The sequence below is a fragment of the Meriones unguiculatus genome, chromosome 2 (assembly GCF_030254825.1).
Source record: "Meriones unguiculatus strain TT.TT164.6M chromosome 2, Bangor_MerUng_6.1, whole genome shotgun sequence".
NCBI lineage: Eukaryota > Metazoa > Chordata > Mammalia > Rodentia > Muridae > Meriones > Meriones unguiculatus.
In genome coordinates this window covers 8,545,940-8,618,028 of record NC_083350.1, presented here as the reverse complement: position 1 = coordinate 8,618,028, position 72,089 = coordinate 8,545,940, and positions in this window count along the sequence as shown.

Sequence of the window (72,089 nt, the reverse complement as noted above, 5' to 3'; positions counted from 1 at the left end):
TGAGTTGGAAATTTTCTATAATTTGGGTATCTGGTTTGTATCTGCTGATACCTACCTCCAGGAGCTGGGGAATTGCCATCTTAAATAGCTTGTCCTGCTGGGGCTCACCACCAGGAGCTTTTTATGGTGCTGGATTTCAAAGTTCATGTTTACAGAAGATTTAATATTATCTATCTATCTATCTATCTATCTATCTATCTATCTATCTATCATCTATCTATAGTGCATGTGTATATGAGAAAGAAAGAGATACTGGTGGCATATCTATCCACATCTATAGCTACATCATTCCATGTGTATATTCATCTTTATATAATTTCTATCAATCACATCTATGGCTTTGCCTATACTTATACCCACAGTGTATAAATACCTATATTTATGCATCCATAACATCTCTGTTTTATGTATCAGGTAGGCTTCATGTTTGAGTTAGGGGTTTGTTCAATGTTCAGCTAGCACACCTATTTGCTCATATCTATATCTATACTTATATCTCACCGGGTGTATATCTAAACCGTATCAACTTCTGCAGCTTTCTGGGAACAGGTTGTTGTTTCTTTTGGATGAAATATTTTTCCTTAAGGCTTATTTATTCTTACTTTAGGTGTATGAGTGTTTTGACTGCCACATGCCTGGTGCTTGAAGAGTCCTGAAGAGGGTTCTGCATACGTTGGAACTGGAGTTATAGGTGGTTGTACGTGGTCTCCTGGGTACTGGGAATCAAACCTTTGTTTTCTGAAAGAGCAGTCAGTGCTGTTAAGCACCCAGTCATCTCTCCATCTCCTGAAATCTTTAACAAGTCAACACACGGAGGGATCCAGGGGATTTTTGAGATCCACAGGTGGGGATGGACTTCCAGGGTCAGAGTCCTAAGGAGCTTCTCTTGCTGGCTAGGTGATTTCTCTCTCTCTAGTCAGACACAGCTTTTCTGGAAATCCCTTTCCATGCTATGACTGCAGATATAACTTTCCACTCTGATCATTGATTTGCTTTACATCCAAATCTCCATGGATAAGATGGAAGTGTATGCCAGTACTTGTATTAGCACATGAAAACAGCAATCTCCCACAATGCAACCTGGTGGGCACACACATACCCTTATTGCGTGAAGAAGGGTTTTGAGCTGCAGGAAAAGGGACTGAAGGTGACCTAGCATTACCATCACTTAGCACACCCTAAGCCTCCTTACTCCCCTCCAACTTGCAGAGACTGCTTTGCTGCCATAGTCTTTTCTGCACACTGAGTTGTCCTGTTTCCCAGTGTCAGAGGCAGATGCTCCATTTTGTGCCCAGGGCAATAGGGTGGCATCTTCTCCTTGGTCACAGCATGTGGAGGTCATGTTGCATAGGGGCCACACAAGGTCCACACAGAGGCAACACACACACATACATGCACACACACACACACACACACACACACACACACACACACACGTTTGAGTGTAGCTTAGTCCCAATGTCCAGCTACTGTCAGGAGACTTCTAGCTGTCATCTAGCAGCTGCCATTTCCTTTCCTTCTACAAAACCAAGACAGTTGTGTCTCTTGGCTGAGAGACAGCTAAGCATCTGCAGAGAAAGGTGTTGGGTTTTCACTGACCTCTGGCTGTAGTTGCTAACTTCTGGGGTCTCTGCGTGAGGACAGTCAACTTCATAGACTGACATGCATTTGGGGCTTGTATTGGTTTTCTGATGAGCTTTCTGGGGATGAAGAAAGTAACAGAGGACAAGATGAGGACCTGGTTATTTTGCAGCTGAGTTTTCCAAGGTGGCCTTGCTGGGTCACTCACTCTGTAGTGGGTACATGGAGAGCTGATGATGGATGCAGAAGCCATGGGACTAATTAGTTCACTGGGTTTGTTGGAAGATTATGGAAGACAAAGGACCTACTTGTCTGACTTGCCTGGAGATACGGATTTGGCTGCTGCCTGTCCTGATCTCATGTAAGTCAAAGAAAGAGCAGGGCCAGGTATCTCCTCTGAATGATGGCTCTTTGTGTACTTCCTTCCTGAGGGTTCCTGAGACCCAAGATAAATGGTATATGCCAGCAGAACTCATCACTACTTATTTATTAATTAATAACTAATTATCATTACTTACCACCAATTTGATCCCAATGCACTTATGAACTTCTAGGCTCTAATTTAGAGCCAGAGGTAGATAGAACCAGGCCTGGTGATACATATATATCTGGGGAAATTCTGGAGGAAACTAGCCTAGATGCACAGAATAGCATGTCACAAAACAAAGCAAACAGCATTGTAGCAGTGACTTTCAAAGGAAGGTTTATTAAAGAATAGAGTCAAAAGAGGGTGTGGCCATATTTGTCTAATTACCTTACTTATGTTTATTAGCAAGTCACTCTCACAGTTTCTGATTGTTTAAGGAGATCTACAGTATGGACATTCTTTCTCTGAATGCAGTGGAGATTATCTCCATGAAGTGTGCCTCAGTCACTTTTCTATTTCTGTGATAAGACACCATGCCCAAAGAAAGTTACAGAAGAGTTTATTCAGTGCTACAGTTTCAGAGGGTTAGAGTCCATGACTATCATTGGTGGGGCGCACAGCAGCAGACAGGCAGGCATGCTGCTGGAGCAGTAGCTGAGAGCTCACTCACAGTTTGAAACACAACCATGAAGGAGACAGAGGCAGAGAGAGAGAGGAAAGAGACTGGGAATTGCAAAACCTTTTAAACCTCAAAGATTGTTCCCAGTGACACAGCTCCTCAAATGAGACATCATTTAATCCTTTCCAATAGTCCAAATAACTGGGGACCAAATATTTCAATTATATGAGCCTATGGGTGCCGTTTTCTTTCAGCCACCAGAGTGTGAACCAAATGGGGACAAGCCAAGTAGCAAAGATAGCACTGTTACCTTGAGTCAGTTTCACAGAGGGTGACCAGCAAGGGATACTGCTGTAGTCTAGAAGCTTTCTTGCCTCTATGTAGAGAGAGCATGGCTCACCAATGAACAGAATAAGGAGACTCCTGTGGAATTCTTGGAGTGTCCAGAGTACAATCTAGAGAACTTGCTGTTATTTTGCTTATGACCGTTCACACTCTAGAGAAAATAGTTTTTCCTTTTGCTTTGTAGCACACATGTCTACATAAAAATGTGTACATTTACATGATGTCATGTGATGGTGAGGGCGAAACTATTAAATAGCAGTATGTATAGCCAGGACATGAGTCTGCATTGGCAAGGAGATGGCGCTATCATTTTCAGCTATATTCCTACACCAGAGTATGTCTCCAGTGCAGATGGAAAAGACAAATACACAACCACCCCTCCCCTCCTCTGAAACAGACCCTCTATCCCCAGCTGGCCATATCTCCTGCCATCTCTTTCTCCTTTGTGGGTGCAGTGTGTCCTTTTGTCATGTGATAAAGTCCAGGAGTGGAAGCACATGTGTGCCTTTTGGATGCCGACCTGGAGCCAACCTCCCCAAGACCAGTATTAGCATGAGATGCATCTTACTCCACACCTCACACCAGGGTATGATCCTAGTGTGCCTGGGGGGCTGGACTTCCCTTATCTCTGGAAGTCTCTGTCTCTAAGAGAAATCCTTCTGCCAGGAGGGTAGGCTACACCCTGGACAGCGGGGCACTGTCGCCACTATGTTCTGTCTCATAGGTAGGACATTTCTTCCTTTTGCAAACCCAGCTGTTTTCGGCCCTGTAGGCCTGTCTTTTCAGAGACCCCTTTGCCTCCTCCAGCCTCCTGTCAGATAGCCACGCAGCCCTTTATTCCCAGGTGTCTCTCATCAGCTTCAGCACCATGCATCACTTCTGGGGCCTCACAGCCTCTAACTTAACGAGCAGTACACACTCCCTCCTCCTGCTCCCCTCCCGCCTAAATTCATGCAATACTATCTGCAGTGCAGTTCCAGGGATAGAGGGGCAGGTCCAAGAGCAAACTTGCTTCTGTTGTTGGAAGACAATTGCAATTTTGACAGCTGTCGTTACGTTACCTGCAGAAGCTGCGTTGACTGGCAAGCACTTGAGAAGTCAGTGACAGTGCCTTACCCCAATCTTTGCAAGTAAGTGTGATAAACTTCTGTGTCTGTCAATCCTTTAAGTGAAAGGCTGTGTCCCAATGTGGAAACAGTTTTTCTTTTCCATGTGATGAGGGAGGTGGCATGTTCTCCAGAGGGTTATGAGCCATTAATGTGTGTGTCATTTGCACTTTCTGTTCCCCCTTTTTGCTTTTATTTCTGTCATGTTATGAATCTTTATCTTATTCATAGAGCTACTTACAGTTGGGAGGGCTTCCCTGTGACATATTTTATATTTGTACTTCCTGGTTTGCTGAAATAGGTTTTGCCTGCTTTAAAACGTTGTGTCACCAAAAGCATCTATTTTGATATAATTCAGTCCATCTATCGATTCTTGTATGGAATCTGGACTTTTGCTTGCTTACAAAACAGGTTTTCCTGCTGTGGTCGTTGGGAACACACTCAAGTGTTCTCTTTAGCTTTTCTTCAATGTAGAATTTATTTTGGTATCAATGATAGAAATCAGTTCAGACAGCCAACCTGTGTTTTGCAGTTTTTATTGAACCTTCTTTTTCCTGATGATATAAAAAGGCTATCATTAATGTGCCACCAACTTGTTTTCTCTCTTGTTTTGGCTTTCTCCCTTGATACCCTGTTCTACTCCATGGATGTCCCTGACCATGTGGTTCAGTCCCTGTGACAGTGACTTCCTGGAGTTTTTTTTTTTTTAATTCTTTATTAATTATACTTTATTCATTTTGTATCCCCCCTGTGGATCCCTCCCTCCTCCCATACCAATCCCTCCCTTCCTCCACCCTCTGCATGCATGCCCCTCCCCAAGTCCACTGGTAGGGTGGAGTTTTAAGACCTAACAACCACAGGGCTGACATGGGGTGTTATAATACTCTATTTAAGAAGTCACTCTTGGCCTCAGAAATTTCTTGGCTTTTTAGGTTTTCTTTTATGGATACTCTATTGGGATGACATGGCATTTGAAGCTTAAACAGAGCTGATTTTATAAGGATGGACTTCTCACCTGAAGGCAGAGTGTGACAATTGCAGAGAACCTTCCATTTGGAAGTTTCAAGGCACAAGGCTGTCTATGTACATCTGTTATGCACATCACCTCCCTCCATCATCTTATTCACGCGGTAATTAATTTTGTATGTGCCCATAAAGATGTCAGTTGCATTGCTGAGATTTTTGTCACTTCAACAAAACACCCGAAGATGACAACTTAAAGGGGGAGGGATTTGGGGTTCATGAGGTCAGAAGCTTCAGTCTGCAGCAGAAGGCGCCTCCCTAGTGACCCACTTCTCCCATTAGGCCCCACCTCCTAACAGCACAATGGCCGACTCTGCTGATGAAGCTGTTGTCTTTGTGGTCCAACCCCTTTCCAGTAGCGCCAGCAGCCAAAGATCATGCCTTTGTGTGTGCATGTGTGTGGGATTCACATCCTAACCACAGCATTGCTGTACGTCTTCTCATGCTGCCTTACTGAGTCATTAAAAAATCCATTTCACTTCAGGCGACAAGGACACAATCTGGCAAGTGAGGAGCTTCTTGTGGTGTTGGACCATCTTGTTCACTTGTTCTTCAAGAGCACCTCTACTCTCTCAGGGACGTGCCCCCATCACCACCAGACCGCCAGACTGTGGTCAGTTTGGCTCAGCTCCAGTCTTCCTTTCCCTTCTCTTAGCTCGCATGAATTGTTCCTACTCTCAGCTTCTCAGCCTTGGGTCACTTTCTCATTCATGAGTTCTCATTGTGTGGCTGACAGGAGTCTAGGGGTGCAAGGCTCTGAGGACTAAAGCAGCACCTGGACATCACATGACACATCTAATCATGATGGACTCTTCAAAAAGCAGTCTTAGCCATTTATTTTTTTGTGGGGAAATAGAGGCTTGTAATGGCCTACCCCATCTATAGCTAGTGTAGATGGGTTCCAACAACCACACCATACTCTAAGAAACCTTTGAATTGGACTCACTTCTCAGGTCTCAGAACCTCTCCTTAGCATCTTGTCTCTCCAGAGAAGATGTAGGGCACCCAAGTGTGAGACTAACTCCTTATAAGTGACCTACAGGACAAAACCCCAATTTCAGCAATTATTCTAATTCAACGAAGATGGGATAAATTGGTTTTTAAACTCTTTATTGATTCCCTGTGAATTTCACATCATGCATCCCATTTCCACCCATCTTCCCATCCCTTTGTATCTGCCCTTGCAACATTCTCTCAAAATGTAAATTTAAAAAAATTTAGTGGTGGAAGCTGTAGTGTGTCTCAGTGTGTCCCATAATACACTTTTGCTCAAACATCTTTACTTGCAAATGTTATTGCAATGAGTCATTGGTCTGGTTTGAGGCCTCTGGCTTCTGCTACACCATCAATACTATGTTCTCAATGGGACTCCTCTTAGATATTCTGTTGTTGCCCTGTGTCATGGAGATCAGGCAGCTTTGGGAAAACCAAAATTATCCCATCTTTGTTGAAGTAGAACAATTGCTGCAGTTGGGATTTTGTCCTTTAGGTCAATCTTCACATTTCCAGCAGTTCATTGATGGGGTAGATATTAGCCAACTCAAAGCATGAATCTGGGCCTGAGTGATAGCTGGGTTGGTCAGCCTGCCAGCTCTCCTGTGCCCACACCACCAGGGCAAGCTCTACTATGCTGAAAAGGCAAGGTGCTGGGCCAGCTCTTCCTCCTGCTGCAGGTGGCAAGGAGTGAAGGAGGGCATCTCCCCCTAGTGTAAGCTACCTAGGGGCCAGCTCACCCACATGAGTCCATGCCCTAAGAGATGGCCAAAGGTCTTGCTGTCCATAGAGGATTTGGGACCATTTGCACCCAAAGATCAGGCTTACCTGGGCTGGGTGGCCCAGTAGACACCAGCTTGCACAGGCTGAGTTGGAAGCGGTGCATCCCTGACCTATGGAAATGTGCTCCCTGGGAAACCCCTCCTGCCAGATCTCCATGCTCTTTCGTGACACCATTGTCTAGCATGGGCTAAAGCTCTCAAATCCTCATCTCTAAGGTCCACAGGAATCTACTTTTGCTCTGTCCTTCCTAACAAAAAACTTCAGACTTTATGTCTTTGATTTAGTGGCAGGTCACAAGACAAAAAAAAAAAAAAAAGGAGATCACCAGGGGCCATGAGAATGGCTGGAAGGATGGATGGAACAGGAGTGGCCCAGAGGAGCAGTTTCAAGCAGTGCACAGGGATCACACATCCCGAGCTCTCACTGAGATTCTGAACATCAGAGTAGCAGTGGGGACACTGGCTCTGACTTTCAGTAGGAAGAAAGGAAAGTGGGGTCTCCCTGGGGGTCTCTGTCATTCCCAGCCCAAACCCTTCCTAGGCATCAGAAGCAGGAGAGACATGAGAGGGAACACAAAGTCCTCCTAGGGGCCTTTGATCTTCTCTTTGTCCTGGAATGTCACACGAGAATGTCAGGGTGCCACTACGTAGAAAGACGTCAAAATCTACCGCATAGAGGTCTGTCACCTACACCACCAGCCTTCAGCAGAGTGGCAGAGAGAGATGGCGATGTTCTGAGCCTCATACCTGCTCATTATTCTTAGGCAGTAATTCTGAAAGATCACTGATGCCAACCACAGTCACAGGAGGGTGGGCAAGATCAGGCCTATCCTCCAGGACCTGGCAGGGAAGTGGCAAGGTGTGCTGTTCCCCCAGGAGAGGAAGGTGCTCAGGCAGGCAAAGTGAGACTGCAGCTCCGGCTGGCACCTAGAAGGGCATAAGTGACTGTGGCTGGGAGGAGGTCAGCTGTCTAAAGACCCCGCTGGGTCCCAGGAAGCCCCCGCAAGGCCGCACTGACTTTGTCTTCTCTGCAAACACTCTGTACACATAGATATCACAAGTGTTGCCTGCCATTCCCGTGGAGAGGAGGGAGGGAATACAAAGAGAACTGTACTGTGCTCTGAGGAGGGGTGGAGCCGCGGTGCTTAGGAGGCATGTCTCAGATCTGTCTGGAAAGGTGAAATGTGTGAGAAAGCCGATCTGGGAAAATTCTCATATGCATATGAAAAATCATGGGCTAAAAAGCGGCAGGGATTAGGACAAGATAAATTTATACCCAGCTTCCTGCATTCCAGTGACAAATTTTCTCTCTGGGCGTTGTTGCCTCTGACCTCCTGGTTACCGAGGGGATGACATTAAAGTGGAGAAAATGGCTTATTCTGTTCTATAAATTCAAACAGAGATGACGCACGTTGCCCACCAAGTATACCTAAGAAATCGTGGGGAAATGCCAAGCATTTTAAGAGAGAGCTGCTGTAAATTCTGAAGCTTGCGCCTCCAGTGATTTCTGCAGAGGAGAAAGGTCCCTTTGTTCATGCTCAACTGACACTCAGCATGTAGAATATTATGAGCTAGGGGGGTCGCATGAAAGCTGAAGGGAAAGAAAGGAAACAGGGATGTGACAACGCAGACCCATGGGAGCAGGGAAAGGCAGCTCTGGTATGGGGAGCCTGTATTCTGAGGAGCCCAAAGGCAGGTTCCTTTTTCCATCCCTTCCTTCCCAATGGCAGGCTTTCCAAAGGGCCATGGGTGTTCTCTCCACTGTGTATTGTTTCAGAACCAGAAAAACCAGTGTCATATAGGGCAGCCATGAGGAAAAGGCACTGGTTCGCAGAATGATGTCACTGCTTCTCCAATCGACACTGCTGAGGAAACCAGTGACTAATCTTGAGGGGACTTGTGGCCATGTCTGAATGACAACATTGCCTCAGTGGCAAGACTCGGTGACTCAGGAGACAGAAAGTAAGGTAAGGACAAAAGGCCAGTTAACAGTCTCCGACATTGGTTTTATTTTGAATTGTATTTACTTTGGGTAGAAAAGGAGGTGGAAAGAGGCCTGAGGAGATGAGAACTTGTTTGAGCCTCAGCACCCACATTAAAAAATAATAGACAAGCGTGAGGATGTATGATCGTAATCTCAGTGTGGGTTTGTTGGCCAGCCAATCTGGACTACTTGGCAAAATCCAGGCTAGTGAGAGACCTTGCCTCAAAAAACAAAGGTGTATGATACCTAAGGAATGACAGTGGAAGTTGTCCTCTGGCTTGGATAGACACGGGGGAGGGGGGGTTGGGGCCAGGAGGGGGCGAGAACCTCTCCAAATCTCTAACCTGAAAACAAAACAAAACAATCCTGACCCATTAGTGGTCACAAATAGCTGAACAAAGGCTCTCCGCAGTGTCTCTGTGTGTTAGGGAGGAAGTGCAGGGTGGTGTTAAAACCCTCTGCCTCCATGGCAAATGGATCATTCACAGCTGATGCTCCCGGTGTGGAAAAGTTTCATCATGGTGACCTCCTGTCATCAGATGGGGCAGAGGGCAGCAAGGCCACCAGTGTCAACTCAGCTGCTGGGAGTCCGTTACAAGGAGCTCCTGCTGCGTGCTCAGTGTGGCTGCCAGCTCTCTTAAAGCCTGTTTCTCACTGGGCCAGTGAACTTCCGGAACACCTTCCATGGGTTATCAAATTCCTGAAGGGACTCAGCTGTCGAGAACCAGATACTCAGGTTGAACTTCGGCCCGCTTTCCCAACTTTTACCCAGCCTGGCTTCAGCATCTACTTGGCAGCTAGTCACTCACTGGTCCAAAACAGCTATTGGCCTTTTCAATGAGGGTAAAGATTACCCAGCGTGATGACAGAAGGGTGTGTATGTACCCAGTGGCCACAGTCAATACTTTATTCTGCAATAGCAAAGACCTGGTGTCACCGCATGACAGTGGGGCAGGAGAACAGCATTTCAACCCTAGAGTTTCAGGCATTGCAAAAAATTTGGAGCTCAGGTCAGGACTCCTCGTTCTTAGCCGGGAGACTATATGAGAGTTGGTGGGGACATAATGCTGCTCTCCTCAGGGTCTGAGCTCAGTTCTGCTCTATCAACGTTGAATCCTCTATGCTCCATGTCAGTCTAAGGGGGAAACAGTTAGAGGACCAGGACATTTGAGCTCAGTACATACACTAAACTTCTGGACCAACTGCAGGAATACCCAGGAGGGAATGGAGAGACTGCGGAAATATGGAGATCTCTAAGGTCCCTAAAAACGAACAGTGGGAGTGTGCTACCATGTGAAGCTCCTCCCATCAGCAGGCTCCTCCGTTGATGATTGGTTCATGGCTTACACTACTGTCTTAAAGGTTGTGGTAGCTGCAGAGCAGGGAGCCTGCTTGATGGACGTAGGTCCCTGGGTAGACATCTTTGAAGGTCATACCCCCAGGTTACAGCCTTTCCCTGCCTCCTTGTTCACATCAAGTGAGGGAGCCGCTGACAATCTTCTTGTTACTACAGTCTGAGCTGCTCAGGTTTGCCATTATGGACTGTGACCTCTGAAACTGTGAGCCAAAATATATCTTTCCTTTCTTAAGTTGGGTGTTTTGTATTAGTGAGTAGACAAATCTTAAAAACGCATAGGAGAGACAGCAGGGCAGTGCAAGGGCAAGAGGGGAGAGCAGCACTCCTCAGGAATCACAAGGGAGATGCAAGTCAGGAGGCATATGTTAAATAGTTTCTTTGGTCTAATATCAGTTCCTTTTCTGGGCTGAGCAGACATTTGTTCAGGTCTCTCCAAGAAAAGTCATAGAACACATTTGGTCCTCAAACAAGGGATGATGAGGATGAGTTTAGGGGAAAGTTGTATAGGTTCTATTGTTGGTGACAAGATGCATAACTGAGGCTGATCTACCTATGGACCCAAGCCCGCCATTGCTCCTTTTACCCATGTGGTATGGGATGGTGTGCCTCTTGCTTCAGTTCCAGCTCCCTGGTATGGTAATAGGACATCAGCTGAGGCTGAGCCACCTGAGAGTCCCAGGAGGAATACCAGAGTGACTATTCTATGTGGTATGGGATAGAATACCACCTTAATGAAAAGGGTCTGACACATGAGTGTGGGAATGACTCTCAGAAGTCTGATGAACTTCTGTGGAGCTTCTGAAGTTTTCTACCTGTGACTGTTTCTGCCTGAGGAAGCTTTAAATGACTGTTATTACAATAAAATGATGAACAGTGGGAATATCCTTTCCAAGGGAAGATAGATGGAACAGAACCAATCAGGGAGGAGAGGGACTTCAGAAGAATATGCCCCAGTAGCCTATAAAAAGTGCGACTGATACTCCAACCAAGCAATCTAGAACCCCTGCACAAAGGTAGCCCATGGCAACGCAGTGTCCAAGTGGGTTCCCTAGTAAAGGGAACGGAGGCTGTCTCTGACATGAACTCAGTGGCTGGCTCCCTGATCACCTCCCCCTGATGGGGGAAACAGCCTTACCAGGCCACAGAGGAAGACAAGGCAGTCAGTCCTGATGAAACCTGATAGGCTAGGGTCAGATGGAAGGGGAGGAGGACCTCCACTAGCAGTGGACTGGGGGAGGGGCATGGGTCGAGAAGAGGGAGGTAGCGTGGGATTGGGAGGGGTCGAGGGAGGAGTCTACAGCTGGGGTGCAAAGTGAGCAAACTGTACTCAATAAAGAAAAATAAGTTAAAAAAAAAGTTCAAACCAGAGCCCAAGGCAGACTCCCACCTCTAGAGCTCCACCCGTTTCCTTGATGGTTGCTGTGTGTCTGGACTAAGAAGTTTGTCATTTTTGTTTTCTTTCTGGCTGGTGCATGTCTGCTCACCCTCTCAGCAGCCTTTCCTGTCTCTGCTACTTTGTAGCAAGACTCTCAGGTCTCTATTTTAACTCTCCAACTGTAGCTTTGGTATCCCTGCTTCAGATCTGTAACTGTTACTTGTCTAGGATGCTTTGGATCTCCACTTAACTCTCTAGAGGACACTTTGGTATCTTGGACTCAGGATTTGTAACTGTTATTTTCTGCCTCAGACCCCCATGATAGCTGCAACCTTTACTGTTGTATTTGTGTGGGAGGGAGTTGCTGCTTGTTTGTTCCCTGCCTCTTACTCAGATCTCTGGATGTCACAGTCGGTAGCTCCCTGCCCCCCTCCCCTTTGTCACTTTACTTTGCTATCTGAGGGGTCTTTTTTCCAGGATGTACAGTTCTTTGTCCATTCTGCTGAATGAACTCAGTGGTTCCCCTACACAACACTTCTAACCCAAGTTGCCTTAACGCCAGGGTATGTCTTTATGTAAAATAGGCAAAAATATAAAAGATTTATTTATAATAGGCCATAGGAAAATCTATCTTAGAACAGTTTTTCAGTTTGCATATAATTTGATTATTAAGGACAAAAGCAAAGCTTCATACTAATGGTATTAATGAGTTTGTTTACCTTTCTATAAAGAAATCCTTCCCGAATATTTGATATTACAGGACATAAAATGTCTTCCGTGTTTTTCTTGGTTGCTTGATGTTTTGATTTTATAATTATTAATGCTGAGAAGGTTTTTTTTTCTGATAAATACACTCTTGTTCTAAGTACAAGTTAAAATTCATTAACAATGTCTTATGAAACTCTAGTCATTAACAACAGCAGCAGTTGTGAAAACCAAGTTGTCTGACAATGCAATACAAAGCTATACTAATCTGGCACATGCTGAGGAATTATGGTAGAAAAATATTGTTTGTTTCCTGTAATTAAACCATTATGTTTCTATAGGAGAAAACTTGTATGCGCATTAAAAGCACTACAATTCATAACGTACAATAGTCTTAAACCTGAGACAAGGTATTTCAGGCAGTGTTTATCGACATTTCCTGGCATGGCAGCACGCACAACGTGAAGTTCTTGTGTGGAGCTTTCAGATCAAGGCCACACTGAAGTCATGCAGCACCGTGCACGTGAGCACTACCAGATGCACCTATGCGCCACTTTGCATTTGCTGTTGGAGACATTTTTGGTTGTTGTATATTCAGGAATTTTCATTACCAGCACTTTTTATAATCCTCATGTTTAGCTATGCAACCCTACTTGAGGTCACAATCCAGCTCAAGAAGCTAGGGAGTAGAGAGTATATTGCAACCCAGGAAATGAGCACCGTAGACTGCCCTTTACACAGCCTATGGTGACAGCAACATGAACTTTGCTGTGGGTGCTAAGAGATGCAACTAACACTGAGCCATTGCTTAGTAAACAATCAGACAAACAAACAAAAAAAACCCAATTTATTACCCGATCAGAACTCACAGTGACAAAAACCCCCGAAACAGAAGCAAAAGGAGCCTGTAGAAGCTTTCATCCACGTTAGCTTCTGAAACTGTCAGGAAATGTGGAGAAAACCAGCTGGGGTGTTTGTTTCGCATTTCGTGTAGTTTCCAGGATATGGGGGGGGGGGTATTGGTTACAAATTAGACCTTTATGGAGGAGCCATTCCTGAGATTCAAAAACTTTAAATCCAAAGGAAGAACAGACACTGGGGAAGAGTCAGGGAGGTAGTGATAGAGATACCGCTTACACCTGACTGAAAATGCGGGAAGAGAAAATTCACAATCCAGCAAGTATACAGACCTTAGCCATGGTCAGTACTGTAAACTGTGATAATTGCACAATCTCATTATGAGCTGCTTGAATTGGGAAACAATCTACAATAAAGGGGAAAAACACAACAACTTCTTATTGCTGGTTTGTGAAGCAGTGGTGTATGGAACCAATCTGGGTGCCCTGAAGGTAGAGAAAGTAGCCAATGCTCTCACCCTTCTCTGAAATAAAAGTGTAATCCGAGGCAAAGTGAGAGAAGTCAGGCCTTGCTCTACAAGCAGTGTTGTCCTCACCATTGCTAAGACAGTGGAGACTAAAGGGCAGATATTACTGTGGACACTGTCCGTGGGAGAGATGGTATCTGATGCCCTGTTCACTCCCACTAGGACTTTGATCTCAATAGTATTAAAAAGGGAGTTAATTCAGCAGGGCTTTCTGTACCAGCATGCAACTGAAGCGGGGTGCAGAGGCGGCTAAGCCTCGCAGGGGGATATGCTATTTGGCCCGGACAGTCACGATGTTACCTGGTAACTAAGGGGAGGGGGCAGCACACACAGCCTGGGTGCTCTAGATGGGAGAATTCCTCATACGATGGAGCTGAATGCTGCAAGACTGCATCACACTACTCGGAAAAATGCTGAATTAAAGATATCTCTCTTAGAAAGCTGAGAAGACAACTTGGCTAGTTACTGTGAAAGCTACGAGTCCTTAGCACAGATGTGAAAAACTGGGGGTTGCCTATAGTCCTTGCACTAGGGAGGCAGGGACAAATAAATTTCTGGAGCTCAATAGTCTAATTCGTGAGTTCAAGGTTCCAAGGGAGATTCTTCCTATCTTAGGGTTTCTATCATTGGGACAAAAACACCACAATCAAAAGCAACTTGGGGAGAGAGGAGTTTATTCCATTTAACAGCTACTCTCAGGTTCCACTCACCACTGAAAGAAGTCAGGGCAGGAACTCAGGCAGGGATGTGGAGACAGGAGGTGAAGCAGAGGCCATGAAGGAACTCTGCTCACTGACACGGCTTCCTTAGCCTGCTTTCCTCTGCTACCCAGGACCACCTGCCAAGGGTGGTGTAGGTGCTAGTTTTTCAAACGCTACTTTATTGGGGAGGGGGCTCTTAAAGCTTATACTTTCCTCCCAACCTCTCCCCAGCTCCATGTAGTAGAAAAATAAGGCTGTAAAGGAAAGGAGACATGGCCCTCTTTACTTCTTCCTGTTAGGTAGGGTAGTAGGATTCTTTCATCTTCAGGAAATCCAGAAGTCCAGGTAGCCAGCAAACCAACAAGACAGCAAACGCAGCAAGCAGTCCTGCCCTATTTCCTCTAAGCCACTGTACTTTTTCTGATCTGGGCTATCGTTTTTATACCCCTCAAAGTCCTCAGAATTCAACTAATTCCAGCTTCAAAGATCACTCTCCACAAGAGACAATTAACAGGTGTGAAGGAACTCAATTCTCCCGCTTGGGATTATAACAAAAACATGTTTACATATCATAAAGCAAAACATCCACAACAGGGCGGCACTGCCCAGAGTGGCTGGGCCTTCTCACAGCAACTATTAACCAAGAAAATTCTTTACAGATTTGCCCATTGGCCAGTCTGCTGGAGGCATTTCCTCCACGGAAGCTCCCCCTTCCCAGATGACTCTAACTGTGTCAGGCTGACAAAAACCCAGCCAGCATAGTTTCAAAAGTAAGACAGGGAACTCTAGGAAGATACCTGCTGCTGACATCTGTCCTCCACAGATACCACGCTCACACACTGGCGTGTGCGCCTGCATGCATGTGTGGATCCTCACCCTCAGGGACACACACACACACACACACACACACACACACACACACACACACACCTTAAAAACTGTTTATCTCTAAAACTTTGCATTTGGTATGTTTATTGTTTTCAATATATTTCTGACCACAGGTCTTTGAAACCTAGGAGGGCTAAAAGGGCCATTGTGTGTCAGATAACATCCCATCAATTTCAGCAGCTATGGAAATGTATACAGCCTGTTGATAGCAGCCATCTTTCCTTGAACCTTTGGCTCAGACTCACCAGGGACTGGGAGGTTCTCGCTGCTGAGCTAGTGAGAGACAGTGACCCCACATGGGGTTAAGACATTAGAGATGAAAATGAGGCAGATATGCCTCGGCCTTAAAGAACTAAGACCATGTAGCCTGGACATGAGAACATCAGTCTGTGTGCTCGTGGGGAAAGCTGACAGACAGTATGGGAAAGCCCTCAAGAGTCTGCAATCCATAAAAGACTAAGTTTGCTCCTTGCAGAGCTGGAGAGCAGAAGTCCATGAACTTCACAGTGCCATCTGATGAGGCCCTTTGTTGTGTCCCCAAATGGAGGAGAGGGTGAACCAGTCCTGCTGGACCTTTCTCTTGTGACATTAATCAGCATGAAGGTGATGGACCTGTCACCAAGACAGCGCTGAGTGGACCTTGCCTCTAGTCAGTGCTCCACTGGTGAGCAATTTACATCATGTGAGTCTTGGGGTTGGGGGGGTACTTAGACCATGAGGAACTCTGACAATGGAGCAAATCTCAGAGTACAGTTAGGGAGGTGTGGCTAAGGCTTCTCTTTCAGAGTGCCTATCATTTGTTTTTCATCCCATCAAAGCCAGATTTTATGAAGATAGTGTGACAAGTAGGAGAAACTGTCCTCGCTGTGAGGCCAACAGTGCCCAGAGATGGAAATAGGAAACCTGATCATAGATGTGCAAAGTCCACCAGAAAGGACCACAGCTGGCACAGCGAGCAGCCCTTGGAGGCAGTCTAATCTCTGGCTGGTCTAGTTCTCTGTGGCTTTGCGGCATGTGCCCACAGGAAAGGTCGTGGCTTCCCGTGTCTACTGGGTCAACTGAGCTGCTGGAATCAGGATACCTTGGAGCTGAGGCTGGCGATGGAGCAGTGGGGGACACAGCTCTCACCCTACGTGATGCACTCTACTCAAGGATACAGATGTACTCTACTCAAGGATACAGTGTGTTATTCGGAATTAAAATCCCACATCTCAAAGAGGGGCATTAAAGCCAACCAGTTGGTATGCAGACATATGGGGCTGGAGGTCGCTTTGTGGATTCTGGTAATTAAAACGATAATCATTTGGAATATCTGCCAAAGGTCTAACTCTAAGTTCGCCCAAGAGGCAACGAGTCGACGTCCTTTTTATGACATTCCCTGGCACCCACGGATGCTGTGGCATTTAAGCCTCTGACAGCTTGTCTTTAGGAAACCCCACTGGTGAAAGATTTATAACTCAACCATAAAAATCCACTCGGAGCGTAAGGTTGGCATGTGAGAACCAGCTCAGGAGTGAATTAATTAATGAATTTGTCCTTTCCTTCATCAATTTGACTGACACCTCCAAACAGACCCCCTTGAGATGTGATCGCAACAGATCTCATGAAGCAAGAAACTTCAGGCTTGGCCAAGGCCTGTGGTGAGAGCATGCTCACAGGAACTGCCAACACTAAAGGAAAACGTGGGTGGAATATCAGGTCACTCTAGGATGCTGTCAGAGCTGGGTAGTGCAGAGGGTAGATGCAGACCAGCTCTGACCATGACAGGGGCTTCTTTCTCTACCTGCCATCACACTAGAACTCCACCGCCAGCTGTCCCTCAGTGTGGGAACACTCCCCAGGAGGGAGCCAAAGACACTCCGTCCATCCTTATGCACAAGGCACCCTCTCACAAAACCTTGATCAATGGTGAAGATCAAGTGGCGGAACCAGTGGCTTTCTAGGTCAAACAGTTGGAATGGGCAGTTCTGCCATGTGCCTCAGTGCTGTTGAGCTGCCTGTGGGGGAAACAGAAACAGAAATACACCTCCATTCACAGGTCTGTGTGGAGAACCCTGGAGCTTGGAGTTCTGGGGTAATGGTTGATGCATGTCTGCAGGTATTCCTGTGACCTACACAGAGAGGGGGAGATGGAGGAGTAAGGGAATGAAGCCTGTGGTAGGCCCAGGCACCTTTTTCAGAATTCTTTCACTTTCTCTTTCAGTAGACTTGGAGTCAGGATATTGCAGCAGTCCAAAGGCAGGTTCCAGTAGGGAGTAGCTCTGGGCACAGAGCCACTGGTGTCTCAGCTTGGAACTCCTGAGCATGGAGGCCCGAGCCTCTGCCTGCAGCTTCAGGGAGACATTTTCCATCAGCACAGGGAGTTTTTCTGCTTACCATACCTGACTGTCAGGCCCTCTCTTACCTTGATTGCCTCTTCTGTCTCTGTCTTCCCTAATTGTTTTTTTTTTTTAATTTTTATTTATTTATTTATTTATTTATTTTTTATTTCGGGGTTGTTTGGGGAATGGTGGCAGGGGATGGGTAGGTGGTGGTGTAGTGGGAGGATGGGGAAGTGGTGGTGGGCATTAATGCTTGAGAAGCTGGAGACCTATCATTAATCAAGAATTTGATGATGATGATGATGATGATGATGATAATGATGACAACAACTGTTTTCTCCCTCCAGTGAAGACAAACAGACAACATGAAGAAAGGTGTCCTAATTCTCATCATGGTCGATACAAGGTTTCTTAAGCCTGGGAAGTTTGAAGCATTGTGAAACCATCGCTCAGTTATTCACCCTGAGGTCACATGTGTGTCTAAGGTGGTTCTGACCTTGAAGGCAGGAACACAGATGACTGCTCCACCGTGGTCAGGGAGAGCTTAGCTCCTACTGTGCAGGGGGTAGCTTCTCTTGCATACCATCTAGGTTTGCATGGAGTGAGAAAAGCTGGGTGCCTGCGTTACCCTGACACAAGTAATGAGCAGCGCATAAGAGGAATATCAGCACAGTTGCATTACCACATTCGATGTCAGGGACTCCGCTGGGTACCAGCTAGCCCTGCCTGGAAGAGACTGATGATACCCACAAAAGACACATACACACACACACACACACACACATACAAGGGGTCTTGCCCACTTCTTTGCCTCCCTTTTTCCCTCCTTCTCTTCCTTCCTCTCTCCCTCCTTCCCTCCCTTCCTCCCTCCCTTCTCTTTGTTCTTCTTGGTTCTAAGAGGGACTTCCTCATTTAACTCTGGGAAGACAAGGTCAGCTTCAGTCTTGGTCTTCAGGAACCCTAGCTTGTCATCTCCCAGTGGGTGGGAAGGTTTGTGATGCCCTCTCTTCCCTGGGCATCCTTGAAGATGTCACTGTCTGCCCCTTGGTCAGTGCCAAGCATGTGCCTGCTGACTCGGCAGTGAGTTTCTGAGTGTCCAGGGGAGGGCTTGTGCTTTACCTGCCCTCTGGAGGCTGCGCAGATGTCCCAGCACCCTGCTTCCTCACCCCACAGGCGGGCTCTAGTAAACTCTTTCCGAACTCTTTCACAGAAAATTAAGGCATCTACCCCTCCCCCGCAGGCATGTTTCTCTCACAGCTAATTATGAGTGAAGTCGATTAACAAATTAGAAGTGCATATTTTCTTTTGTAAAAAAGGAGATATTTATATATAAATATTTTAAGGATTTTTTCTAGACACCACTTATTTTTTTATCTTTATAGTAAAATGTATACAACCTTTGTTTTTTCTATGTGTATTTATGACCAGTTGGAGTATGTCAAAGAAATAAAATACATTCATGTTTAGGACCCTCCCCCCATAACCCATTAGTCTAAGAAATTGTCTTAAAAACAGCGTGCCATTATTTTAGAGTTAAACAGTTAAGCGTTTTTATACAGGAGCATCAAAACCAGATATGCTTCAAACACCAAACCTTTTTTTAATGGCTTTCAGATAAAACAATTTATTTATGCAATTAACAACAACATGCAATTTCTAATAATTAGCAGATAATAGTTATCTCCAAAGTACTTTATAAAATTGCCTTTGAACTGCATTCATTCTGTAGGGAATCACTGAAAATTGGACTATAAAATTACCAGAAAATGCAGTGCATTAACAAGAATTTTCTGTATCAGTTTCTCTTCAAATTTATGAGCTCGAATATTTGTAAACATTGGGTTTCATAGATGGAAACCTGTCACCTCACCTTCCTTTTAAGGGAAAAAACACATTTTGCTGTTACAAGATTCTTATTTGATTTTTGACTTTGCCCTGTCTTCTTGTTTTCTTCCTCCTCAGTAGGAAGATATTATATTGCTATTATTTCTTCTTTGAAAATTAAGAAATAATTACAAATATACCAGTTTATGGGTGTACGTCAATCTTCTCTAATCTTCTGTCATAAACAATGTTCTACATTCAGCAATTGCAAAATGTTCCTATAAAACTGAACTGTCTTTGAAGAAATAACAATAAAAAATATTAAAAGACAGTGTTAATGGGGATCCAGAGGGCTTTGAACAGGAAAAAGGTGTTTGGGGCCATTCACTCATCTGGGAGAAGAATTTCCCATTGTGTTAAGCCACAGAGGGTTGGGGTGTACTGCAGTGTCTGGGAATGTCACCTTGAAGGTGTCTTTCCTTCTTGTCTCTCGGTTTACATACTACAGTGTCTGTTTGTGTACTACAGTGACAGTCCAAAGCACAAACCAGGTGTCTTTGTGCTGAGCATCTATCAACAAGAGGGCTCCCTTATAGTGGAGGCCTGGCCAAAAGCCCAAAGCACTGAACACAGAAGTGACCCAGCAGCCTGGAAGCACAAGCCACACTACCCCTCTCCTCTGACAGCTGCTGCTGTCCTTTATGACTTACTCGAACAGTTCCACTCTCTGCATGAAATGGTGATGTGGGCGTTGCTGTAGAAGAGCAATGCTTGGATTGCTGAGTGGTGGTCTTGTTGACAGGCTGTATTTGGACTTTGGCACGTTCCCCTTCAGTCCTGATCCCTAAGGGGCTCCTCCACATGGGTCAAGGGATCACAGCAGAGTCTGAGCAAGGCTAGGGCATGGCCCTGTGCACTCCATACTGCACTGGTGACATGGGTTGGCTCTTCTCTTAACCAAGGCTTAGAGGGGAGTCAGCAGTGTCCCTCTACTACCCCAAGACTTGAAAAGAAATGATCTTATGTGTAAATATGGTCCTTACATATATAAACAGCTAAGAAGAGGTGGTACCATTGCAGGGTGGACTCTAATCCAGCTTTGTAAGATGACAACAATAATAAGTCGTAGAAATGCAGGAGGGAGAAGCCGTGACGTGGACATAAAGTACATTTGGGAGGGTAACAAGTGTACCCAAGAATACCCCAAGGGTCATGGGAATCTGCCAGGACCTAGGAGAGAAGGATCCTGCCCCAGAAGCTCAGGGGATGTGGCTCTGCCCACACCTGGAGCTGGGTCGTCCAGGCTGGAGAGCTATGGGAAGAAGCGAGCTCCTGTTGAGAAAGCTGCTGTGAATAGAATGGTCCTGCGTGCTTTCTCAAGCTGCTGTTGAGGAGCTCAGTGCCTTCATGCAGCCTTCTGTGGTTCAGGCCCATGTGCACCCATTCACACTCACTCTAGAGCCTCAGTAAGTCACCAGGCCCAGCTCTCCCTAGGGCAGGGTCTTTATTAGGTATGTGTTTGTTCTGATCCTCATTCCATGTTGTCCCTTCATGGGGATGGCCTGGGTTGTCAATGACTCCTCTCCATACATTTTTCTCTAGTTTTCCTCAGCAGCCTTTCATCCTTCCTGACCTCGCTCACCCATTACCAGCAGCTCTAGCTCTGATGCCTCCTGAGTCTCTGTGTCTCTGTTCACATGGCCATTTTCTGTCTCGGACCTCAGATGACCCTCCTCTGAGATGTGGCCTTAAAATGCCCTCTCGTGCATATTCTGCAGATAGCATCAGAGTCCAGGCTCTGTGTGTCCATTCAGTCATCCCTTCATTGGGAAGCTCTCATGGTGGCTCTCAGCTGGACTGGAAGGTGTTGGGAACAGACATGCTGGTTTTCCCTGAACCTCAGATGTGGATGTCTGTGGATACTCCACGGACAGTGGCCTATTGCCAGATAGAGACCATTCACTCACTCTTCATTCATTCATTCATTCATTCATTCATTCATTCATTCATTCAGAACCCACCAGTCTGTGCTGGTTCTTGATTCTCTCCTCCTGGTCCTCTCGTGGGCTTTTGTTCCTCTAGGAAGTAGATCTTCTCTTGGAACTGACAGTGGTGCTCCAAGTATGTCTCCAGTAGCATGTCGCACTGTCATGGGGCTGAGCGTCTGGCTTGCTCTTCTCCTTCCTAAAACCTTTCTACTCTGTACTCTGTGCTGGTAGAAACCTCATTGTTTTGCCATGTCTTTTCCATAATTCCTTCTCCTTTCCCAACTGACCTTGAGGTCCTATGAGTGCATGGGTAAATATATTGGATGTCATATGGACTGGACCAGCTGATCCCCAGAGCTCCCAGAACCCCTCGGGTTCCTCAGAACACAACCCAGCTTCTCACCACAGCATAAGAATATGACCCCAGCTTGGCTAGTCACACCATGCCTGACTTTGGATGTTGACTGTGAAGGTGAGCCACAGGGTCACTGCTGGGATGACAGAAAAAGATGTGTGGCCGGCACTATAAGGTCTATTCACATACAGTTAATGTGGCTAAGCACCTCTCAACACCCATCCACAAGGCACTGGTACTTGTGCTTTGCTGAGGCTGAACTATGCACAGGGTGTGTGTATGTGTGTGGGTGTGCGCAACTTGAGCTTTATGAGGAATCAATAGAATCGACGAGGCAGGGCAGAAGCTCCAAAGAAAAGAAAAGGATTAGAGGTGGAAGAGGTCACCCTGAAGTACCCCACTTCAGCCTGTATAGTGTCTGGTGCTTGTCTCTGAGGGCCCAGCTCTGCTGACGGTTATTTCATATGAGAATTGCCTCAGGGAAGACCGGCCAGCACCCACTCTGGGAGCCCCAGCACAGGAGAGGCTCCCTTCTGTGACGTCCCTAGCTATTGTGGAGTAGGCCATGAGCAGATAACTGCTGACACGGCATCCTGCAGAGCGGGTGTGATCACATGTTGGAACAGAGAGTAAAATAAATAATGGAGGCAACTCGTGCTAAGCGTGGGGGGTGCTCAGATCTACGTGGGTGTCCAGTCTTTTCAGGGTGGAACTCCAGGGCCCTCCTGTGTGACCAAACCTTACCTTAGAAGCAAATTCTTTAGTTCACAGATAGAAGCTGATCCTCACTTTAGAGATTTTTACAGAATCCTTTACTTTTGTGAAGAGCTCACACTAGAGGTTTATAATCTGGCATAAAACGCCAGAAGTCACCCTGTATGATCAGTGGAGTCAGAACATGACAAGATCCATGAGACCTAGCACAGGAGCTCTGGTGACTGACTGGCTTGTTGGGTAAATTCATCAGCAGCAGAAGGCTTCTGCCAGCTGCCTCCCAGAGATGTGTTGCATCTGTGAATTGGTTTATCAGTGAACTGCTACTCCCTAAATTGATTTAGGGCAAATTAATCTTTGATTAATTGACCCTAAGTCCAGTCTTCCACTTGAAATTTTTAATTAAACTTTTAATTTTGGGATGATTGTGGATTCACACAGAGTTATAAGATACAATGCAGATACCTCTGGTGCCCTGTCCTTGGTTCGCTCAAGAGTAACTAGCTACAAACCATAGAACAGTTTGAATATCAGGACACTGATAGGAATTCAGTCCAGACTCCGGTCACCCACCCTACAGGATGCCCTATGTTTCCTGAGACAACGGTCTTTGTTAGGGTTTCCATTGCTGTGAGAAAACTCCATGACCAAAAAGCAACTTGCATAAAAAGGTTTATTTTAGCCTAAAGTTTCATGTCACAGACCATCAGACCATCATTGAAAGAAGTCAGGGCAGGAAGGTTGGGATGGAAATGAGTTAATGAGCTGTGAGTCTGGACCTCCTGAAGGATGTAGGGAACACCATTAGCAGATCTCTGGGAAACTGTGATGAGGCTTACAGATTGTTTAGTCAAAATACTGGAGAAAAAGATTTTTCTCGACAGAAAATGGAACCAGTTGGATATAGGAGGTTCTGGTGTGTCACTTAGGCCATATTTAGATAGGTTAGATTGGAGAGGGGGGGCTCCGAAGCCCTGAGGGAGGGGGAGAGAGAGTTGAGCCTGAGATGATGGTAGACAGCCAAAGGGAGTATCCAAGCCTGAGCCAAGCAGTTTCAAGACCATGCTAGACAGAAGTAACAGCAGACTATTCACTAAAAGTCAGAGTGAACATGGGACCTTGAATTGGAGAGAAGAACACAGTTTCAGGTATGTAACCCTGAAAGTTAGGCATGCTGGTGACCACGCCTGTCTTAGAGAAGTCCTAGCACAAAGATACTTCCTCCTGAGTGTCAGAACAATCGACCTTTGCAAAGGATCAGAACTGAGTTGGAAAGAGATTCATGACCAGAGCCTGTATCTACTTGTCTGTCTGCCAGGGAATCCAAATGTTTGCATGGAGATTACCCGCCTCTAGCTGTGTTTGTTGTGTTTATCGGCAATGACAAGGGTAGGGAGGTAGAGAAGATGGATAGGAAGGCATCTGGAAAGTAATGAAGACAATTTGCACAACATGATGAGAATCGTGTGTCTCCAGGTTTTAGGCCTGAATGCTTCCAATATATAATTTCATGTCCAGCTGCATAATTTCATAGATACATCAAGATCCTAAAGAGATTATTGACAACATGTCTCTCATACACTGACAATGGAAAGTCCCAAGAAACAAAGGAACATGCACTCTGGCGTGCCTTCGGGTGGCTTGACATCCAGGTTGGCATGTGCTGCCTTTCCCAGCTGTCGTCTCTGTGGTGGCTGGAAGGACGCTCGCTGATTTCAGAACCTTAAGCATCCCTTCTTTGATCAGACATGCTTCCTCTTTCTCTACCTCTGAATATTGTTTCCACAAAACAATGGGAACCGGCCACTCAAGCTCTGAATAGTAAATCATTCAGATCATTGCTAGAAACTTATTTGGCTGCTGTATGTCAAACCACCTCACACGGAAACTTAAAATTATAACAAGAGAGAGACGGAGTCAGCGCTGTTGAAGGAAAGGATGCAGAACAGCAAGGACACAGCACTTCTTCAGAAGCAGCAGGTGGCGCATTGGTGATGGAACTATGGACTGATCATCTGTGCCTTCTTGTGTAAGTCATGTCACTGCGCTGCCACACAGGGATGGAAGAGGAATAGGCAGAGTCAGGAATTACATTCAGGGTTGTGTTCCTACCACACTGGGTTCGGGAAACAGAAGCCATGTGTGGGAGACCAGCTGGACTTGGATTTCACCAATTAGAGCTTTTTATTCTTCCATGTTGAAGAATTTGCCTGTTTATTTCACAGATTCATGGACATTATTTCAAAACTGAATCCACCCCCCTTTAGTGTTTTCACACACTAAAGCTGTTAAGTGAACTGCAGATGATGAGGCCAATAATAAACAGTGTTCTTGAAGGAGTTAAAAAAGCAGTACAGGTATGGGTTTAGATACAAATGTAGAACTACAGATTGTGGAAGTAATACATCAGACAGCGAGGGACCAGGATGGGATTGAAGGCAAACAACAGAAGCTCCAGGCCTCCACTTTCTTGTGTGTGATACAAAGGCTTGGATCATGAGTTCCTCCAACTTCAGCCATTCTCCAAGAGAAGAAAAAGATGTACGTGGTTAAGAGAGTCATCGAAAAAATTAACAATGTGAGTCTAGTATTAAAAATATATAAAAACTGCAATGTGGAAAATAGGAGTGAAAAAGTGGAAAGGTGCAGATTAGAATAAAGGGGTGAGAACTGAATTCAGGAGAAATGAAGGACATCCTCATGCTAAAGGTTGTAACTGAGGAGGCTTCTGTGTCCTTCCTTGTAAATCCTGACGAGAGTGCTAGGCACTAGAGTATAGGTGTATGTGTGTGTGTGTGTGCGCGCGCCAGGGAATTTGTGGCTTCTCAGCTTTTTGCTGTTCTAGGAAATTCACTGCCCCATGAAGAATAGAAAAGGGGTTAGCAGCCCAACCTGGGTCAGAGACGAAAGAGGTATGAAGAGGTCCCAAACTCCTGCACATAAGGTGTTGTGAGCCTAGGCTATGGTGTGCGCCTATGACACAAGCCCAAACTACTGCACCTGCCTGTGTCACCAGCCCAGACTATCATACCTGACAATGTCTCAAGCCCAAACTATTATATCTACCGATGTCACAAACCCAGAAGATGGCATCAGCCTGCAACATCAGCCCAGGTTTTGACATCTGCCTATGCTACAAGCCCAAGTTGTGCCCTCATGCGATGCGATTGGCCTGGCAATAGCATTTGCCTATCACAAGGATCCAGTCTATTACAGCTGCCAAGACACAAGCCTGAAAGCTAAGGCAACTGCTGATGTAATCAGCTCTGGCTATGGCATTTGCCTGTGTCATAAGCTAAGCTATTGCATATGTCAAGTCATAGGCACAGGTTGACATATCACGTCAGGAGTCCAGGCTAAGGCATATGCCATGTCACAAGTCCAGATTAACGCATCTATCTATGTCAGAAGCCCAGACTACGGCATCTGCTTATGTCACAGCCCAGTATATTGCATTTGTCTATGTCCAAGATCAGGCTACATCATCTGCAAAGACATAAACTCAGTCTACTGCTACTGGCCATGTCACAATCCTGTTTTATTACATCTGCCTATGTCACAAGCCCAGGCTATGACACCTGCCTAAGTCACAGGCCCAACGATGGCATCTCCCTGTGTCATAAGTCCTGCTTACATGTCACATGACCAGTGCCAGCTGCCTATACTGTAAGTGCTTAAGCCACTAGCCATGGCTATGACACCTGCCTATGTCAAAAGCCCAGAATAATGTTTCTGTCTATGTCATGAGTCCAGACTATAGCAACTGTCTATGTCATAAACCCATCTATGTCATAAACCCATCTATGTCATAAACCCATCTATGTCATAAACCTAGGCTCTGACATCTGTCTGTGGTACATAACAGGCTATTGCATCTGCCTATGGCACAAGCCCAGGCTATTGCATCTGCCTATGGCACAAGCCCAGGCTATGGGACCTGCCTATGTCACAAGCCCAGGCTATGCCATCTGTCTACATCATTACTCAGGACATGGCTTCTGCATAGTCATAAGCCAAGGGTCATGCACCTGCCCACTTCCCAAGCCAATTCTTTTGCATCTGTGATGTCACAGTGTACTGTGTACTGTGTGCTGTGTACTGCAGTGTACTGCATCAGCCTTTGTCACAAACCAGCATGTGGCCTATGCCCACATTCAGGAGCCCACACTAGGGCATCTGCCTGTTTTACAAACCCTGGCTATTGTATCTGCAGTTTCTCGAGCTTGTGTCTCACTGACTCCAGCACGCAGAAGGTCGTGCTGAGGGCCCCTATTGACCTCCACAGTAGAATACTGCCGTACAGCTTTTCAGAAGTTCACATATCCAGAAGCTGTTCTATTAGGTGACCCCTGCCTGAATTGTTCATATTTTAATCATCTGGTCGGCGTTTTTTTTTTTTTAAAGACAACATTTTAAATTTATTTTTTTGAAAACTTCACAAATGAATGTAGTGAGTTTTGATCTTATTCACCGCCATTATCTTCTTCCTAATTCCTCACAGTCCATCCCCATGCTATGTCCTCCTAGTGTTTATTATTATTATTACTATTGCTGTTATTATTATTTCCTGATTCTAATTAGTGCTGTCCATGTACACACGGGGCAAAACCATAACCAGACCACGAACAACTGCCAAGCAACATTCTCAGAGGATGATGTTCTCTCCTTCAGCAGCCACCAGTTTCCAAAACCTCCTGCCATGGGTCAAGCTTTAGGATCCTCTTTCCCTCCAAGTTTTTTTTTTTTTTTTAAATTGGGCACCTATAAGGGCAATGACTTTAAATTTGTAAGAAACACACATAATTCTACTTTTGTTTCAGAGAAGACAGAAAACAAGTCTTCTCCTAATTTCTTTCAGAAAATAAATAAAATCCCGAGTGCAAAATTCTGAAAAATGTTACAGTGAGCCCACAGGCTTGTTCTCTGCAAAACTTAGACAGAAGCAGAAATACCCCGCAGCCTAATGCTTACCTTGAGGAATAAGAATTGTGCAGGAAGTGTTTGCTCCTGTGATTTTTTTTTTCTTTTTAGCAACAAAAGTTTAGGGTGAAAAACATAGGCATTGTCTCTAAGTCTTTAATAAAGGTCCACATTCATTATTGTTGGTGACCCTTGGTGAAGGGGACATGGAATGACATCTAGAAATAGCGGGTATGAGGAACAGAAGGAGAAATTTCAGCCTCAGTAATCCTAAAGGGTGAAAGTGAATGCTTTGCCCATGAAGGTGTAGAGAAGGCACCAGGACACTTTCTAAGGCAGGTGTCCCACCATGACACTGGATAGGTGTCTTTAGTAAGGCTTCTTTGGGGGCCATAGGATGAGGAATGGCCTCCCCAGTTCCCACTCACAGATGCCCAGAACAATCCCTGTCCCAACTGTAACAACCACCAATACCCTGCAGATGTGATCAAATGTTACCAGGACACAAGATTACTTTATTGGAGACACAGAGCCCTAAGAGTCCTAACTTCAAGACTGCAGGGCCAGGAGGAGCCCTGCAGCACTGGAAACCATAGACTCTGAAATACAGCCTGAGAGCAGGGGAAAGACTTTAGCGTAGCTTCCTGTAATGTCTGCCATACAGGCCATAGTTGTCCTGGTGCGCAATGCCACCTGCAGCATTGAGTCCACTGCTCTACTCTGAGAATCACAACAGTGCGCAGACTGTATGTCTAAAGACTCGCCCTCAGCACCGCTGTCTTTCTTTTGAAAACAACAGAGGTCATTCCAGATAGAGCAGCACAAGACCATAGGGGCTTCCCCTGAGTGCTTGTCACAGACAGGGAAACTTGAGGGTGTAGGGGCCAGAGTTCCAATGTCTGTGAGGGTGGTTCCTGCCATGATTTCTCCTGCTTCCTCACATACACGCTGCACCCAGGCAGGACCCACCCTCTAGTGAATCGTGAACTTGGCTTATGGTAGGATTCTTTTTTATTGACTTTAGGATCTTGCCACTGCCTCCTGCATCTACTTAGAATGGCAATGCATACAATTACATGAACTAATGTATCTATTTCTAAAGCCTTTCCCTGCACTGAGACCACCCACATTGCCCCAGTGAATCAAAACCAGACCGGGGATAATTGAGGAGACTGAGGTGCAAGGCTGGTGTGAGACGTATTCCTACTTTTCTGTGCATAAACCCTACTGTTTGTCAACTTAATTGTAACACGTGGCTTATCTTCTCATCTGACATGTTGCTGAGGGAGTAACAAATGTGTCTGTGGTCTTCTAAGGACAACAGACTCTGACGTCCTTTTTATACCACATTTGCCTAGTTGTCCTACCCTCCTCTGCCATACCCTTCTCTTCCATAAGTGACAGAAAATTTAACACCAAGTTTTTATGGTTCCAGAAGATAAAGATGGCTCATCAGAGTAAAGAGGCTCTCTGCAGAATGCTGTCTGATCACTCCATCCATTTGATGACATAATTTTTTAAGACAAAATGCCATACTTCTAAGGAGCAAGGTGTCATGAGGTCTGTCCTGTAAGGAACAGTGACCTGTCCTCCGTTCTCTGGAGACATAGTATATGAAGATGGCTGTTACACAGAGTTCTTTTTGACAGCAGGAACTGAATCAGTACTGAGCTCAGCATCTCACATAAAAAAATCTTTTCCTCAGTTTGTGTGGTTTCAACTCTTCTACACATTCATGGTTGTCTTCCAAAATAAGAGGCAGATCATCTAAATCAAACATTCAGTCCTTGGAGTCAGGAAAAGTGTACTCATGTGTATGTGCTGTTCCTTCTGCTTTGTCCTCTCTCTCTAGACTGGCTGTCTTTCTTTCTCTTCATACTTCCTCTCTCCCTTCCTCTTCCTCCCTCCTCTCCCGCCCTCAGTCCTCTCCTCTCTACTGTCCCTCCCTCCCTCCGTCCCTCCCTCCTTTCCTTCCTTCCTTCTTTCTTTCTTTCCTTCTTTCCTTCTTTCTTTCTTTCCTTCCTTCCTTCCTGTCTTTCCTCCTCTTCTCCTTTTCCTTAACCCCAAAGCTCTCCTATCTGAAGGTTAAAACATCACTGTACAAATAGTCTTTCACAGGAAATATTTTACACTCCAACCCAGTATTCTTTTAGACAAGTTTTCTCTAAGGACATGTATAAGTGTCCAAAGAAGCTGCGTTTTTTTTTTTTTTTTTTTTTTTTTTTGTGTTTGTGTGTGTGTGTGTGTTCCATTATGAAGCCAAATCCCACAGGTAGCTCTGACTAGGCACACAATCATTTGGCTTCAAGATTATTCTAGACCAGCCGAAGCTTGGGCATTTTAATGGATGTTGGATTTTTGTTTATACAAGAGAGTAGATAAGAATATGTTTAAAATATACTCCATATTGTCTTTTAATGACCACTGAATGTTTTAGGTTGAGAAATATTTGGGAAATTAAGCATCCATTATTCACTGCTTCTTATTTTAAAGCTTTATTTTATTCATATTGATATTTTTGTCTGCATGTGTGTCAATGTACCATTTGTGTATAGTGCCCAAGAAGGCTGCAAGAAAGAGCCCTTTGGACTGGAGTTAGAGATATTGCTAGCTGCCATGTGGGTGCTAGAAATTGAACCTGAGAGCTCTGGAAGAGCAGCCAGTATTCTTAAACACTGAGTCATTTCTCTCCAACCTACTTGACTTTTTAAATTTTTATTAACGTTGACTTTCTTAATTTTCCTCTAATGTCTAATCATTTATTTATAGATTAATATAAGATGACCTCTGATCCTGAAATAGCAGCCCCATGTTATTATAATAGAGAGTTTAGTTGCCTAAGACATTGTAATGAAGGCTCTACATTTATCATCTTACAGTTGTTGAGGTCATTGGGTTGTTTCTTTTCCTTCTTGCTCTGTTTATCCAAGTACTTTTTGTTACCTCAGTGGCCTTATTTTGAAGCAACCTTTCCACTTATTTTTTTTAAACAGTCATTTGATAACCATGTAGTTTTCTTTGGCCTTTATTGAGTACTATTTAAGCTTATATTTACTTCAAGACTGTGTGTGTGTGTGTGTGTGTGTGTGTGTGTGTGTGTCTGTGTCTGTGTCTGTGTCTGTGTGTGTAATGTAATACAATTAGAAAAGCAATTCATTTTGATTCCAATGACCTCGGGCAGGTTTCCAAGGAAAATCAAGGCTGCAGTAGCCTGACCTCCGGCCACCACTGCTTACTGGTCAGAGGCTGTAGATGCTCCATAGCAACTAGCTGGGGTGGAAAACGGAACAGCCCTGTGTCGGGAGCAGCTCATCCTGCACCAGGACAGTCACCCTCTTACCTTGTATCATTCTAGCTGCCAGGCATGTGAAGGCATCTGGCATGCAGAACGAGACATGGATCATCCCTGCGACCTACAGGCCATGAACACCGAAAGCAATTTGTCCTGTCACTGCCTCTTAAATATGAAAGCCAGGCGCTTGTGTCCAGAGTTGAAATGCATTCATTCCTCCGCATGGGAAGTGCCTTCAGTTGATTTGACACAGCTGAGAAAGAGGAATTTTCTTTTAGCACAAAGGTCAATTCTCTCCTTAATTTCAAACATCTTTAGAAGGTGGAGGAGCCCAGAGCAGGACTCCTTTGGAGTTCAGTCATCTCCTTTTGTTGTCCTAAGTTGCACAGCCCCACCCTTAGTTTCCATGTTCAGATGCAGGCTTAAGGTCTTCAGATGCAGACACATATCTATATTGGTCTTTTCATTCTAATTCAGTTTACGAGTGTGAATTATACAGATAGCCGGGTGATTTTCTCTTTCCTTGGAAACTGAATGTTCAATTGGATGTTCTGGGGGAAGCCTACGCATTACTTTTCACATTTACTGAACATACTGGCACAATGAAATTGATGAATTGAACCCTAAATTTATCTTTTGTGTGTTATTATCTCAAAACCACACACTAAGCATAGATTTTAGAAGACAGAGAGGATGTTGCTGTTGCAGGCAGAGCAATATTTGCATAGCATGATCTTGATGTGCTAGTAACTCACCTAAGAACTTGTTCACCTCTTAGTGCTATGCATGTCGTCAATAAGTGTTGTTAGTACGGCGTCTGCTTTGTGGATAAAGAAACTGAAGGTCAGATAGGCCTAGAGCTTCATCTCAGCCTCCAGGAAGTGGAGACTGGAAGAGGTTTTCCCAGCAGGATCTCCTGGATGCTCAGTTTGAAACCTTTCTAGCATCTGGTAGTAGAGTGAATACATAAGTCATGCATTAGAGGGCCACATCTAGAGGTCACATAGTGCCCAAGAACACAGATGATGGCATTTGGGTTGAGGCTTGGTGCCAGAGTTTTTGGGACTTCCCCTTGGGATTTTTTCATTTTTTTGTCATGTCTATACATTTCCGATATATATGTATGTCTGTGTATTGGTGTGTGTACACATATGCCTGTGTAAATGCAAGTGAGTGTGTGTGCTGGATGTGTGTATATGCATGTGTGTGTGTGTGTGTGTGTGTAAGCTACGTAGGCTAGAGATGTGTTTTTCCTAGTTGTTCTCCTTCTCTTTCGAGGTCAGGGACTCTCTCTAACCCCGAGCTCATGAATCCCACTGGCCTGGCTAGCCAACGAGTTCTATGACTATACCTATCTCTTCCTCAGCAGCTCTTAGATTACAGGCTCTAGCTGCCACATCTTGCTTTTTACATGGGCATTTACAATTTGAGCTCAGGCTTTCTTGAGTGTTTAACCAACCAACCTGTCCCCACAGCCCTGTATGTTTTTCATGTGAATGTTGTGAGAATTTGTAGTATTTCTGTGACCTGCTGATTTTGAAGTAAATGGTTTTCCAAAAGAGAGACATGTGGTGAGAAAACAGAAAACCACTGTATGTGCTAATGGGCAGAATTACAGATTAGAAGGCTTTCCACACAGTTAGCCATGGACCACCAGATCACATGTGGGAGCACGGCCTTGCAGATCTGAGGGAATGTTAATGAAGTCGGCCAGTCTGCTTCCTCCGTCCCTTCTTGCTCTTTGTGGAGTGACCATTCACCCCAGCAAAGACAACCAAACAGCCTTCTCTGCTCTTCCAGGCTTGTTCCCCTGCGCTTTGGCTTGTGTTTATGCTGTGAGCCTGCTTCTATTCTCTGCAGGTGATTGACATGTGCTTTTAAGACTGTGGGGGTTTTATCAGCATCATAATTATGCTGTGTGTGGTGTTAGCTTAGTTTATATCTTTGTGTATGCTTATTTTATGCTCTTAGACGGCAACAACCCTAAATTATTTATGGTTCCCCATAGCAGAGAGGGTCTTAGGGAAGAGTAAAGAGCTTATTGTCTTGGCTTGCTCTCTGGAAGAGTACCACGTGCCCACCTTGCCAACTTCAGTAAGGACAACTGCCTGTAGAGCTGAGTCAAGGTTAGAAGTTCACAAAGCAAAGAGAGAGGCCAGGTGCTCAAGCCTGTTGGATCTGGTGAAGGGGAACAGGCCACTAGCAGGTAAAGATTGGGAGGAAACTCAGGAGACACTTTTTTATGATTCCAGAAAGGTTTAACTGAGGAGAGATGACCCAGTCTGACTGTAGGGCCTCACCCCATGGCCTGGACTCCTAGACAGAATAAAGAGGAGAGAGCCAGCTGAACACCAGCATTCATCACTTTGCTTCCTGTCTTAAGAACCACATGACCAGCTGCCTCACTCTCCTTGCCATGCCTTTCCTGCCATGGCAGATGGGTGGTACCCTTAAATTGTGAGCCCCAATAAACCCTTCTTAAGTTGATTTTGCCAAGTTTCGTCTCACAGCAGGGAGTCAAGCAACTAATGCAGGTATGTTACATGGGATTACAGGGACAATATTGAAGAAGAAAGTGAAAGACTCACAAACATCCTGAGATACAGAAATGGAGAAAGCAGTTCCGACAAAGCGAGGAGGGTGAAACCCAAAAGCAAAGGTTGAGCTAGGGAGCTTGTGGTAAGGAAACAATCCAGAAAGAGTTAAGGCTTGAGAATCTTCCAGACGGCAGCAGGGGAGAAATGGCCAAGGACCTCTGCGTGTGTCAAGGAGCCCGGTTGGAGGGAGAAGTGAACAAATGAAGTTGTGCTCCAGGTGGGGGTAACAGTACAGTGTTTTGGAAAGGACCAAAACCAGCCAGCAGACAGCTGAAGAAGAGTGAGGTAGCAAGAAGAGAGGGAGGAGTCCTTGATGTATGATTCCAGGTGTGCCACCATGCTATGCCCAGGGATGCCACCCTCCATCTCCCTGAGATGCACTCCCCTTGACAACCCAGACTTTGATCCAGGTCTTGCTGATCCCAGTGTGCTGTTCCTGTGAATTGCTTCCCATTGTCCTGCAAGACTCACTCAATTTAGAATGCTTTCTCAAATACAAACATATTTTTGACTTCTATTTGTTGGCTTTGCAAACATCACCCGATAAGAAAATTTTAGTGGATTGCCATAGGTACATTGCCATATCTCTTTTCAAATTCACATAGGCCATGTTTCCATGGTAAACTACTAACAGTAAGACTCAGAAAGAAGTCAGAACATGGGAAGAGCTTATACCTATAATCTCCGTACTCAGAAGGCAAGAGGGTTGCCATGAGAGCAAAGCTAGGAGGTGCTGAAGTGTGAGAAGTTATGTCAGAAATCCCTCCAAAATAATAATAAGTAAACAGAGTCCAGAAGAGCATCATGGGTGGTATTAAGTGGCCAGTGCAACATTTAATCTGTGTGGTCTCTTCTGCGATACTTCTCCTGGAAACACTGAGTTTGCTGGGTGGCTAGGAGCTCTCCTTATTCTGTCTGCACTTTTGGGGACTCGTGAGTCTCCTCTGCTGTAACTATTGATATGGAGGATTTCTCAAGAGAAGCCAGTCTCCAGATGTTGCCTCAACCTTTTGTGACAGGAGGCCTCCTGTATCAGCCATGCAGGGACTCATTTCTTATGAAGCCTTCTGTCCTGGCTCACTCTGGCTATGCAAACCTGGAATGAACTTCTGGAGAGTTCTCACAGTAATGCGACTAGCCAAAAGCAAAGGAAGACAGAGGCAGTCATAGCCTGTAGATGGAAGTGAGTAACTGGCTGTTAGGGGTAGGTGATGTCAAGGCAAACAGAAGCCAGTCAGAAAAGACCTGTCAGGACAGCACTTGGGTAAGCCAGCGTGGAGTCCATGAACGAAGGGATTCCCGTCCTGTGACAGTAGCACCTCTGCACTAATGGCTGGCAGAACATTTGTCTTTGTCCTTTTTACCTAGTCTAGAGGAATTTTTAAATTGAACTTATTTATTTATTCACTTCGCAATCTTCTTTCAGCCCCTCCTTCCTCTCCTCCCAGTCTCACCCTCATCCCCTCTTCTCCCTTTCCCCCTCCCCTTTTCCTCAGACTTTGCCAAGTTTTGTCCCACAGGTACCATCCTACCCTAGCACAAGTTGCCTCAGGACTATGGGCATCCTCTTCCACTGAGGCCAGGCCAGGAAGCCCAGCTAGGGGAAAGTGATCTGAAAGTAGGCAACAGAGTCCATGTTAGAATGGTTTTAAATTCCCTAATTAGAAAAGATTTTAATGATCTAATAAAGTCTGAAAGGACCTTCTCCCGTTTAAAGGTACCCACTGCCAGCATAGTGCTCTATATTTTGTTACTTGTTTCTCAGCGCAGATTTTGACATGTCAACAGATCAGTATTTCCCATGGCACTTAACACACACAAGCTTTCCTGCATCTTTAGTGATGTGCTTTTGTGCACTTAGTTCTAAGAGGTTGATACTACCTGTCTTCCTCTAACCCCCCATCCACCATTTTTTTTTGAAACAAGATCTTTCACTGAACCCGGTATTCATCTTTTTTCCTATCTGGATTGTAAGCTCTCGGATCCACCTCTGTCAGCCTCCTACCCAATGCCCGGAGTGTAGGCACATAGTGCTGTGCCTGGCATTTGACTGGAGGTATTAAACTCATTATGACCTATGCTATGTGCTTGCACGGCAACCACCTTACCCACTCAACTGCCTGTCTTCCAAGTCCCCTGCATTTCATTGTCTTTAAAATTTCACAAACAGAACTCTTAACACTAGGTGAAGTGTCTTTTCTAGCAGGGGTCTAATGGTGGGGAAAGGTGGGTTTGTCCTGTGTGGTCTTGGTTGAGGTCCCTGTTGTCACAGCTTTTGAAGAAGACCCAACTACATTGTGAGACTAAATATGCTCATATACAATCAAAGTCAATTAAAAATAATTGATCTATGCAGCTTGGAAGTAACTAAACATCAAAAACAACTTGACTTGGGCTTACATTTAGATTTTACAAATGTGAGTGGGCCAATAAGGACGCTACTGCAAAAATCAAGGAGGAAGAGTAAAGCCAGCCCCAGGACTTCTGCAGCATCCACTGCTAAGCAGCTCAAGCGATTGGGACAGCAAGTAAATGAAATTGACGGGTCTTAACAACAGAATCGAAGTCTGTATAGGACAACAAATCAAAGTCCAATGCTGTGCTGAAATTCCACACCTCAAAAACCAAGGACTCTTATTGTTAGGGGAAAGAAAGCAATAACAATAGCAAAAGTAGCCATTCTCCACCGCCTTTTCTGTGATTGACTGTAGCGTTCTCATCAGATCATCACATACATTGGAGATAGAATTGCTCTGAACTTAAAGCTGCTTGGTGATTCACAGAAATCTGTTATGACCATGTGTCTCACGGTGGGACTGATTATGAATTAAACTGATATTTATGTATCTTCCATTTGCCTTGAGTTCCTCACTTGCTTTTTAGGAATGGGAAAAATAGTTCCTCTTCTCCCTTCCTTTCCATTGTGCCTTAGATTTATTGGTATGTGTGTGTGTGTGTGTGTGTGTGTGTGTGTGTTTATGTGTGTGTACAGGTTTACTGAACTCACCAGTATATGTGAAAGCCAGAAGCTGGGATCTATTGAGATGTCTTTCTCAATTGCTCTACACCTATTCTTTGAGACAGGGTACCTCAACAAACCTATACTGTCCTCTTTTATAAGGCTAGACTGGCTGGCTTGTGAACCTCAGAGATCTGCCTGTGCTTGCTTTCCTCAGTGCTGAGGTTACAGGTAAGGGCTGCCATGCCAAGTCCAGGATCCGGGATCCAAATGCAGGTCTTACTGCTTGAGCTACAAGTTCTTTACCCACGGAGCCATCTCTCTAGCCCCCATGATGCTTGTTATTATTTTCACAAGGTTAGAACTGGGAGAGTTAGCATCAATTCCTAGATGAGGTTGAATTTGAACTTATGTGAGCAATACTGTGAGTGTGGCATATTTTCTCCTAGCTGCTTATAGTGGGATGGAGAAATAATGAAATGGGATATTTATATATATAATTCTGCAGAAGCTGAGGGCAACTAGACACCCATCTTCCCAGGTCTCAGGTAGATAGGGCTCCAGACATCAGCCACAGAGCCCATTGGAAGGGCTTGTCAACAATCAGGGATGAGAGTCCCAAGCATGCCTCCTCAGCAGAGCCATGGAATTAGTTTGTGATGGAAGATTTGTACAGCAAAGCATCCAGTATGAGTCCCAGTGATGTTGAAGGGGGAGCTGCATGGTTCTAGAGTTTTATTCAATAGAAGCACCACTTATTCTAGAAGGAGTGGAGAGAACAAGAGCAAAGCACATGTCAGTGTGAGAAATCACTCAGCAGTGAGGATGAGTTACCTCACAGCTTGGTGCCACCAGGACAGAGGGCTATCTCCGGTCTTGGATCCTAGAGAAACTTCTCCTTCCCTTCTTCCTTCCCTCCCTCCTTTTCTTTCTCCCTCTATCCTTCTCATTCTCCCTCCGCCCATCTATCCTTTTTCCTTTCTTCTCATGCCTCAGACACACAACAGTTCCGACACATGAACCTTGCTCTAACATGACACTTGGGAGTAGGGGGCTTTCCTTCTACTGCTAGATCTCCACAGGAGCAGAGGACTTTGCCCTGGATGCATTGTACCTGGGGCCTCACTCATGTGCATGGTACAGACACAGTGGAAAACAAAACCAACATGTAAGGGACAGATGACTAGATGACTAGATGGCCCAAGCAGCCATTTCTATTCAGTGAATTCTCTTCCTCTCTGACTTAGGGGGCTGCTCACATAGTAGCACCATTTATTTATAGATAACATTTTTAAGAGTGATGTTTAAGGACAAAGATAAGTGAATATCCAGCAGAGTATTTATAAAGTTGCATTTTCTTCTTCCAATGATAGAATCACTGCAACTTTGTCACAATCCCATGCTTTACTACAGTGATTCTAATTACCAATGAGCACCATTCATTTACATGTATATTTAAGCTAGTATAGTCTCATGGGAGTAGCAGGATGTAAAATAAATCAAGCAATATTATCCTATTTTATAGAAGAAAAAAGCCACTTAGAGACAGGGTAAGCTATCAGCGAGCTTTAAGGGAAGAAGTTTGGTTTGGAGACCTTGGATTCCTGTCTCACATACTAAATATGGTGAAATTTCTCGGTCTTGACCCCAGGTGACACTGTGGCTGGCCTCACTCTCTGGAGACTTGGGGGGACTATGCTAGAAGTCTTTTGTTGCTCAAAGCATCTTCACTCGGTGCTAAAGCATGGAAGATGTAGGGATACTGTACTGTACTGTACCACAGACTACAAGACTGCAAACCATCTGAAGAATCCAGAGGGTTCAAAGAGGTCAAATGTTTAATTGAAATGGAATATTTAAGCTAAATTGCTCATGCACTACTTCAAAATTATTGAAGTCCTAATAAATACATTAAAAGACTGTTAGCGAAAGTGCTTCCTGCTGAAGAATGAGCCCGTGAAGGGCATCATTAGCCCACTCCGTAATATACATGGAATGTTGTTTCAACCTAATTAAACGCCCTGCATTTTTGATGGCACTTAACAATATGTGGTTAATTACTATATGCAGGGTTTGTTCTATAGCATTAATTATGATGAACTCATTGGCTTTCAGAAGGATGAGGATACAGTGACTTGGGAGGTACAGTTCATCCGATGGTTTATTCAGATGAAGATTTAAATGAATAAACTTATGAGCTTTCTATGAGAAATGAAGACTTTTTTTCAAATATGTTCTAAGACTGAGTGAGAAAATGTCAATTATGGGAAAAATCACTGTAAGTTATATATCTTTATGGAACTGCCATAAAAGCTGTGGTTTTGTAAATCATGGTGAAAAATTCAAGGATAAGCTTATTTGGGGTCAGGTTGCTGGGCTGATGGGAGGAGTTTCTGATCCCGAAAATGAGGCTCTTGTGGATTGCAAACCCCACATGTTTCCTGGTGTCTAAGATTTGGGCCATTCAATGGGGTCTGAATTTCAGCTCAAGATGGACCACTGAGGAGTGAGAACATGGGTCTGTTGCAATCAGGACACCCAGGTGGGTGGGCTCCTGGGACTAACAATATGGGCAGAGGAGTGGAATGGTGAGGAGATCCTAAAATTAATTTCAGTGGTTGTTCCAAAACTCATACCCAGTTTATATGGTGCTGGGGTTGAGCCCAGGTTTTTCTGCATTCTAGGAAAGCACAATGCCAAATGAACTACACTGTCACCTTCTGGCCTGTTGTATTTTGACAAAGCTAAAAATGAGGATGAAGAAGTGGGCCCCTCAAGGTCAAAATTCACATGGATCAAGGCCACTGCTTGGGGGTCCTGTCCTTGGCGGAGATGCTGGTGTTGGGGCAACAACCAAGCAGAACTGTCTCCCTGGCTGTCCGTGAGCTACGTGGACTTCCATTGTTTCTCACAGCTCTTCTTTCCTTCCCAAGTGTCCCTCAAGAGACGTGGACAGCGCCCTTGCCCAGTCCTGCTGGGGAAGTCCAAAGGTCAGGGTGGGCCGTGCAGTGACGCCTAGCAAAATGTGGCTAACGTCAAGGTTTGCAGAGAGAAAGGGGAGTCCAGGCCAATGGGGGGGGGCTTCTGTGGAGGAGGAGACAGAAGTATCTTTCATTTGAAGAACACAGAGGAGTAACATGATTTGGCACATGATTTGGCACATGTGGAGATACCTGTGTGCAGAAAGACTAACCCAAACATCCAAGTCCCCCATCCTTATGTTGGTGACAATCGCACTTTTCACTTGCACACAGTCATTGTTTTAAGAAAGAGCAGTGGAAGAGAGAAGAGCATGGGTGGGGGAGGATGGGCCATAGACCTGGAATGCAGTGAACTGGCAGTTACAGGGAAGTATGTCTCCTCTAACTCAACCCTCCCTCAGTTCCCGTGCTTCTTTGATAGTTACATGATCTTGAAATGTCTTTTAGCCACTTCTAGTTTGAATTTCAATCTTGGGAAGGGAGCCAGTTGCATAGTTGACTTCTGAGAGGATGAAATAGTCTACAGGGTAAAGCTCTTGGGGAATGTTCAAAGAGAGGGGTTTTAAGGAACCGCACATAGGCACCTGGATAATACCAGGGCCCTGTGCAGTGTCTACATTTCACGTTTCCAGCACATCATCCCTGGAAGAACTGTACAGCCAACCCCACCCCCTCTGCCGCCAATTGTTACTCCAGAATTTCTTGCCCCTGGGGATTGTCTGTAGCATTTGCACCCTCCTTCCTTTATAGCTCAAATTGCCCACTGGGCAGCACTTACCCTGGGAGTCTAGCTGGGGTCACATGATGATGAGCAAGTTCTGTTGCTGAAAGTGCCACTGTGGTTCTGGTGAAGTTCCCACACTGAGGAAGGAGTTTGAAGATGTCATGCAACAGCTATGTGGTGGTACAGGGGCATTTTGTGGAGTTCTCCTTCCTGTGACTTCATGGTGAGGTAACAGCAAGGCTCAACAGTGATACACAGCTTAGTGAACATCAGTGCTTAGAGGTCAGACACAGAGTTTCATTATGTCTAGTAATGAGTCGTTTGTAAAATGCCGGTTACCTATAAACGATTAGCAATTAACACAGACCCAACCACTCTGGTGCTAATTCCCAGTTTAGACTGGTGCATTAGTCTTCCAAAGCATATCAGCAGAGAAACATCTTTGGCAACTATCAAATGAAACACCGGCACCTTACTTTTGTCTGTGTCTGCTGCATAGATGTTGGTTGACTGACATCGGGATGAAGTATGTTTGAGATACTAGGTCAAAGTTATAGTGATGATAGAGAGTGTAACCTTATAGTAGAGCTATATGATGACAATTAAGGATGTTCTTTTAAACACATTTAAAAACCCCTTTGTGTGTGTATTATGTGTGCAGCTGTGTGCTTGTATGTTTGCACAAGTAAGCACAGTTGTATGCATAAGCACATAGGTGTCAGCCCTCACCCTCCACATCATCTGAGAAAGGGTCTCTTGTTCATGGCTACACAGACCAGCTTATCTGGCCGTGAGCTTCAAGGGAATCTCCTTTCTTTGCCTCCCATCTTGTTGATGAGAATGCTGGGATTACAGACACACAGCACCATACCTAGCCTTTCTGTGTAACTCAGGACTCCATGCTTGTAGAACAAGCCTTGCCTACTGCACATCTTCACAACCCCCCTTTTCAATATTGGTTAATGCCATGGAAAGGTGGCCTGGCATCTTAGGTAAGATAAAGCTACAAGCACAGTTGAGGTTTGGGGCTTCCTTCCCAGATCTGAGTGAATCCAGAGGAAGCACCCTCCATGGAAGAGAATGTCATTGCTCTGTTCTATGTCAGAATATTGTGGACATTGAACTTCGTGGCTATCATTGTGTATGGGAAAAGGAGACTTAAGCAAAACTCCCTGATACATACACAGTTTCCTATATTTTACCTTTAAAACTCACAGGTGATCTTTTACTACATACATATTTTTGTTTCAGATTTTTGCAATAGCAAAATAGCAATTCACAATTCAGTGATTTTGGTGAAAAGGGTACTAACCCTGATTAGTAAGACTACAGCAGTCAACATGGAGTATTCCCTTCTAAGCATAGACTTTATTTTACTCTATACATGGTGCCATACTTATTATAATTGTGGCTCCTCAGCAGAAGCACAAAGACTCCTTAGAGATGTGCAGACATGTGACTTCCTACCAATGATAACAGGGCAGGTGGTCCCATGACGGCTGCTGCTTATGTCTAGGGTATGGGCTGAGAAGGACTTCGATGGCCTTCTTGAATGGCAGGATAGGCTGTGCCTATACACCTAGCCAGGTCTCTGTGAGCAAATGCTCAAGGACACCCCACTCCATGGCCACATGCACTTTACCTTTACTTAGGAAAGTGTCTGACAACTGGAAGGCCATCATCAAGTGGTTCATGATGGTCTCTAATACATTCATTGAGCTGTTTTATGTATTAAATTCAGACTTTTCCAGGGTTGGTGTTTCCACATAAGAAAGACAGATAAGACTCTGGGAGAGAGCAGGACTCGACCTATGGGATGGGATCACTTAAATAGGTAGTGCCCTTCAGCAGTACCTTCCAGCTAACAACAGTAATCCAGGTGGGGTGGAGTTGAGAAGGAGTCTCTGGAAGCAATGCATGCACGGGTGGATTGATCCCCTACCCAACTGTTTTATTTGCTAATGCTCATTATATACACTGTTTTGTTTCCAAAAGAGCATATAAACTCTACAGAAGACTCTCAGAATCAAGAAATACTTTCACCAAAGCAGTAGAACACCCAAAGCAAAACATAAACATAAAATCAGGAGATTTTCTATATTCTGATGTGAATGTGCTAAGAAAGAAAGCTGAGAAACATCCCATTGACAGCAACTTCAAACAATACATTGGAGTAAACCTGGCCAAGGAAGTAAAAGGCACCCTCAATGAAAATTATCGCTGAGACACTAAAGAAATCACTAGAAGTTGATACTGCTTCCCACACTCATACACAGGCAGAATTAATAGCATGGAGATGGCTGTACTACCAAAACCTATAGACACAATGTGTTCTCCCTCTACAGGCCAATGGCATTCTGCACAGAAATAGATAAAACATCTAAAATGCACATAGAAGCAGAAAAGATCCCCATATTATTAGCAGAGCAATTGAACAGAGCAGAGGACCTATAGATAATTGTATGCAAATACAGTACCTGAATTTTGGCAAAGATGCTAAAGTGTAAATTGGAGAAAAGACGGCCTCATTCAAATGTGAGCTGAAGTTTGTCACATGTTTTTATCACCAGTTCCATTAGGGTTCCCAGATACCCAAGGCAAAGGAAGAAAATGTGAATTCAATGAGCTTTTCCTGTAAGCCAAGATCAGAGGTCAGCTGAATGTAGGAAAGGCACATGGAAGAAAGGATTGGAACATTGGCTTTCCTGAGGAAAATATGTGTCAACATGAGCTGGCAGCTTGCCTGGCTATGAATGTCTACTGGTGAGTTTAGTATAAACAGATTAGGAGAGATGGTCAGAGGGTGGACCGGAAGAGGGCTAGGGGCCTTAGGTTGGCATGGTGCTGGAATGAACACAGAAGATGCTTGGATGAAAGTCATGCATGGCAGAACACATCTCTAGCATTAAGAAAAACCTTTCCAAAGCAAGAATGACATGGCTGTAAACAGCAACCAGGCTAATCACCCAGGAAAGCAGATCTGGGGTTAAGGTGAGCTTAAACTTCACAGGAACTATAAACTTGAGAATACACAGACATGGGTCCAGCCACAGCCCTCCCAAGTGCTCTTCTTGCATCTCTATGGCTCTGTTCTTTGACCTTCAACCTCCTTACCCAGACTTCTCCCAACTGCTCTAATCTCTGCCCTTAGATTGCTTCCCTTTTCCACCTACCCTGCTCCTGTTTCCATCAGCATGTAAAACTAAGACCACAAAGCTGGGTGTGGTGGCACACGCCTATAATCCCAGCACTCAGGGATGCAGAGGCAGGAGGATCTGTGTGAGTTCGAGGTCAGCCTGGTCTGCAAAGCAAGTCCAGGGCAACCAAGGCTATACAGAGAATCCCTGTCTTGAAAAACGAAAACAAAACAAAAGACCAGAGCCCATGAGCTTTTGTGGAAACTGAACAAAGTACAGTGCATACTTGGGGTCAGGTGGGCTGTCTGGGCTTGCTGAGACCAGGCAGGTAACCTTCGCTGTTCCTCAGGGAGTGAAAGTCCTGGCACCTTGTAGCTTGTGCACACCACAGACAATGGACCAGCTCAAGATTCCTGGAACAGATCTGGGGACATCCTACCACATTCTTATACTGCTTTCCACAAGGAACACACCCAATGCTCTGCTGTCATGATGGCCTGTCACCACTGTTGTCTCCTAAGGGATAAGAGTGCTAAGGGAGTTTTCATTGGGCTAAAGGAGTTTATGAATGTATGTATATATATACACACAATATATATACACATATTCTCATGTGTACAAATTCATATGTGAGTGTGTTTAATATGGTATTTGATATCAATTATGAAATGTTGCTGAAGACACTATGTATTTCATACAGAGGAATAAGAGAATTAGAGCTGAATCTGACCTGAAAACCTCATCCTCCCTTAGAATAATTTTCCTAGTACCATACAGTACTACCCAGGCTTCCAAAGGAAGGGAAAAACCATAGTCCTACCCAGCCGTAAAGCCTGTGAACCACGCTGACCAGCGCAGCAAGACGTCCTTAAATGTGTGGTAGTGCTCCCCATATCATAGCAGCAGCCAACAGTTGTGGGATTGGACGTGAGGCCTGTTTAACAGGAAGGAAATCACGACTGATACCAGAAACCTGTCCAGCTTTCCCAGGCTAGGGAGGTCATAAATTTTAGAGGAAAATTTACTACAACCACTTTACTAAACCAACATAATTCCTCACTGCATTCTAAATACTTACTTCTTATACCAACAGATACCTGCATCTCTTATCCTTCATCAAATAAGCTTCTATTTGCAGCAGACAGAGACTGGTACAGAAAACCACACCCGATTAAAACACAAAACACAACTGATCATGGGATGCCAAGACCCAATGGATACATCTACAGCACAACTTCTTCAACTAAACCTCAGGGAGCATCTCAGAGGAGGAGGTGGAAGCATTGTGAGGGCCAGAAGACTAGGAAGTCTGCTGTGACATTGTGTCTCTTGGAAGTGATGGTGATGAGATTCCTTGACACTTTGGTTGCCCAAACAAGACCGGAATAATAACAATACCAATAGACAGCGGAAATATCATGGGGTCCCATTGTTAGACAAAGAACTATAAGCAATTAGGGACTGCTGAGGGGAGAGTTAGTTATCACCAGACCTCTAAATGGGTTACCCAAGTGGTCGGCCCTGAAATCATATACATACAAGCAACATGGACTCATCAGGTTGCATTTATATAGTTATGCATTTACACATAGGTAACAACAGTTAAAGAAAAAGAAACCATGAATCTGAGAGGTGATGGGGGCCTGGTACATGGAAGGGACTGGAGGGAGAAAAAGGAAGGAAATGATAGAGTTGCATTTTAATTTTAAAAATAAAAATGTTTGAAAGAAATAAAAATTTTCTTTATAAAAAATTATGTTCTTATATAGGTGGATTAACAACATTTTTTTCATTTTGTGTGTGTATGTATGTGTGTATTTATGTATGTAGATACATGTCTGCACAGACATGCATATGTGTGTGCATGCATGTAGGAGTCAGAGATGACCCTCTTTGTCCTTAGGAGCTGTCTACCTGAGTTTTGGAGACAGAGTCTCTCACTGGAATTTGGAGCTCTTACCGAATAATTTAGGCAGACTGGCCAGCAAAGCCCAGGGATCCAGCTGTGCCCCCTTCCCCATGCAGTCAGCATTTTATGAGGATCCCGGAAACTGGACACAGATCTCAGGCTTACCTTGCAAGCATGAGCTACTTCTGCGTTCCCACCCCCAAATATCTTGTTACTCAGGATCAGGGCGTTCGTTACTCTCACAAAAGAACACTCTCATGCTTTGAAGATCCTTTTTTTTTTTTTTAATCACCAGAAGGAAAATACAAATAATGTGATTTTCTTTTATCAGATGGAACAACAGAAATGAAAAGAATAAAATTTCTTCTTTGATAGAAAACTGTGTGTCTGCCAACTCTCTAAGGGACTTGTAGGTTATTTCCGTGGCTTTTTAGCTTCCATACATTGAAAATGGTTTCCCGGGCATCCTTTACCCTCTCCTCCTATGCGCCTGGTTATAGAGACACTCACAGCTCCGTCTACAATTGCGATCGTTAGTATCTGGCGCGTCATCAATATCCCTTCAGATGCGATTTGATACATTCTATAGTCATTGAAGACAGTTGCGTAGCTCTGTTTCCACAGTGGCTAAATGTATTACAATAAATTTGCTTTCTCCGTGCGGTGGAATTGGAAACCTTTAAGATGGTGAATAAGAAAACTGATACCGCTGCTTATCTATCCAAAAGCTAGAGGTGTTAGGAAGCCCAGTAATTGAAAAATGGATAGCGTTGATATTTGAACCTTTTTATATAACCTTTGAGGTGTAAGCCTTTGGGGAATAAATTGCTTTTTGTAACAAGAGCAACGTCAGATCCCATGTTTAGAAACCCAGCACTTAATTCATTTTCCAGCGGAGAAACTCATGTTGTCTTGTTGAGGAAAAACATTGCAAAATGGATTAAGTTTCACCCTGGAGAGATGATAACCCAATATAAAAACCACAGGCTGAGCTTTATTAGTTACTGAACAAATATTGCCAAGGAGGACAGGCGACCTTCCATGGTGATTGATCTAGGATAAGTCACCAACAACATTGCCTTCTGAGAATAACTTTGGGGCATGGTGGGATTCCGAGTCTCTTCTTATTTAAGGCTGTGATGGAACTCTGAGTGGAAGTGCACATTATCTAACAAGAAGGAGGGAGCACAGGCCGGGCGGCTTGTTGCTCCTGACCTGGGTGTGCCAGCTGTCTGTGCCTGTTGACCTGCACAGAGCCGCTAGGTAGGGACAGCTGAAAACAGACACCAGACCCTGCTCTCAGATTCGGAAAAGCCAGCCTGGGCTCTGCAACGCACCAGTTCTGTAATAATGAATAATTTAGTCGGCGTGACACAGGGTGCCTGGACTGTCACAGGATCTGGCATATATTGTAACTCTCAACAAGGAGGGACCAGGGACAATGATGATTATGTCTTCATTTCATTGAAACGTGGATCAGTTTAAAGAGAAAAAAAAATCAGTGAAAGAGGGTGTTTGTTATCATGGAAATAAAGTATGCTTTAAAAGAAAAGTCAGCGATCTCAAATGTGCCCTAATGCTCGAAGGTTGGGTGTTTCTCTCATGGGAAGAATAGCTTTATTGTTGTATTTTCTTTTAATTAATATTTTTTATGAACATGTAGGTCCTGGGGCTTGGGAAGGCAGCTCAGTTGGCTCCATGCAACCATGTGGACCTGTGTTCTGACGATCAGAACATGCATAAAGATCCAGGCAATTTGGTGGACGCCTGGAATCTGGTACTAGGTTCTGAGCGGCAAGAACAGCTGGATTGTTGGAGCTCCTTGGCCAGCCAGTCTATCCTAGTTGATGAGCTCTGGGATTTATGAGAGCCAGAAAGCAAAACTGCAGTGCCATTGCGCAAGAGCACTGAGCCTCAGTGTCTGGCCTGAACACACAGATGCACATTGAGGCATGGTGAAAACACACACACCAGTGCTAATAGGTCTGCACACCACGAAACACACCCCTCCTCACCACACACACTTGACATCACACACGGAGTGCCTCAGTGCTCCTCAGCTGCATGCAGTAACACAGTGTAACTGCACGCAGATAGGAACTATGAAGTCTTCCTTGAGGCTCTGACTGTTTACTGAGCGTCTGACCACATGGAGGAGTCTGCACAGTAGACTAGAGGGATTGCTTTGCAAGTGTGACTTTCCCATCCTTTACTCTTTTTTCTGAGACCTTGCTGCCACATACTTCTGTGATGGACTGACTGTCAAGGATCCACCAAGTAAGGTGAAAGTGAGAAGGCAGTGGCAGATGCTGGACAGGACTAGCCACAGACGAGCTTTCTCTGTTGCTTTGGAGTGAGACAGAGCTGCTTGGAGACCTCTGTGACAGCTCCTCTGTCTTGCTACTATGCTAGCATGTGAAGATTTCTGCCTACTGTGTTCCTGAAGACATGAAGACACATGGAGCCTCCTCCCCATCTCTCTCTCCTGTGTGTGTGTGTGCGCACACGCATAGAGGAGCACACGTATGTGGAGGCCACAGGGCAGCCCTCAAGAATGCCATCCTCCTCCTTGGAGACAGGGTCTTTCTCTTCGTTGTCTAGAGCTCAGTAACTAGACTAGGCTGGCTAGCTGCTTCCTAACTTTATCTCCTCAGTGCTGGGACTGCGAGTGTATATGCAGCTATGGCTGGTTTTACCCGTAGGGTTCTGGGCACCAAACTTGGGTCCTCACAATTGCAAGGCACAGGCTTTACCAACTGAGTTTTTGCCTGGGTCAGTTAATTGGATTTTAATGGAGAACATGAACACATTTAGGAAGGCCGGGTGGGCTGGTGGTGGACTAAGGCTTTCAGTTTAGTTCTGCTTCTGTGCCCTGCAAGTGTAAGGGATTTGGGCTCCTCTGTGGCTTTGCTTCATCATCTACACTGAGATGTCTGCAGTGTCTTGGACTCAGAAGGCTGTGGTAGGATCAGCACTCATGGACCTGAGACCTGTGCCTGGAACACAGACTAGCTTGCCATCAGCATTTGCCCACTGCACGCCTGCAGCTTCTGTCCTTCTGTATCCTAGTCACAGAGGCTGGGCAGCAGCTGCACCACTGACCCTACTCAGAACCTTCTGGAAGGTTGGCAGGGGATGTAAAGGAAGCAAGGTACTTCTTCCTCTGCTGCCACCTTGTGGGCAGGTGCTAGTGGTTGCCATGGCTACACAGGAGTGGTGGGGATCCAGAGTGGTGGAGTGGACAGTCCTGTTTCTTGGTCCCCTGATTGGAAGTTGCCCTGCTCTGGGGACAAGAGCCGAACGTGGCAGTATTTCATAGCAGCTACTCCAAGGAGCCCTGAGCGAAGGTGCCAGCTTTCCTGACCAAGAGCCTCAGTATTGCCTGGCGACCATCCATACGCCACATGACACTATGAGCAAACATGTCTTACCCTAGACTTCAGTATTATACTCTTCCAAGAAACATTTTCTTTTAAAACATGCTTTTCAAAAATCCACTGTTATTTTTAAGTTGAAGATTTATTGTGAATTATATTTTAAAGGTGCTTTATTTTATTTTATTTTATTTTATTTTTTGTCTGTAGCTGGAATCTAGCCAGCAATTCTTGACCTCCCCTGTCAGTCCAGGGATGATTTATTTATAGGGCCTCTTGACTGCAAAGTGTCAGATCCCGCCAACATAATGCATGCTTTGTGCTTTCAGATTCATAAACCTGTGCTGTGCTTGGCTTATCTCAGGTTCACCTCTCACACCCTGGGATCTGGAGGGGCAACAGATACCAACTGCATTTGTACCTGACTTGCCATCCTCCTCCTCTTTTCACCACCTTGGGTAGCTGGGATAACAGACCTGAGCGCCTGTGCCCAGCTTGTACCCACTTTTAAAGAGAGCAATGGAGGGGCTGGGGAGACGGTTCTGCAGGTAATGTCATAGGCCATGTAAGGCTGGCAATCTGAGATCAATCCCGACCCTCATGGAGGTGGAAGGAGAGAACCAACCTACAAAGTTGTCCTCTGACCTCCATGTGTGTGCCCCAACTTCTCCCACACACAACATACACACAGCACACTCGAACACAGACATGTACACACATTCACACACAAAAATACATGCACAGGCACAGACACATACCACACGCAAACACACACACAGAGACAATATACACAGATGCACACACAACACATACAGACACACACTCACACAAACACCTGCACATACACACACAACACACTCCAACAAACAATACACACAGATATGTACACGACACACACATAGACACACACTCAAACACACACACAAACTGTACTAAAAGTCAAAAGAAGAGAGCAATGGAAATGTTTCCTAAGTTAATGATTCATTGCTACAGAATCTCACTAATGGAGGATCTCCAGTCAGCTGAGGTTTATTTTTTAATGATCAATTAGATCAGATGTTAACTTTTATCCATTGTTTTTGCGTATTTTATTAGGTCCTTTTACATTTCCCCTCCAGTAATTTATGAAAACAGGAAATGATATTTACTGATGCTTGAGTGCTAAGTGATGCACACCCACAGCCCTGGGAAGGGTCTAGAGTGGCTGTGCTTTGACTTGATAGCAGAATTCGTGAGGCTTGTGCTTGCGTCATTTTTGCCTTTACATTCATTCAGTCAGGGATGTTAGTGATGGGGCAGAGCTGCTCATAGTCGGCAGACATCTTTAGCTGAGCCTCTGTGGAGATGCCCTCAGGCACACTGCTTGTGTGTCTCCCGGATGAGTGTGAATCCAGTCAAGCTGGTGGCGAAGATGAGAGCAGGGATCACAGCCCACTCATAGCAGCGCACAGTTTTTCCATCTTCTCTTTCTTGTTTGCTTTTATAAGAGATATGATTTTTGTTTTTGAGATTTCATCTCATTCTAGCCAGAACAGCTGAGATGAAGCAACAACAAATAACAAAACAGATAACAATAAATGCTGGCGTGGACATGCTGAAAAGGGAATGATTATCACTACTCAGCGGGGGAGGGGTGCAAAGTGGTGAAGTTTCTTATGGGCTGTGGGAGTCACTTCAGACAAGTGTCAACCAGCACAAAAGAGGAAGTCCTGTGGAAACCTATGAAACCTATGACTGTAGAAGCCTCCTTGGATAGACACGTGCACATAGAACAAAACGACTTGAGGTGAAGCTAAGCTATGACTGGGGAGGGGTGGTAAAGTGCTTGCCACATGATTGTGAGGACCTGAGTTTGCTCCCCGGAGCCCGTGCAAAACCTAGGTGAGGTGTCTGCAGTCCCAGCACGGCATGACAGAGGGAGGAGTCAGGAAGATCCCTGGAGCTCACTGGCCAGCCAACATGGGCACAACAGCGTGTTCAAGTTCCATTGAGAGACTTCTGAAAAGATAATGCGGGAACAACTGAGGAACACACCTGACATTGACCTCTGACTCCCTGAGTGAGTTCAAGTGTACTGGTGCCGGTGGAACCCGCAGTGTGCTCATTTACAGATGTACACACAATCAATCAAGCAACACACACACACACACACACACACACACACACACACACTCACACATAGGAGATTTGCTTTTTCCAGTTGTCAAGTTCAACTTCTTGGTATGTCCAATAAGTTAGATTTGCCAAACATCTTAGATTCTCTGGATAGACTTTTTTTGTCTGCTAAGTCTATCAGTTAGAGCAAAAAATGATAAATGACGCTGCGTGGTTATAGATTTTTCAATGTTTCCTTCCTTGCGCTTCTGTTATTTTTACTCATATGTGAGAGGCTGCCGGTATGCAAAGGAGTCTGGAATGGTGTCCTCTCAGTGAACTAACTTCATTGTTGTTATTGAATTATAGCTATTTCAGCTCTGATACTTGGTACACAGTATTTACTAGAGCTTATGGCTCATTGTGAAGGTGACTTCCGCTGCCCAGTGTTCCACATACAATGCTGGGATGCGCCATATGCTCATTTTCTTTGTGGTGCACCTTGTATATTTAATTAGAATTCTTTTCTTTTTTTCTGAGACAGGATTTTTCTGTGAAGCTTTGGCTGTCCTGGAACTCAACCTGTAGAACTCATCATGAACTTACACCGATCCACCTACCTCTGCCTCCCTGAGTGCTGGAATTCTTGGTCCAAACAATTCTACACAGTCAATAGCTCCTCCTCTCAGTGTAGACTTTTAGAATTAGTTTATTGTGTGTGTGCATGTGGAGCTCAGAGGAAGTCACCCAGGTGCTCGTCTTCAGTAGCTGTCCGTATTGCTTATTGAGGCTGGGTCTCTCAATGGTCTAGGCTCAGTGATACAGCTTTGCTTGGGAGCTAGTGGGCCCCCGGTGGTATCCACCTGTCTTCAGCTTTGTGGTACAGGGATCATGACTGCTCACCACCATGCCCTAAAAAACAAAAACAAAAACAAACAAAACATGGGTTCTGGAGACAAACACAGGTCTTCACAATTGTATAAGCACATTTTCAACTGATTTAGAGTTCTTTAAATCTGTACACATTTTCTACTTTTAAAAAATCACTGTCCATTATTTTTTTTTACCCTCCAATCACTCACTCCCATCATGCTATTGTTTTCACAGTTGGAGGTACCAGGATGACCCATCTGTTTTTTAGTTTCTCTGTCTTCACTCCATTTCATATTATCTGTTTGGGTCTTTGGAATAAGCTTTTGTCTCTGGTAAAGCCTTGGTAAACTATCCCCATCTTTCGTGATAACAGGACACTGTCTCTGACCTGCTGGATAGGAGAACTTTGAAAAGTTTTCTAAGGCTTTAATTCCACAGGTGTGCTCTTTGTTGGGTGGGGCTCCTATCCGGGCTCTTGGGAGGAGTGAGAGTTGACACATGCAGACAGACAGCGGGGACAGTAGCTATAGTATCAATAGTGCAGTGCATTACAGGTGTTGGCTGTGGCTATTGGTGGCGGCGTTTTGTGGCCAGCTCACTATAGATCCCCCTTCCTTACTGTACCTGAGCAGCCCATTCTAGATGTGTGGTAGATTTCCTTTGCATTCTGAACTCTAGCAGTCCATCTCTCTCAGTTGTTTGCCTGTTGTCCCTCTGCAGACACCGTCTTTTCTCTCATGCTGTCTTAAGAGCTTACCACACTTGGTCTTCTGCAGTGTCAAGGGCAGATCCATATTTACTAATTCTGCTTGTGAAGCAGGGAGGTACAGTCTCTCATCACTTCAAAACAAACGCTTGCATCCCTCTACGCATCTCCTTTCAGGACATTCTCCTTCCTTTGCTAGAAACCAGTGTTTGTTCATCTTGCTCTGTCTTCTGTACACTTTTGTGCAGTGTCTTTTTGATGGTGCTCTTGACATTTACCTAGCATCCAAGCTCAGAGTCCACTCTTTATGTTATACTTGTTTGTCTATGGCCAGCTTCCAAACGAGATCCAGGGGAAAATGTAGGTAGCAGGCAGGGTAGACTGGACATGGTCTTCCATGTCTACACCCAGGTCACTTGAAAGCTGGCACAGGTGCTGAGTCTTTTCTGCCTTCTCTGGTCTAGCCTTGGTACTCCATGCCCAATCTCCATGCAGTGGGCAATACTCCCAGTATGTTCTGAATATTTCTCCAAGCTGATTACCCACCCTTTGCTCATGATGCCCAACCTTAAGCACTGTACTTAAGTAACTTGACCTCCAAGTTGCCTCAGACACTCTCTAACTGTAACTCTTCTGCACCAACTCTCTATTGAGATACTTACTGCTGCCTCATTATTTCCTGACTATGTTTTCTTCCATTTCTGTTTGTTTTTTTCATTGTAAAAGAAGAGAGTCTCATATAAGTACCGCGTGATAACCGATTGCTCCACTGGAGCATTACCAGGCCACAGAAGAAGGCAAAGCAGCCACTCCTGATGAGACCTAATTGACTAGGATCAGAAGGTAGGAAAAGAAGCCCTCCCCTATCAGTGGACTTGGGGAGGGGCATGCATGCAGAGGGTAGAGGAAGGGAGGGATTGGGACAGGAGGAGGGAGAGAACCACAGGGGTGAATACAAAGTGAATAAAGTATAATTAATAAAAAAAAAAGAGAGAGAGTCTCATATTCTCAGTCATTGGATCTACTGATTTCATGCTCCTCTTAACTCATTTCTTCTTGAGACCACTGCATTGGGCAAGGATTATGGGGAATCCATTCAGAAAATATCCTTTATCCCTAGATGGTAGGATTATATGGGTATGATAATTTATGTAAACTCAGTGGCTTGTTGGTGTTATACATGCACACATACACATATATTATAACAAAAAACCAAATGCATGTATATATGCACACACACACATTATATGTGCTGCACTATATTCTGGCTTCCAAAGCGGTGTTTTTTAGAAACTGGTGCACACTCTCAAAATGAGATCTTCATCTCCCAGTTCTGAGCAGATTCCATATCTGGCTCTTTTGTCTGTTTCACCTCCTCAGCACATGAGGGCTTTTTGCTTCATCTTTCCTGCCCATTTGGAAGTCTCCTATCTTCCCTCAGTTCTGTCTTCACAACCTCAGCTATGGGCACTCACCTCATGCCTACTGCCAACATTTTTTATATCCTCTTCACTTCTTACTTTTCCTCCCATTTCATATGAGTGGGGTCATTTATTGAAGTCTGTGTTGGTCATATTACCCAACATGAATAGAGGAGGGATTCCCTTCCTGCTGTCCTCCCCCTGCATGTGGCAGTGGGAAGAGTCCATCTGATTCAGCTGGTTCTGGAAGTGAGATGAAGGCTGAGACTGAAAACATTCAATCAAAGACACCCCCAGCCGCCAGAGGATCAGTGGAGCACCTTTTCTTTTTGCAGTCAAAGAGATTTACCTTTGATGGCGATAAATGTTCCCCAAGCTGTTAATCATTTTTTAGGTAGTGAAATACTGCATTGGGCTCTGTCCCCTGACAAGGTACAATGAGGTTTAAGCCCACGACACCAGCACAATACAGATGCTGTCTCCTCCAGCATGCATACAGCAGCTTAATGTCACTTGGAAAAAGGGTGAGGGCATAATGTAAATGTGACAAGGATAAAATACTTCAAATAAGGCATCACTCCAGGGACAAGATAAATAATCAGTGCTCCAGCCGACAGTGGAACAAGCACGTCAGTAAAGCGGCTGCTGTGAAAACATCATTCCTTCCGAGGTTTAGCACAGTCTCTGCTGATGTTGTCCAGAGCAGAGCCTGAGAGAGAGAGTAGCCTGCACAGCGACCTTCATTGAGTGGATTAACCTATGCAAATTCTGAAAACACAACAGCGTGAGACTAAGGCTATGGCTCTCTCTGCTATGCAAGAAAAGAAAAAAATACCAAATGAATAGAAATTAACTAGTGTACACAGGTGTGAGTCCAAGAAAAACACTTCATTTCATCCAAAACCATGTGTCACTTTCTCTGGGCATGTGGTAGCTACACGCTCTTCTCATGAGCCGTCCTTTATCTGGGATGGGATGTGGTCACCTGGGCCACATGTGGATGTGGGTGTGGAGGTAAAGGACGGCAGAAGACCATCCAGAGCCTGAGGCATCCATTCATACCGTCCTTCTGCTTCCCACATGCAGCAAGATGGCCCAAGAGCAATTTCTTCCACGTGGTCACCATGTCCAGATTTGCATTTACATGAAACACTGACATTACCCACCTATCAGGAAGGTAGCAATTTTCATTGAAACTTTGCCATTTTCTCAATCCTGAGAAGGAATATATGTCAGAACAACCATGGATGAGACTTTCTCCCTGGCTCACTTTTCTATGTGATGATGGTTTTCTTTATGTGTGGCAGACATTCAGCTTGACCTCTGGCTTCCACACATGCACACACAGGTAGCATTGGTTGAATTAAGAACCAGGAAGAACTTTCTACTGTGGCTCTGTTGGATTTCTACTAACTCCTTGGGATTAGAGAGAGAGCATACACTCACACACACAGATACACACACACACACACACACACACACACACCAACACTGTCACATTCATAGACACACATGACACACTCACAGAGCCACACTCACACACACTCCTCTACATTCTAAAGTATCCAGGATGGGAAAATAGAAAGGTAAAATATTATTCATTAGTTTGTCTTAAAAAAAAAAAAAGTCAGAGGTTCCATTTTTTTCTCTTGTAAGAAATGGATATTAATCACTGTACTCAACATTTTCTATTAGGCATTGAGTTTTCGCATCTTTCAAGTCCTTCACATGATACATAGCCTGACTACAGATGCTTGCTTTTCAATACAGCTGTACTCAGTCTTCATAGGATCCTCACAATGTGCTCTGTGCCTGAAGCCACATGGCTGTCATAGACACCATGGATCTGTTAGACATACCACAAAGGAGGATCACTAAGTCCCCAGAGAGGCCTGAAGTCCATGTGGGCTCACACATTCCTCCAGCGTGTCTGAGGCAGCCCCTCCCAACCTGTCTTTTCACTTAGCAGACAGACAAGTCAGAAAACAGACAGACCGACAGGCAGGCAGGTCGATGAGTTTCTGTGAAGATGAACACTATGCTGGTGAGTTCTAGGCCACCTGGCTGAGTGGGAGAAGTGTGAGCGTCCTACCTGTGTCTGTGACCAAGGACAAGAGGTTGTGGGGTTACATCCTGGGAAGTCATGAACTGGGTAACACGAGGAGCGATGGCTGCAAATCATTCTGTGGAGAGGAGATATGAACGGGGCCGCCTCAGCACTTTGTGGACACCTAATTACAAACAGAATGAAAAAGTCTCCATCACTGGGAGTAGCCCTCGCTGCTCGGGTCCCCGTGTGACCGTGACCGCCGACCCACGCTGATGCTGGCTCTCCCAGTCCTCCTGACAGAAGACCCGGGATTTGTCTTATCAAGAATGGACTCATTTTATCATTTCAAGAACAGCGTTATTATTTTTTTAGGGGTTAATGTTACCAGAAGAGGTCAGGGTGATTATTTAGTGGGAAAAATTGTATTTGCTAGGACTTTATTGGTTCTCTTTGAGAAATCTGGCTTATTTATGGCATAAGTCATTTTGGGGCGCCTGATGGAAGGTAGTTCTCTTTTATGACACTTGTGCCTTTGTATAAAATTGTGCTATAAATGATATTGACAGTGCCATACGGGACTACTGTATTTTTTGTATGTTGTAAAACTTTGTTACTTTATGGTTGAATGAACCAAAGTTGCACTTTGTCGGCATCTCCGGAAGCAAGTACAAAGGCGTTGATCTTGTGTTCTAAGGGACATGCTGAGGAAATAGGAAATAAAGGAGAAAAGTTCCCAAGGAATAGCTTTCTCTGTGTGTGCATGTGTGCCTCAGACACGCTGGAGGAATGTGTGAGCCCACATGGACTTCAGGCCTCTCTGGGGACTTAGTGATCCTCCTTTGTGTTATGTGAGTGTGTGAGAGTGCATGCCTGTGTCTACAAGTGATAGTTCTCGGCCGTCACCATATTCACTTCACCCACTGTGCTGTCTTTCCAGCCACAGCATACCTCTTGTGACCTGCTGCTTGTGTGGGATTGCTTTAGAGACACACATCAGCTGAGAGAACAAATAGCCAGTGGCTGCTGGGCTTCTTCACCTGGATCCTGGACTCTGGCGTCAGTGCCCATTTTGGGGGCAGTCTGGACCACTGCCTTTAGCGTGAGGCCTGAGTGAACACATTCCTTAATTTTCCCAGAAAGCCAGATCTATTGCTGTCCTCAACTTGACACAGCCCTTGAAACATCCTGATGGCTTCTGATTGGAGAAGAAATGACTTCTTCACGTCTCCTAGAATATTTCCATTAGTACTCCCATCTTTGGTCATTGGTAGTGTGTGTGTGTGTGTGTGTGTGTGTGTGTGTGCGCGCGCGCGCGCGCGCGTGCGTGCGCCTGAGTATGTGGTGGAGATGTGTTTTTAGGCTTTTCTCCAAGGTCAAGAGCAGTCCCAAGCCCTATTTGAGGAACAGATCAAATGAAGGCCTCAGGGGCCCCTGGCTTCTGTTTCCTCTATTTATGGATATGTTGGCTCATTTATTAAATATTATCTTTTTACCCTTGGAATATGTTTGTAGTTTACTGGCCTGTGGCAAATATATAATGGGCAGAATGGGGCATCCTCATGGTTGTCACTGCATATTCTGGTGACCAGGATGCATGCTGTGTTCATGCATGTTCATAGATCCCTGGCCAGGCACAGGCAAATGACCCGAACTGTTAGCCACCTGCCTGTCACAATGGGATGAAACCACAGAACTACCTACCACCAGACTTACTGTGACTAGAGTCAGTCTGAGGGATGTAGGAAGTGTGATGCCAACCTCACGGCATTAGTAGCGTACCAACAGAGTCACAGTGGGAAGTTGCTCCTGGCTCCTAGGCTAGCCAATGGTGCCTGCCTTGAGGAACTGGCTTTTAGTTGAAGCCCACTGTTGCTCTTGAACTGTGGGTAGCCAGAGCAGTGAGTGGATGTGAAGGAGAAAAACGGGCATGTGGGCATAGCACCATCCTTTGATTTTGGAATAAGTGAACTAAAGCCCACAGAGTTGAACAAAAGAGCACACCTGTCTGGATCTTTCAAGTGTTCACCTTGATGTAGTTTGTTTTGACTAGATCTCTGCACCTAGGCTGCATGAAGTATACCAACAGTGTAGATCTGTCACTTTATGTAGCAGAGGGCCACTGGACTTCAGAGTGCCTATGAAGCCAGGCTCAGTCCTCTACATAACAGCCCTTCTGTGGCTGGACAGATGTGCCATTTGGCTTCCCCTCTTAGAATCTTTGTATGTGAAGTGCCTCCACCTGCTGGCCTTGGGTGTCTATCTTTCTGCTTGTCTGTTGGAGAAAACCTATGAACCAAGCAAAGAGAATAGAGGATTTACATATGTTTCCAGAAGGAAGACAGAAGGAAGCAAGGTCCCTGAACAGAAGGAAGAGGAAGGGGACAGGAAAACAAAGAGGAAAAGTCAAGAAAGATAGCAACTGAGAGAGACAGAAAGAGAGGGGGACAGAGAGGAGAAATAGAGATATAGAGTTATAGCAATAGATAGATACAGATAGGTAGAATAGATAGTTAGATGATAGATAGATAGATAGATAGATAGATAGATAGATGATAGAGGATAGAGATAGAAAGATACAGATAGAAATAAGATAGAAAGAGATAAGATAGAAGATAGATAGATAGACAGACAGACAGACAGATAGATAGATGATAGATAGATAGATAGATAGATAGATAGATAGATAGGAAAAGAGAGAGAAGGGGACAGAAACATCCAGAGAGATGGAAAGACAAAGACAAAATGGGAAAGAGATAGAGTGAGACAGAGAAAGACAGTTTGAGACAAGAAGAGCAATAGAGGTAAAGATATACCAACAGAGACAGAGAGCTAAAGAGAAAGATAGAGAGAAACAGAGCAGGAAGAGGGGGTGGAGAGGGAGAGTGGGAGAGGACTAGAGAGAAAGACTCACACACAGAGAAACTAGAGAGAGAGAGAAACGAGAGAGAGAGAGAGAGAGAGAGAGAGAGAGAGATGATTTTTGAGACAGAGAGAAGGGGAGATGGAGGGGCAGACGCCAGCCTTGAAGGTTCTCTGTAGTAGCTCAAGTGGAGAACTCACAAGACGGCCACACAAAGCACACACAGCATTTGTTCTAGAACCAGCCTTGCTCTCCCCTTGTAGCCAAATCCAACTTTTCTTCAGCGCTGTTTTGTTTCGCCTTTCCTTCTTGTCATTTATGGTGCCCTCGACAGCACGGCGAGGCGCCCGCAGCTCTGGAATGCCAGCCTGGCACCGCCGCGCGGAGCCGCAGCCGTGGTGTAATCGACTAATGGCTTCTTTTCATTGCAGCCCTCCCTGAGAGACCCAGTGGCAGATTGTAGACTCAATTACTCTCATGTCAGGTGATTATCCCAGGTCTTAATGTAATCTTCCATTCACACATACCATATTTCAATTACGGCAGCTATGGAACAAGCTGTGTATTCAAATCGCCAATCACCTTATCACTGCGGAACAATGTCAACTGTAAAAGACGCCAGCTGAAGGCAATTACACATGTGTTGAGACTCGATTATGATGACTCTCTGTGGTATTTGTGATGAGCTGGGGAGCGTTCTGAAAATTTAATTTAATGACAATATGCTTGCTGTACAATCCATAATACCTCCTGAATCCAGCATGGGGCTATTAAAACTGATAGGAGCATATTATCGCCGCGCTGGAAGGCTGGGCTGGGCTTGGGGCTGGATGCCTCTACAGGGAACCATAGGTAATTTCTGCACATCTTTCCAGCGCAGGCAGGCAGCTCCAGCCCCAGCTGTACGTGGAAGGTGGGCATGCCCGCGCTGAGTTAAGGTGTTTTGCTCCAAAGCCTCTGTCCTGTTGCTATGCAGAGGCTCTAGGACCTACAACCTTGTTGTGGAGTCCCCAGCCTACAGGCTTGTACCTATGCAGACAGGAGACTCTGAAAGGAGTGACAGGCCATGGGCAGACAGGGACCTGCTGATGTTCAGCCTGACCACCCCCAGACAGTACGACACATACACACACACACACACACACACACACACACACACACACACACACGTGCCTATGTGAAGGTCAAGGATCCTGCATTGCTCAATAAATGGCCTCTGATGAAGAAGACAGCAAGCTGGGATCCGAATGGAGACACTAGAGCATTGCTCTGCTGCTCTCTGTTTTTGAGAGCTCAGCTTCCTCTGACCCTGTGGCCATTGGCAGCTTCTTTGAAGGCCTGAGATGTGGGAGAAAGGAAGACCACCACTCTCTGGGGACACCTTGATGACCTCAGCTGTGTCTCTGAGTGTTTTCTCACCAGGAAAGAGGAGACCTTGAGAGAGCAACATCTAAGGTCTGTGTCATTTTTCTTCCTGTCTGACACAAGTCAATAACCTGCCCTATGTCCAGAGAAGCAATGATCTAGTTTCTTCAAGAACAACACCATATTGCCTTAATTAGCTTAACAACTGGAGCTATGGAGAAAATGGAGGGACAAACTTTTGTTAAAGTGAAAACAGCTTTAGTTTATGTGAGGCCTTGTACTTTTGGTTGTGCTTACATCCTCTCTCTCAATCTCTCTCTCTCTCTCTCTCTCTCTCTCTCTCTCTCTCTCTCTCCTTTTTCTTCCTCCTCCCCTTCACTCTCTGAGCTGATTAGAAGTGTCTGCACTATGTGGCTCATTCAGTTACCATCTTTATTTTTTAGACAGATTTAGTTAAATGCTTTTATAAATATGTACTCATTTTTAATGGCTTGTATTTCTGTAGCAGAATATATATTTTTTGAAACTAGATATTGCTATATTTAAGCCTTTCACTGGAAACCTATGGGACATCTCTAAACACACAGACTCCAGTCCCCTGGAAGTCTTTCCACATGAAACTTTGCAAGCAGTTTGTTTCTGTAGTTTTCTATCACACCTGATCAGAGCTGAAACTGGATGAAGACAGACAATTCTATCCATGCTTTCATTTCTACAACATCAGCAGCAACTGCCTGGGCCCTGTATGTGTATGTTTTCTTAGTGTGATCTCTGTATTCTGGGACGTGAATGGATGACATGGTTTGGTATGAGAGTCTGCACATATGAGACAAGCCCTCATCAACATACAGCTACAGTTCTGTTACAAATACAGTCTTGGTGGAATCCATGTGGCAAGTTAACTAGTATGCACTCTTTGCTGGCTGAGTCTGCTGGAACTGGAGAACTGGAGGGTACAGGTAAGTAAATAGTCGTCAGCCAATCAGCCCAACTGTGAAGGTCCAGGGAGATCAAACGTTAACATGATGGCTCTGAGCCCAGGCTTTCCCATGGTCAAGTGAATGGCTTGGTTGCACAGCACTCATAGCCATTTGGCTCCAATCTTGTGGCTTTGCTCTGACTTGGTTAGCTGACTATGGTAGAAATAAAGATATATAGTCCTGGAGGCTGAGAGGGTTAGCAATAGGGCAGTTTGATGAACATGTCTGGAAACTGAAGTGAGTGTCACCAAGGCGTGCCATGTTTCCTGTGGAATACCTGCTTTCTCCCAGCAGGGCAGTGTCTCCAGTTCTGGACTGAGAGCACTGGCTGCATCTAGGAATCCTAAATCAGTGGATGGATCGGAGCTGACAATTTAGTGATGACTAACTGAAAGTTTGTGAAATAATATGCATCGTAAGTGAAGAAAGACAGTAAGAAGAATCTCTAACAAAAGGCCTGGGGCTGCTGACTGCCCTGCCCACCACCCCAAAGTGCTCCCTGCTATGATTCCGGCCTCACCCACCCACCAGGAACTTTAATAGTTGCTGGAGACATTTTTTGTTTTCAGCCTTAAGTGGGCTGCTTTGTCATCTAGGGGTTTGAAGATGCTGCTAAATCTCCCACAGTGCACAACAGCAGGGCAAGGCAGGGAGCTGAACTGTGCTCCAAAGAAACATGGGGATGTCTCCTGATCAGAGGAGAAAACTTCTGGAAGGCACTGAGAAAATTAAACTCTGTTGAGAGCAACAGAGATGGAGCTCAAGAGCTTAAAGCACTGTCCACTGTCATCTTCATTTTATAACTTTCTGTGACGAATGTTTTCTGATATGTCACCTGCCTTTTCTCTGCTCTTGTTTGTTTTAGCAGTGTGCATGCATCCTTTACACGCACAGTCATCTGTGTGTGTCTCATTTAAAAAGTGCCTGTTAGCCAAGAGCTTTCTTGTGATGCTATCCATGGTGATGAGGCAGGGAGATAACTTTGTAGCAGCCTCTGTGCTTACCCTGAGCACATGAGGCTGTGGCACACGAGCCCCGTGAAGGGCCTGGAGACACCTAGCAGTTGACATCTGTGTACCATGTCACAACTTCCTCATCTCACAGTGGCAGCTGCAGGTTGTGTGGATGCACGGCTCCAGCATCTGCACCACACACTCGCCATAAATCATTCTGGAGTCAGAACCGTGGAAAATGCTCACCACGGTTCGCTCCAGAGCCCATGCATTATGACCTGGCAAAGGAACCCAAAATCAACTAGAAAGCTTTCATTTTCCATTACTGCTCAGTTCTGTCCCCGAAAGAACATTGAGATGAAGAACAAAAACAAAAAGATGAATTCAAGAAAACTGACTCCTAGTAACTATACCATTTTTCCTGTCTTTTACCGTTAAAGTTTATAGGAACACTAACATTGATTTCATTATACAGAGACATAGAAAACAGGTACCTAAATTATGTGTTACCTGCAGATTTTATTGTTTCTAAGTTTTGGTTGTAAGTAAGAACCACACCATGTCTAATCGAAGACAAAGGTATTCTTTGCATAATATGTTGCATTTGATGCATATAAATGGAAAAGCACAGCGTCTTCATATTTATGTACTGCTTGACACTGAAATTAAATTAAATGCATATCCATCTGTGCTAAATAATTGCACTGTTTATGTGCTTGCTTTAAAATTATTTGAAAACCCAGATATTTACACTAAAAATATGACTGTGTCTTCAAAGACAAGTAGTTGAATGACCAAACGAACCCAAGACTGTCTCAGGAGTCCGGGTTGCTAGCTGTTTCTCTTCATGTATAATTCTTCACCCGGAAAAGAAAATGCTATCTGATTACAAATTATGTACCTATTCTTACTTCTTTTGCCCAAGGTGGCAGTTAATTTTTGCCATAGGTCACAGAGGATAAAGCCCCAAAGATCTGGGAGCTTCTTAATTGCATTGCATAGAACTCCATGTCACCAAGCACCTGAAAGGAGTTATTGCAGCTTGCAGATAATGTCCCTTCCCTGCAAGCCATGAAATAGATTCTCCCTCTATTGCGATATTAATTAGACTTCAAGGATGTTAGAAAAATTATAGCTTAAGCCTCTGCTTAGAAAAAAATTAGGCAATATTATAGAGGAAATCTTGGCCAGGACTTGGAGGGAAGTGAATTCACCTTGAGGCTTGTTTTGTTTTGAGAGGAAAAGGGGGAGGGGAGCACCGAGCAAGTACAGGCCTTGTCACAGGCCTGCAATATATAAGTTTTGAGAGAATCCCAGCTTACTTTTGTCAATTGTGATGTTGTAAAAATGGAATGAATCGGTACGACCCATGGAAATCACAGGAAACGGTAGAAAATCTGCCCTGCCGGCCGTATATCAAGCATACAGTGAGAGAAGGATAGGGAAGGAGAGTGGGAAGAAGGGCAAAAGGCGAAATGGTTTGTGTCCATTTAAGAAAAAATCAATAATAGCATAAAATTGATTTAGTGCTTGTCATAAAACATAAGTAAGTGCTGGAAAATGGAGAAAATTGAGTCTCAATTTAATCTGCTCAAAGCCGCACTGTACTGATGAAGTGACTGCAGTGGGGAGAGCGCTGTAAAACCCAAAGACAGATACTTAATTGTCATATTAAGGTTCCTCTCAGTGCATGGAGTCGAGGGGTAGGACCCATTAATCATGTGGATAAGGGGCATTGAAATCAAATCTCAATTAAAATCTGTTCAATAATGTCTCTAATATGTTTTTGAAGCATTAATTTTTCCCATCGATTCTCCACCCCATAAATCAGATATGTTGCCGTGCATGTAATAGTTTGTGGAGGACAGGATGAGGGCCTTTCGGAGTTAATGCGGCAGAACCATTTAATTTACACAGGCTAAAGTTTTATGTGTGTTGTTCATTTCTATTATTTTCTTCAGCTAAAAATTATTTGGGCTATAAAACTAAAAACCAAGTTCATTTTTTTCCCCAAGTGTCTGTATGTTTAGCAATCACATTCCATGTTGTTGTTCTCGTTCTCTTTCTTTCCCCAAATTTGGCTGTGGGATTACTCATACTTCCTACACACTCAAGCAGGGCCTTTGGGGGGCAGAGGTTTCCTCAGAGCTCTCTGTGTCTGCTGAGGGAGGCGAGATTTGTCCTGAACCTAAGGGGCTCATCTGAAACTTAAAGGTGATGATGCAGTCACAGAGGGCTCTGAGCTCAGGAAAAAATAAAGTGACAGCTTCATCATTTCTTTTTTCTAAAATGGGAATGAAAACCTCATCCACAATTACAAGTGACTTAGGAAAAAGAAAGAAGAAAGTCAGTGATGTTGAAAACGTTCTCTCTCAGAGTGCAGAGCAGAGGAAGCACCCAGTACCCAGCACCCTGTGGAAAGGGACTGTAAGTAAACACTTGGTCTCTGTCCTCCAAGTTTTGATTATTGCTTTTTAAGTGGCTCATAATTGGCACGGGAGTATTATTGTTAACTAAATGTCACACCTTGTTCACAGGGTCCTCCTTCTGTCCCAAGGTCATCACAGTTTCTAGTCAATACCTGCTTGCTTTGAACATCTCCATTTTGCTTGGTAAATCTGTGGCCCTGTGCTTCACACTGTGTTGAGTCTGCATTTAGGTTACATTGTCATACACTGGTTTTCTTAGTCTTACGGGATCAGGAGGGGCTTCAGCTAGGCCTGTCAACTCCAACTAGTCCACAGCCGGTTCTAGGTGAGGTGAGTGCACCATCAGACAGAGTCCACAGCTGCCTCAGCCACTGCACACTACAGCGCAGTTTCTCTGTGGGGTGATTTTGTCAAGTCACGCAGTCCAGAATCCCTGCTGTTAAATCTCCTTGCTGAGCAGATGAGGCCTTCCATGTCTCCCAAAGCTAACATAAGAACCCTGTTTTGGAGACAGTTTTTGTTCTGTGGAAGGGTTGTGCAGATAGTCTCATTTTTAGCACCTCAAGCTTACTTCCTGCCACTGGTGACATTTTAAGTTAGTGTGATGCAACTGTCTTAGATTTTCATTAACTAAAAGCCACATGGTAGTCATGTTTCCTTAATTTTTTTCCAAAGACCTTTTCTCCAGGGTCCCCATAGACTCCTCTTTATCGGTTACTTTCTTGTAATTATGTCCCCTTGACACAATTCTGTGCCAAGGTTGGCAGGACCTGGCTTTGGAACTGTGGGTTGTTTCCCTTCATTGGCTTTGCCTGGGTGGGCTGGGTAGGAAAGCCAAAGAAGAGAAATAAGCTCCTGCAGCGACTCCCACTAAATGCTCCCACTTGACTTTCCACTGGTGAAGGGGGTCTCAGCCACGCACATGGGGTAACCTAACAGGCCCCTTTCTGAGCCACACCTCTTCAAGCAAGGAACCTTGGAGCAGCTCTTGTCTTCAGAGTGGGAGCATGCCTTCCTCCCAGAAAGTGGGCTCTACACCAGTTGCTTACAGTCATTCTGCATATAGGAGTTGGCATTTTCCCCTTTTCTTCTCCCTTTCCCTTTTCTTCCTCTCTTTCCTTCCCTTCCCTTTCCCTTCCTCTTCTCCTTCCATCATTCATGAATAGTTGTAGTTTGAGTTTTCATCAAATACAATTTAATTTACTTTATTTGGCAAATCTTCCCAGCATTGACCTTTGGAGGCTCCTTCTGTTGGCTTCTGTGTCTTTTTTATATGCCCCCAATATTGTGGGATATGATTGCTATTTTCCCCCTACTTCCCAATCTCTGTCTCCCCTTCACCTCTTTCTCTTTTTCTTTTTATTTCCTCTCTCTTCTTTCTTTTGTGGCATTTTCTTCCTTTCTGATGTTCCAGGATGCTCCTCTTACCCTCCTCCCATGAACAGAGAACCTGAAAATCATCAGAGAAGCCCAGAGCCCACGTGTCTCCTATTTATACCATAGTTCAGCCCAGAGAAGCACACAGGGTCAGTGCTGACTGGAGCCTCACGTCAGTGGGCCTGGGTTTCAAAATCTACCATCACTTGTGCTGTCTCTAGCCTCCCAGAGTGTGCAGGTACCAGTGGTGGCCATGGCAACATGCAGTGAGCACTCAAAACTAGAATATGGAGTAAGAGGTAAGAGGAAGAATAGGATGTTAATTCATAGAAGAAGAGCCCCAGTACAGAGGCAGATAGGAAGGGGTTTTCAGGACTCTGAAATCATCACAAGGAAAGAACCCCAGCCTCTATGCATTCAGTATCTCTGGGAAGGCTGTTCTCTGCTTTTCCTTCTCTGGTTTCCATTGAAATTGATAATGAGGGTCTCAAATGAAACACACTGAGTGCGTGGGTGTGAAGACATACACCAAGACATTTACCACACAGCTCAGAATATGAAAGCAAACCATGATTGGAGACATCAGAGTTTAACATGTAGGCTTACCATTTTTTGGAGCATAGCTTATAAAAACATCTGTGTGTTGATCAGGGGGCCCCCCAATACTGTCTTTGCAGTGTTCTGAGAAGCCTTTCAGAGCCCAGGCAAATGACCTTGTTGAAACATGTATTGGAGCTTGAATGCACTTCCTTTTACTAGAAACATGTCGAGCAATCTGCAACACACCTTCAAGCCACTTAGATACTGCTGTGTGTCATTTCCTTGTCCTCAAAGGAGCCTTACCCTGTAGGCTGAGATAACTTGAAGTATATTATATAATTTCCTGTGTGTCCAAGCCTGAAGCTGGTGGTCAAAATAAAGAGAGTCTGATTGGCATGGAAGTGGTTGACAAAGAAGCCCCCTGTATGCCATGGGCCAGATGGGCAGATACACATGCTGGTGTGGGAGTGAAGAAGGGACCCTGGTGAGGGGTGTGCTAAAGGCATCAGATCACATAGCACTAAAGGCAGCTGGGAAATATGCTTCATTGTTTCCTTCAGGAAATGAAGACTACTGTAAGCAGAGGCAGAATGGTGTCATCAGCACCTTACTCTTAAATGCAGGTTGTAAACAGTGTGCCCTAGGGATGGCCCAAGAAGAAGAGAACCCAAGGGAAGGACCACAGAGGCACTCAACTGCATGGTACTGTGGATGGAAAAAGTAACGTGGAGTCTATGCTGGATGTCCATTGCTAGGAGGGTCTGCACTATAAGAGCCAGGGCAGGTCCTAAGTTCTGATGAAGTTCCACAATGGTAGAAACCCTTATGTTAGAGGGGCATAGGGACAAGGATACACAGGTCAGAGTGAGGTCACCTGGTGTTTTGTGTGGACCAAGATACCTAGAAGAACACACTGAACATCTGGAAAACATAAAAGGGATGGATGTTGGGGCAAGCATCATGGACAGGTAAGTGTGGGACTTGGATTGAAAGGCTACTGGTACGGACCATAGCCCACAACCATAGTTCTCCAGCTCCCTAGTAATACTAGACAAAGAAAATTCAGTGGATGGATTTGCAGATTAAGGTCAGTGTTGTTGATTCTGGCTGCTCTGCACAGCACTGATTCTGAGATCCAGGCTGCTTCCTCATCAGCCTTGGTGGGCTCTGGGACCCGTGGGACTGACCTCCAGCTTTGGCCCCGCAAAGTGGCTCAGCTCAGCAGAGCGACGCCAACCACAGCCCAGTTCCTTATGTTGCCCATCAATGCTGCGTTGCCGGCATCCATTGCCATAAAACCAATCACAATGGAATAATTTGATACTTGTGTGACTCACAAATATAGTTCCCCAAGCCACTGTTCTACATTAGTAGTAGCTAAGCACCCATTGATGGAAGCTTAAAATAAAGTGTTCCCCGACGGACCCCTGCTTTAGTAGGCATTACCCCAGAAAGCAGGAGCCCTTCTTTGGAGTTACTGTAAAAGGCATACATTTGCAAATGGGCCAGAAATATTTGGGAAACCTATTTACTTTTTTCCTCCTGTACTGATATAACGATAATCTCATGCAAGCTTAGGGAAGCTAAGGGCTTTCTTCTTCCTCCTCCTCCTCTTCCTTTTCTTCTTCTTTTTCTCACTCTTCCTTCTCCTCCCTCTCCTCTTTTCTTCTTTCTTTTCAAGCTAGAAGACTGAACTCTAAATTAAATACAAACAGATTTTTAAAAATCTTCTCCCTACCAAAGAGAGCCTAGTCTGACTTACTTAAAATCTCAAACATCTATTTTTTTTTTCCTCACAAAAAGACATAAGTAGCCTTAGTGGGGCGGTTGTGACTTACTTGGTTCCCATCACTGAGGCTGAGTCTGTGCCAGGAGTGTGGGTAGGCTGCTGATTTGTAGTAAAGGCCTCTCATGTCTCCATCGAGGCAGAGGCCCCTGGAAGTTTAAGCTGGAGATTGCTTTGAAGGTGGGGCTGGCCCAGGTCCTTCAGTGATCTTTGCATGTCTTGACACTTCCCCTTGAAACTCTTTCCTCTTTCCTGGGGTTAGGATGAACTCTTGGTTTCTGTAGGCCACTGGCTGAGATGCAAGCATGGCCAACCTAGCTAGCGTGGCATTCTAGCAGAGGCCCCTTAGTGTCCACAGCAAGCTTTCACAAGACAACTTTTCTTCATGCAATGTTGAATAGTAATGAAAGAACTTATCACACGACTGGGAAGGTGTGGCAGAAGGAGACATTTCACTGACAGGCAGCCAGGCCATGTCCATTGTGTGACTCTCTCAGTAGCCCATATCTTTCTGCAGTAGTCCAGATGTAAGTGGTATGAATACAAAAGTAGTTCTGCCTGACCACCTTTGCTTCTCATTTGGATCCATCCCATTGCTGTTGCTGCAGCTGCTACCATCTTCAGTCAACGTCTGAACCAAGTTTCATAGGCCTTCCAACCAGCAGATCACTGGGAATCCTCTAGACCTTCGGTACCAGATGGAGTCTGCGGAGGCGTGGACTGAGTAGCTAAGCTCTCTGTATCCCCAATGTGCAGACATTATTAGACTACCCAGGACTGTGTAAGCCAATCACAAACCTCCTTTGTCATACATATTCATCCTGTTGGCTCTGCCCTTCCAGACAACATTGGTTGATACTATCAGCCATAAGAGCCACTGAAGACAGCAGACACACATCATGGGCTTGTGCAAATACTTACCTTGTTCTGGCTGAGGTAGCCCAATGAAATCTTGAGCTCAGCTCACAGGCTGTAGCGGGCCTACCTTCCCCCACGACCCGGAAGCCCTCCCAGCTTGTATGTGTAAACCCCATGTGATGCAAAAATAAAATCTTCAGATTCAGCTGGGAGACTATTTGTGGGGTGGAAATGAGAATATTCCATTAGAGCGATTCACTCTTAAATTATTATTTTCTATAAGCTTTAGTGTTCTGCAAAGATTTTATTTTAATGTAAAGTGCCTGATTCTGCAGGCCTCAGTAAGGCAATAACTTTTCATTAACTTCATTTTTCATTTTTATCTTTCTCTGAGTGTTGCAGAACATAGTGTGTGATTTTGAATGTCATGTAACAACAACTCTAAAATTATCTGCCCTTATTTGCATCTGACACTAATATTTGATATGTTAAGTTACGCAGATCTACAAATGTAGGTCTGCCTCATTCTGCCTTGGGTGACAATAAGAGCTGTCAGCTCTGCATTTCCGCACTGAATTCATGTTGCTAATGACTGCTGCCTTCTTCTTCTTCTTCTTTTTTTTTTCTTTTTTAAATATTGTGTGTGTGCAGAGAGAAAGAGGAGAAAAAAAGGGGGTAATGAAGGAAAGAAGGAGGGAGGGAAGGAAAGGGAAAGAAGAGAGAAGGAAGAGCGAGGGAAAGGAGGGAGGGAGGAAGAAAGGCCCTGAGACTAACAGGATGTAAAGTCAGAGAGACAAGGGTTTCAACTGTCCACAGAAAAAGTTAGACCATAGAATTTCCCACTTTTGATTTGAATTATTGAGATTTTTTGAAAGAGTGATCAAATGTGATCCCAACCTTCAGCAACATGCAGACTTAGCTTCATTTTAAAAGTGTGGATTTCTGACAGAAGTTTTATGCGTTCTAATGCTTATATTGCTTAATCCTGTCAGTACTGTAACTGTCCATGGTTTGTAGATTGATGAAAAATGGCTCCTCCCTTCCCACCTAATCTCCTCCCAGGGGAACACCTCTGAGGCACGGATTAGCATTTTAATGTATGTCATATGCAATTATTCTCTGGTTCCTCTTGACAGCGTAGGGGGACTCTGCTGCCCTGTCAATGTGTATTTCTTTTCCTAGCATGGTTTCCCTTTGGGGCCATGTTCAGTGTGTGCCTTTGTGTATCTCCTGCTTATAATTATGGCCACCATCTCTTTGTTGGGTGGAGGTCCTCAGACCTCTGCTCCCCAAATCCTTCGTGACTCCTGGGCTCTGTGCCGTTTAACTTAAGCCCAAGGTTGACTTTGCTTTGCATCCTTTCTGGCATTTTAGTTTCCCAAGCTCTGTTGACATGTGGGATCTGAAAGATAGAGTAATAGATACACGTGGCCTCTGTGAAGATGGTCCTCTGAGAACCCACACAAGGAGGCCTTGACTGAGTTTAGCTCACCAACCTCTGGCATCCCTGGAGGCGTGTGTTGGGAAGCTGCTCAGCTGTGCATCTGCAGGAGGCCAGCTCCACTTAGCTCCTCCCGTCTGGGTTCCTTCATTTGCTTTTTATTTTCATCATAGCCTCTCTCCCTTTCTTTTCAGTAAATCCTCTCTTCAGAGTCCACACTGGCCCCACTTCCACTCACAGTGGGCTTTGCCTTGCTGTCCAGTGGAGTGGAGAGGTTCTTCAGATCTGTGATATGTGAGTGGGTCACCTTGTCCATACCAGGAGGTTCACTATCCTTGGCTCCTGGTGTCCTGCAGAAAGTGTGTGGGCAGAGGCAAGCCCTGCTGTGATAGTGCAGCTGGGTATGGAATCTGGGCCTGAAGCCAGACTTTGTAGGACTTAGAAGCAGTTACCCAAAGCTTTGTTTGGGAGGAGAAATTTAGTGATAGTATGACTCCTTCTTTACCTTTGTATTTAAATGTAAACACACAGAATCAATGGACTTTTGTGTGTGGGGGGCACATGGTTTTGAAAGCAGAAACACATTGGTTTTGTGTAACTATTTTCTTCATTCTGTTACTATTTCCTCAAATACCTGGCGATCTCTTCCATGCCTGTACTTTACAGAGACTGAAAAGGAAGAGCTTTGAGAAGGCTAAACATGTCTAGGCAATTTCCCTTGATGCTATGGGACTTGCAGTTGCCAGCTCTCCCTAACTTCCCTTGATGCTACAGGACTTGCAGATGCTAGGACAGACTGGACTTGGATCTGGGCAGAGGACTCATTCCCCTGAGAAGTAATTCCAGAATGGGTGTGACATTGTCCCACTATTGAGACACCTAGTCTAAGCCTTGCTTTCCAGCCCCCTGAGTTGGTCACATCGCACAAGAAGGGACTTGGAGCTGTGGCCATGGTGTAGGCTGGGAGACTCTTTTTGGTCAGACATATATGTCCAGTGAAGTCACTTGGGTCCTGAGAGGTGGTGGAGCCTGAAAGTCCAGGCTCCTGTGGGTCACAGGCTGACTGTGAAGGGGATGGGAGCAGCACGGCAGAAAGCAGGCAGGGCAAACACAGCCGTGTGCCTCAGTGAGCCTCAGTCTAAATGTGGATAGCAGAAGTCCAAGAGGGATCTCCCTGCATTTCAGGGCCAGAAGGTGCACAACCTTCATTCCTTACTTTGGTGCTTCCTCCTGTCATCCCATGCTGGCAGGGAACTTCCACAGTTGCCTCAGTCACTCAGCTCACATAGCTATCCTGCTGTTTGGGCCACTTGCAAATGGCCTTTTGTTTCCTTCTCACCATCCTAGCGAGACTTAGGAGAGAGAGGAGGCAGGCGACTGTATCATCCAAACATCCAAAGCTAAAAGTCCATGAAATATAACTTGAAATTCTAGTCAGACTAAGGGTGCTGGGCTAGAAATGGCCCTTCGCTATGAAGTGTTAACTCAGCATGTGCTGATATCATGGGCTCCAACATGCTCTGGAATTGACTCTGGTTCCAAGATCTGCTGACTAACAGCTGTGAAGCTTCAGGCAGGTCTCTCAAATCATCTGAGCCTGCTTTATGGACACACATAGCTTCCACTTATGGTGCTACTTAGGGAATAAACAGAGTGATGTTAGCAAAGGGTCTGGCCAACACACATGTGGTATAATCGCACCTATTCTGTACAGATGTGTAGTGAGGTGTTCCTCTCTGTCTCTGGTCAAACCTGTTGGGTACAGATGTATAGTGAGGAATTCCTCTTTGTCTCTGGTCACACCTGTTGGGTCACACCATTGGGTACAGATGTGTAGAGAGGAGTTCCTTTCTGTCTCTGTCCTGTCAGATCAGGGTCCCACCCTGTTTCTCTATCTACATCACTCTGGAGGTACACTGACTAAAAAAAGCAGGGGTAATTTCTCTCTCACTTAGGATGTATAGCACAATACCTGTGCACAACAGAGGGAGTGATTCTCTCATCTTCTGCAGAAGATAAGTACTGGACAAGCAAAGGAAGCATTCCCAAGG